The sequence below is a fragment of the Chenopodium quinoa genome, unplaced genomic scaffold (genome assembly GCF_001683475.1).
Source record: "Chenopodium quinoa cultivar QQ74 unplaced genomic scaffold, ASM168347v1, whole genome shotgun sequence".
In the NCBI taxonomy this organism is placed as follows: domain Eukaryota; kingdom Viridiplantae; phylum Streptophyta; class Magnoliopsida; order Caryophyllales; family Amaranthaceae; genus Chenopodium; species Chenopodium quinoa.
In genome coordinates, this window is record NW_018742318.1 from 58,186 (window position 1) to 130,274 (window position 72,089).

The window sequence follows — 72,089 nt, forward strand, 5'->3', positions numbered from 1 at the left end:
CCACGTTCATGTCCGCCTATGGCCTGTACAAGAACTTGCCCCAAGGTGGACGCATGGACGCATATTTTTACACATACGTAGGTTATTTGACGTTGGAAGGGTTTTCTAACACTTTTTCCTTTTCATTTTTAGCTGAGGCGTACAAGATGCTTGACTCGGAGCAGAAAGGGGATGCAAATATGTCAGAGATTGACTTGGCCCGCTACAAGGCTCGTTGGAAGCTGTACGAGCAATCTAAAGAAGTAAGTATATCCATCTCCATTTCTTCTTTTCGTCCGTGTAGGCATTACGGAAGAGAGCTTCTTCCTAACTAGACACGGCCAATCAATTGTATTATATTGGTCTCTTTTCGCTAACTTTTGCCTCTTCAGCTGTCAACTCCGACCCCTAGGTCCAAACGGAAGCAGTCGTCCCCTGCCTCCAAGACGGACAAGGACGGTAGGGCGTCCAAGAAAAGGAAGACGGTCGCATCCAAGACCACTTCCACCACTGCGTCCAAGACCACGTCGCGGATTGCCTCTAAGCAGTCCAAAGGAGAACAACCCCGGCTGAGTGATAGCGGGGCCTCCAAGACCATGGATCTGGCCGCCATGCCGGTTCATGACAAGTCCGAGAAATCGGACGATAGGGGTAAGTCGACCCCGGAAAAACCGACCAGGCCAGAAGTGACTCCGCCCGTACAAAGAGTCAACGAATCTGATTGGCTTGAAGCCTCTAAGTCGGCCGGCGATCAGCCTGGCCGGACGGGGGAGGAGGGTGACGAGCCTGCGCCGCCCCCGTCATTCACCTTCAATCTTCCTACCCCTCCAAGCTTCTCTAACGGTCAGTCTGAGTAACTTTGAATTCTCTACTTCGCTGTTTACAAGCCCGATTGAACCTGAGCTAAACTTTTATTTTTGTGCCCTTGCACAGACATGTAGAGGAGCTGCACATGAAGCTGCCCGGCCAATCCCTTACGGGCGCGGACAGGAAGGCCATGAGGGAGGCCATGGTCAGGGCGGTCCCTGATGAGCAGCGAGACAAGCTGCGGGGGATCCATGAGGGCTTCCTTGGCCCAATGATCAACTATAGTGCCGAGGTAATTTCTCTCTAAACTGTCGTACTTAGCCAATTTTTCATTCTTATTTTGCTAACACATTTTCCATGTACGCAGCTCTTCATGCGGTTGAATGCCTTCCTTGAATGGAAGGACAAGGAGAATGAAAGGCTAAAGCATGCCTGGGCCCAGATTCAAAAGACCCAGGATGCCATTACTAGGGAAACGACCGTCCAGCGCCGATATTTCAAAACCCAAATCAACCCGCTGTCCGACAAGGCGGCGCGGCAAGATGAAGATTTGGTGAAGCTGGGCCAGGCCCTGGAGCAAGAGTCCGTGGCCAGAGATGCCATGAGACAGGAGAGGGATCAGGCCCTCCTGGACGACCATCACTGGAGGGAAGGATTTGAGGCCTCCGAGAAGCTTAGAAGTGATGTGGCCTTGAAGGAGGCCTTGGACGAGGCGGACGTTCTCAAGGCCGAGGTGGAAAGTTTAAAGAAGTACGTTGAGGACTTAACTCTCCAGCTGCAAACACCTCGGGCCCCTAGTGCGGATAAGGTCGTCCGCATTGAACAGAATGCTTAGGACAGGCTGAAAAGCCACTTCTTTGAGGCTTTTGAGCTTATGGTGGACGAGGGCGAGGCGAACTTTTATCAAGAACGCTTCACCAAACGTCTCAACTTTGTTTGCCTCAAAGAAGAGGCTAAGAAGGCCGGGCAACCTTCTCCTGAGTTGGACGTCACGCCAACTACCTCAGAAGAGGAGGAAAACGAAGAAGTGGCGGCCAACAAAGACGGTGAAGCTGAGAGCAAGGAGACGTCTGCTAAGGAGGCGTCCCTTGCCGCCGTTCAAGAGCCCGGCCCAGGCCAGAGTCCAGCTTCTACCCCAGCCGCCCCTTGATTTCAGCTCTTTTCTGCCTTAGTTAATTTTTATTTTCTTTATCTGCCGCCTCTCCGTGCAGTTTTATGTAAAGTACTTTGCCGCCCTTTGAGCGGTCTTTTATTAATCCAAGTTTTTTATTATGCTTCATACTTTGCAAATTTTACACTTTACAAGTTTTTGCTTTTTCATACGCGTATTTTTTTACGTTTTTGTATCCTCGTACAATTGGGGGGGGGGGTATGCCTCTTTATTCGGCGTTCGCGTAGTCCATATTCTAAGTTGTTTGATTGACTTGGTAGAATTTATACCTTGGGGGGTATGACTACTAGTAAGTTAATCAAATCATAGTAATGATTGCCCTTGGACTAGGTGATATACCAAATCAACACATTATTTGCCCGTTCAATTAGCTTTATTTGAGTTTGTCCGTTGAAACTATCGCTCGGACGCGCTCAAAAAATTTCAAGTATGAACTCAACTTAAAATTTCTAAGCTTTGGGCTGGGCTGGAATGCCTAGGTATGCCCTTGCCCCATTACAGGGGTTTCATAGGGTACCTTACCTTTTCCGTCCACCTCAGTGAGGGACGGACGTATACATGCGACTTAAGGTCAAGTCGCTCGTTTTTATTTTATTTAATTTATTTTATTTTGCGACCGGGTTGCTGTGTTGCAAGCAACCTAATCATAATTTTCACGCGGCATTTCTGTGTAGACTATGACCATGCAAATAAGCATAAATAGAATTGAAAATAATATAACAATGTTTGACTTTTCATTAATTTGTTAAAATTACATTGTTGTGGCCGTATGGCTTACATTGCTTGGTCAACAGACCTAGCTGTACATACAACTTTTGGCTAAGTACTTAAACTTAAATATAATATTTCATCAAATTGTCAGTGTTCCATGTACGCGGAATAGGTCGGCCGTTCATGGCTTCAAGACGGTAAGTCCCATCTCGGACTTCTTCCCTGACTCCATACGACCCTTCCCAGTTTGGGGTCAGCTTTCCATCTTCATTTGCTCGTCCCACAGCCTCCATCTTCCTTAGGACCAGATCTCCCAATTTTAGCGACCGCTTTGACACTCGGCCATTGTATTCCCTTGTCATCCTTAGGCGATAGATTTTGTGTCTAAGCGCCGCGTTGCCCCTAGCTTCAGGGAGGAAGTCTAGGGCGGTCTTCATGGATTCCAATTAGTCGCTTCATCATATAGCATCACTCTAAGGGTGGGCTAATACATCTCAATTGGGAGGACAACCTCGGCGCCATAGACCAAGAAGAATGGAGTTTCTCCTGTGGAGCTCTTGGCCGTGGTTCGTATTGACCATAACACATTAACCAACTCATCAGCCCATAAGCCGCCTACCCTTTCAAGCTTGCGCTTAATTCCATTGGAGATCAACTTGTTGTATGCATTTACTTGGCCATTGGCTTTTGGTCGGCCGTTTGAAGCAAAGCAATGAGCTATGCCTTGGTCCTCCAACCATCCTTTAAGTTGAGGCGTTTCAAACTGAGGTCCGTTTTCGAACACCATAGACTGAGGCACGCCAAAGCGTGTAATGATACTCTTCCATATGAAGGCTGAAACATCCGTCCACTTGATGCCCCGTGCAGCCTCGGCCTCCACCCACTTTGTGAAGTAGTCTACTGCTACAAACACATAGGGCCTTTGACCAGATGTTGGCGTGTACGGTCCTAAAATATCCATCCCCCATTTGGCAAAGGGGAGCGGACTACTGATGGCCAACAGACTGTTGGCGGGGCGATGGATCAAGGTTGCAAATCTCTGGCACTTGTCACATTTCTGTACCATTTTCATGGCGTCCGACTTTAAGCTCGGCTAGTAGTAGCCCAGATGGGTAGCCTTTTCAGCCAAGGCTCGTCCTCCAATATGAGAGCCGCACTGCGCCTGGTGAAGATCGTCCAGGACATCATGCTTTTTCTCAGGAGTGATACACTTCAGGTACGGCTTCACAAATGCCTTTTTAAACAACTGCCCCTACTTCATTTCGAACCAGGCCGCTCTCTTTTTCGTCAGCTAGCTCTCTTTAGGATCGGCTGGGAGTAATCCATCCTTTAGATAAGATATGATCCCGTCCATCCAAGTGGAGCTTCTATCAATGATATGTACCGGCTCGGCATCAATACTCCTTCTTTCCTTTACCTCCCAAAACACCGACCTGGGGGTATCACATGATGCTGAGGATGCTAATTTAGAGAGGGCGTCCGCCTGATGATTGGACGAACGAGGAACTTGTTGTAGAGTAAAATGATCTAGGCCCTTAGCCTCCTCCTTTACAATTTTCAGTTACTTCATCATAGCCGGCTCCCTTACCTCGAAGTCTCCATTCACCTGGCCGACTACAAGTAGGGAGTCCGAGCTTACATCAATTTTTTTTGCTCCTGCCGCCTTACACATTCTAAGGCCGGCCAGGAGGGCTTCGTACTTGGCCTCATTATTGGAGGCTTGAAACTGAAATCTTAGAGCGTACTCAAACTTATATCCCTCAGGAGACTGACATATGACACCTGCACTACACCTAGTAGCTGTTGCACTACCGTCCACGAACACCTTCCAGATCTGGTCTCCGGCCGGCTGAAGATCCGACCGAGTCATCTCAGCTAAAAAATCAGCAAAGGCTTGTCCCTTGATTGCTTTTCTTGGCTCAAATGCAATGTCAAAGCCTCTCATTTCCAAGGCCCACTTGAGCATACGGCCACTTGCCTCTAGAGTTGTAAATGGCTTCTTCAGAGGGTGGTCTGTGTAGACCACAATTGAATGTGCCAAGAATTATGGCCACAGCTTTTTCGATGCCATGTATAATGCCAAGCCAAATTTTTCAATAGGGGGACACCTCAGCTCAGCGTTGTGAAGTACACGGCTGATAAAGTAGACTGGGATCTGGTGGCCGTCCCGTTCAGCAAGCAGGACGACACTTAGAGAGTGTTCAGAGATGGCGAGATAGATAAATAGCTTCTCACTCTTGAGTGGACTGACAAGCCGAGGCAATGTATGAAGGTGGCTTTTTAGCTGTACGAATGCTTCCTCGGCCTCTTCTGTCCATTCAGACATGGCTTTCTTTTTGATGGTTTGAAAGAAATAACGGCAGTTATCCCCTGATCTTGACAGAAATCTACCAAGTGCTGCTAAACAGCCGGTCAATCTTTGTACTTCTTTAATCGTCCTTGGTGACTTCATGTCCATGACGGCTTGGATCTTTTCAAGGTTGGCCTCAATTCCACGCTGATTAATTAAAAATCCGAGAAATTTACCGGACTCAACACCAAAGACCTATTTCTTTGGATTTAACATCATCTTATGCCGCCTGAGTTCGGTAAAAGTTTCTCGCAGATCCTTCAGATGGTCGGCCGGCTCTTTTGACTTGACAATCATGTCATCAATGTACGCCTCCATATTCCGGCCGAGCTGATCTTTGAAGATTGTATTAACAAGTCGTTGAAAGGTAGCTAGGGCATTCTTAAGGCCGAATGGCATAACTTTGTAACAGTACAACCCCTGCTCAGTTACGAACGCTGTTTTCTCTTGATCTTCTTCCCATAATGGAATTTGATGGAATCCGGAATATGCGTCCATAAAACTCATCAGGGCATGCCCGACCGTTGAATCAACCAGACGGTCGATTTTGGGCAAGGGAAAGCTATCCTTAGGGCATGCCTTGTTGAGGTCGGTGTAATCCACACACATTCTCCAAGTTCCATTCGGCTTCTTCACAAGAACCACATTGGCTACCCAGTCTGGGTAATAACATTGCCGAATGAAACCGGCGTCCAGCAGCTTCTTTACTTCAGCTGCGGCCGCCTGATTCCTCTCTTCTCCATGATTCCTTTTCTTCTGGCGGACAAGCTTAATGGCTGGATTTACAGCCAGCTTCTGCAAGGCCAGGTCAGGGCTTATTCCTGGCATCTCACCAACATTAAATGCAAATACATCTTTGAACCGTCTCAACAATTGAATTAACTCATCCCTAAGCACGCCCAAAGCTATAGTGCCCACACTAACCGTCCGACCTGGTTGATTGGGGTCAAGCACTATATCTTGGTGACTGCCGGCCGACTGGGTTCGTAACTCTTCTGGCCGACCGACAATCATTAGCTGCTATGCTTGTTCTATCTTGGCCGCCTTATGCTTCTGGCCGACCTGGTGTGCTGGGAGTGAGGTTCCTTCTTCTTTTGGCTCGGACGCCTTTGGTCCGCACGCTGTAGGCTTAACCGCCAACTGATTACATTCCTTTGCCATCTTCTGACTCCCTTGGATTGTCCCTATTTTTCCGTCCGTCCTCTCGAACTTTAGCAGCATTAGGTGAGGTACAATGACTGCTTTGGCTGCATTCAGTGTAGGACGGTCGAGTATGACATTATATTCAGTTAGCTCTTTCATAACCAAGAAGCGGACAACCATATCTCTTACTTCCCCTTTTTGCCCAAAGCGGACGGGTAAATCTATCCGCCCCACCGGGTGGATAACATTCCCCCCAAATCCGTCCAACGGGTGAGTGATGTCCTGGAGAGCATCCTTTGGGAAGCTTAAATTCTTCAAGGCGGCCAGGCTAATGATGTCAGCCGCGCTACCCGTGTCAATCAATATTCGTCCGACCTTCAAATTGGCTATCTTCATAATGAATACCATGGAATCATTGTGCAGAGCTTTGACCTCCCCCCGATCGACCTCACTGATGATTACTTCAGGGAAGGGTTCGACCTTTACTGAGTCCATTTGCATCACCTTTCCCAAGTTCCGGGCGTCCTTCTTGATCCCCTTCATAGTTGGGCCGCTTGAGGCGAATCCCCCTGATATCACGGCTACAAAGCATGAATCAATTTATTCCCATCATCTTCCTTGCCTTTATTCTTATCATTCTTCTGTCTTTGTTCGGACGTGTTGTTTGTCCGTGTGTAAGTGAATTTGGACTTCATCACATAAGAATTCAGCATGCCCTTCTTGGCTAGGTTGTCCAGCAATCTCTTCAAGTTGATACAATCGTTTGTGTCATGTCCCACGTCCTTGTGGTAATGACATTACTTGTTCTTATTCCTGTACTGAGCCGGGCCTCTCAGCGACTGTGGCTTTTCAAACTCAAACTTATCCTTGATTTCCATCAAGATAGAATAACAATCCTTGTTGAATTCAAACTGAGGCTCGTACGTCTTGACCTTCTTGGACATCTGTGGCTGGGCATCAGCCACCCAGTCTTCCTTTATCTTTTTTCCTTCTTTTTTTTGGTAAATAAGATTTTATTACGAAAGAAAGAAAGTTACAACTTACAAAAGCTAAGTTATAACTACCACCAGAACACCAAAAGACCTGAAAACAACAGGCCAACCCCACAACCAGTTCTAGATCCAAACCTAGCCACCTTCTAGGAAGGGTTCTAGGAAGGGCCTAGAACAACTGGACTCAGATTTCCGGCCACCTTCTAGGAAGGGTTCCGGAAACCAGGACCAGACAACAAGAAAACCAGAAAACAAGAAAACCACACACCTAAAAGCCAACAAAACAACAATCAGAAGCAGACATGCCTGCAAACTGACCAAAACACCAATAAAACAAAAAAAAAAGGCAACAAAAAGAGCAACAAAGCTTGCACCAAACAACAGACAGCAGGGCACAGAGAAAAAGAGAGCATATAACAGTGCACAGACCAACAGAAACAGTAGCTCAGCAGCAACAGCAAGCAGAGCCAGCAAGCAGCAGCTCAGCAGACAGCAAGCACAACAGTGCACAACAGCACCAGCACAAGCACAGTAAGGCAGAGAACAGTGCAGCAATAGCAAGACAGCAGACCAGCAGCATAGACAGCAGAACAACAGTGCAACAGGAGCATAAAACCAGAACAACAGCAACAGAAAGCAGTACAGTAGTGCAGCATAAAAGCAACAGCATACAGCAGTGCAGAAGCAGAAAGACAGCAGTGCAGCAGCAGCAGACAGCAAGAACATTGCTGCAGCAACAGAAAGCAGTGCAACAGCAGCAACCAGCAACAAAATCAGCAACACACAACAACAACAAACTGCAACAACAAAACCAACAACACAACAGCAATGCAGTAGCACACACAGCAGGGCAGCCAGTAGTGCACAGACAGCAAGGCATAAAAACAGCAACCAGCAAACAGCATAGGAAAACAGCCAACAGAGAAGGAATAACAAACAAAGAAAGATGCATCGGGAGCCTCAGCTTCAAGAAAGAAGGAGCCCGAGGCAAGCCCTAAATAATCAAATATTTGCTTCCCGCCGGGATCCAACAAACTGAATGAAAGACAATATCCCGAACAAGGGCATCAACAGATTTGCAACAACCAGTAAAGAGAACTGCATTCCTTTGGATCCAAATACCACAAACTATTTCAGTGAAGGCCACCTGGATCACTTTATTCTTCAATCTGGAACTTCTGCAGATTTTCTTCATCCAATCGATCTCATCACTAAACTGCTGAACAGGCTTGGAAACATGTAAGATCCCCAAAACCTTGCTCCAAACCTTTCTAGAGAAATCACAATAAAAAATAAGTGCTGAACACTTTCGTTGCCATTCAGACATAGAAAACACTTTGGATCACAAGAGATGTGCCATTGAAGCAACCTATCCTTAGTGACAAGCCTATTCCACAAAGCAAGCCACAAGATAAAAACACTTTTGGGAGTTGATAAGTTATGGCAAGTAACTCTCTTCCAAGGAACTTTAGGCACTTGAGGCCTAATAGCAGCATAAAGCTTCTTGATTTTCAACTTGTTGCCCTGAACGAACCCATCCCATCCCCCTTGATCATTCACAATATCTCTACAATTCAAAATCTTCTTCAAGAAACAAGAGCATCTAGCAAGGGTAGGGGTGGTCCAACAATCTTTATGCTTGAAATAGTAGATATGAACCCACTTAACCCAAAGATTATCAGCCTTGTGAGCAATATCCCAAAGTAACTTAGTGACAACTGCTTTATTCCACTCAAGAAGAGAAAGCAGGTTCCAGCCACCACAAACTTTAGGAAGACAAACATTATTCCAAGCAACCAAAGACTTCTTAGCAGGAGCAGAGGATCCAGTCCAAAGAAAGCACCTGAACCTAGCCTCAATATCTTTCAGAATTTTCTTCGGAAGAATAAAAATTTGAGCCCAATAAGTCTGGATACCAAACAACACACTCTTCACCAATTGAAGCCTCCCAGCATAAGACAAGTGTTTAGCCATCCACCCTTGAATTCTAGCAGTGACTCTCTCCACCAAAGGCCTACATTGAGCAATAGTAAGCTTCTTTGAAGAGAGAGGGACCCCAAGATACCTAAAAGGAATGGAGCCTTGAGAAACACCGAGAAGCTCCCTCAACTCTTTCCGTACATCAACAGAGACTCCTCCAAAGTAGACTTCACTTTTATCAAGATTAGCAGAAAGCCCAGAGGCACCCGAGAATTTCGAGAAGGCTTGGAAGAGAAGCTTAACAGAAACACTATCAGCTCGAGAAAACATCAATAAGTCATCAGCAAACATTATGTGAGTTAGGTTTAACTTTTCACATCTAGGGTGAAAGTTAAAATTAGGAGATAACCTAAGCTCATCAAGGCATCTGGAGAGGTATTCCATACCAATAGCAAAGAGAAAGGGAGACATAGGGTCACCTTATCTTAACCCCTTCTTAGCTTCAAAGGTAGGGGGGGCAGGAAAACCATTAATAAGAATAGAGTAAGAGACAGAAGTAAGACAATTCCAGATCCAATCAACAAATCTCCGAGGGAAACCAAGCTCCTGCATGACAGTGATCAAGAATCCCCACTCAACTGAATCATAAGCTTTCTTCAAATCCACCTTAACCATACACTTGGAGAGATAAATTTGTGATCATAGCCTTTGATCAATTCAGTTGCAAGAAGAATATTGTCACCAATGTGCTTGCCAGGAATGAACCCTGCCTGAGCATCATCAACCACCTCACCAATGACAGCAGCAAGCCTAGCAGTTATGATTTTAGAAATGAGCTTATAGACCACAGTACAACAGGCTATAGGTCTAAAATCCTTAACATGAGAAGCAGAAAGGACTTTAGGGACCAAAGTAATAGTTGTGTAATTCCATTGCTTAGGAAAGATCCCATTATTAAAGAAATCAATAACACTTGCATAAATATCATCTTTCACAATATGCCAAGCTCTCTTAAAGAAAAAGGAGTTAAAGCCATCAATACCAGGAGCTTTAGTGTTATCAATTCCCTTAAGGGCAACATGAATTTCAGCATGAGAAATAGGCCTAATGAGGTAGCTCTGAGCAGCAGAGCTAAGCTGCTTACCCCTCCGCATAGTAACAAGGTCAACAGCAGAGAGCCAAGGAGCCTGAGTCCCTAAAAGAGACTTATAGAAAGAGATAATTTCATGAGAAATAACATCTGGATCCTTGAGCAACACCTGATTAGAATAAAAAATGGAGTTAATTCTATTCCTTGCTTGCCTAGTCTTCATCACAGAGAAGAAGTAGTGAGAATTTCCATCTCCAAGCTTAACCCAATTAATCCTAGATTTTTGCTTGAAGATGCTTTCCTGAATATCATTCCAGTGCTTGACAACCTTAATAGCATCAGATTCTTTAGCATATAAATCCAAATCATCAAGGTTCTGAGCCATTAAGGTTTGAATTCTAGAAAGCTCATCATTAGCCTGGCCAATCTTTTCCTCAATGTTACCAAACTGCTTGCTAGTAAGAGATTTGATACTAGACTTCACAGAATTGAGCTTTTGCCAAACAGAACTACCAGAGCCCCAAGCCTGCGAAACAGTATCAAAAAAATCAGGGTGATCAACAATACAGTTTAGAAATCAGAAAGGTCTACCTTTCCCAACAGGGCCAGAGCAAATATCCAACAAAACTGGACTATGATCAGATAAAGAAGGAGGGAGATAAATAGTCTCCACATGCCCATGAGAAGGTAACCAAGCTTGATTACCAAAGGCTCTATCAAGTCTAGAGAGCGTTCTAGGGCCAGTATGAGCCTTATTAGACCAAGAATAGAAGGACCCTTTGCTTTTGAGCTTTGTGAGGTCCAAATCATCAACCAAATTATGAAAGTCTCTAGTCTCATAATAAGTAACATCAGCACTATGAAGCCTATCAGAAACATGAAGAACAGAGTTATAGTCACCAACACAAAGCCAAGGTGAATGTTGGATAGAGATGCTTCTGAGCCCCTCCCACAAAGAAAGCCTATCATGAATGGAGTGAAGACCATAGACAACAGTGACAAAAAATTGAGTACAGAGATCCTTAGAAGAAACAGTACAATGAATGAACTGTTCATGAATCTTCAAGACATTAACAGTTACTCTATCCACATTCCAACCAAGACAAATCCTCCCTTTGGGAGAATGATCATAATTACACAACCAAAGCCAAGAAGAGCCAAACTTCCTCTGATAAGTGAGAACATTTTTCAATTTGATTTTTGTTTCATGCAATCCAACAACATCAACTGAATGAGAGTGAAGCAACCTCCTTACAGAGGCAACTTTGCCAGGGTCATTCAGGCCCCTAACATTCCAAACAGAGTAAATCATGACACCAAAGGGGCATTAACCTCACCCCCGCTTGGATTTATAGTGAAACCACCTGCACCATCCATTTCATTTGCAAACAAAGCAACAAAGGCATTAGAGGTAGAAGCAGGATGATGAACTCTAGTTTGCTGGCTATTTGTTTTCCTCCCTACTATTCTCCAACCCTCATCTGAATTCTTAGAAGTATGAACCTGTGAAGTAATAATAGATTGACCATGAACAGAAACCCCAACATCAACAACAGCTGTAGGAGCAGGAACATGGGTAGGCTTAGGAGCCCAAACTTGCTTTTGCTTAGGAGGAACAGGAGCCGGTTGCTTAGAAGCCTGCTTAGGCAAAGGAGGCTTAACAGAGCAATCATGACCAATCTTGTTACACTTAGAGAAAAAAGAAGGAGCCCACTCATACACCACCCTGATCTCAAATAATTCCTTCGAAGGACTCTCAACCCACACAGAGGTTGGCATAGGCTTTGTAACATCAATCTCAATTAGAACCCTAGCAAAAGACACTCTAAGCTGTCTAGTAGTACACTCATCAGCACAAATTGGCACTCCAAGCAAACTACCAAGGCGGCTAAGAGTGTGAGATCCCCAACAATTAAGTGGGAGATTAGGAAATTTAACCCAAAGAGGAATAGTTCTAAGAATTTCAGCATGAAAATCAAAATCGGGGCACCAAGGCTTCACTATTGCAGGCTTTCCAAAGAACATATGAGGACCAGAACAAAGTATAGTATCTCTATCATCACTAGAACACATATTGATAATAAAGTACCCATCATCATGCCAATACACATCTAGTTTTTGCATATCATTCCATTGTTGAGCAAAGAAACGAAGAACAACAGCAATAGTAGGATAAAAGCCAACCACATAAAAAACAAGAGCATTAGCCCATTTTCGATTACCTTCCTCAAGCTCGGCTGCTTGTAGCTCATCAATTAGTTTTCCATCTTGCACTTTCGGAGCAACAAAGGATAATGTAGCTCCTTTTGCAGCCAATTTCCCAGTAAAAGATGAAGCTCGAGTCACATTCTGCTCCAGAACAGGGGAAGAAGCAGCATGGTTTTCATCAGAATTGCGCGAGTTCAACTCCTAGGCAGAAAGAGAAGCAACTCGATCTTCATTAACTTTGTGCGCAATATGCTCCAGAGAGAGTGAGGAAGAAAGTACAGAATGTCCAGGTTCACCACCGTGCCCAGATCCACCAGCAACCAATGGAACAGTAAACCCTGAAACCCTAGGTACTGTTCCATTGGATTGACTCGGTCTAGCAGCAGCTTTAGCAACGAAAGTAGCTTCAGCATCCAATGGAACACCGGAAATAGCACCACAAGTTGACTAAACTCCCGCCGGCGCCGGAGTAAGCAGTTCATCCCCCCTTGAATCGGGCTAGGAACGAAAGGGGTACTTGAAATTCCCAAATTCTGCAAAATCGAACCAACAACTTCATGAGCAGCCTTTTGTTGCACTACTTGAGGTGTAGAAATAGCTTGCTTCTTCTTCTTCGCCATTGAAACCCAGATTTAATGAAGAAAACCAATAAAAAATGAAGAACCATGAAGAAGAGAGAGAAGAGAGAAAGTCAACGAAAGTCAAACCTCAATTTCCCATTTCCATTTAACATCGATTCAAAAAGCTTTGTTTATCTTTTTTCCTTCTTTCTTTTGGCCGACTGACTCTTGCTGAGAAAGTTTCTTCTCAGCCCCCTTAGCCGGCGCTTCTGATTTCGTGAGCGAACAAAAGTCCGCCGCTTCAATATAAGCTTCGGCTTCCCGCAAGACACCTGCATATGTCCAAATCTTTTTTCTTACCAGGTCAAATTTAAAACCATTGTGCCTTAATCCCCGGAGAAATTCAGAGTAAGCCATTTCATCCGGCAGATTATGAATTTAGGCTTTTTCATGGTTAAATCGTTGGAGTACGAGCGTAGGCCCTCATTTTTCCCTTGGACGATTGTCGCCAAGTTAAGGCTAGTCTTTCGAGGCGGTATGTTGTATGAAAAATTTCCCACAAACAACAAACTAAGAGTAGTAAAACAATTGATACATCCGGCCAGCAAACTGTTGAACCAATCTAGCGCCACACCTTTTAAAGTGGCCGGAAAGCATTTGCACCAAGTAGCATCATCTACACTTTGCAAGTACATCAGGATCCTGTACGAGGTGATGTGTTCTTCTGGGTTTCCCGTGCCATCATAGGCTCCCACAAGTACACTCTTCACCTTTGGCGGCTGAGGGGCAGTTAAAATATCTTGCAAAAACGGAGGCGGCTTATCTCCTAGAGTGAGTAGGCGCATCTGCCAATCGATGTGCTGTGGCTGCACGGACGATCCAGACAGGTAGGGAGCCTGTCCGTACACCTATCCGTATGGCCTATATTGTCTGAAAGCTTGGGGGTTCGGCTGCATCAAGTCATTGAACCCCTGAGGAGGTTGATATTGAAGTGATTGCGTTGGAATAAGAGTTGGAGTATGGACAACTGGAATAGGAGTTGGGGTGCAGACCGCCTGACTTCTGCTGGAGATGGTCGTGTTGGTATGTTGGGAGAGAGAATGATGTGAAAAATCATCCGACATAGTTGGGGTTAAGGCCGTGTCCTAGTAGGCGGCACGTTCCCGCTGCTTATGCCGAAGGTAATCCCTTGCATCCTTCCATTGTCTAGACGGCTCAGGATCTTCTATCCGAGGCTGCCTACCCCTCCCCCTAGCCGACTGTGTTTTCCCCAACAAATCAGAGAAATTTGTCCGTGGTACCCTTGGGGACCTTCCAGTCGGCCTTCGAAAGGGAGTGTTTCCAGCGTTCATTGCATGAACTGCTTTGTTGTGTGTCTTCTTTGGATCCCTCTGTTCCTCTCTCCTAGGCGGCTGCCTATAGGTAGAGGCTCCATTGCTCTCAATCTCCTTCCTGAGTTTGTTAAGCGCGATCTTAAGAGAGGCTGCGGTAACATGAGGGTCATCAGCTTCTTGAAATATGGCTATCAGCGGATCGCTGGTATGGATTGCAAGGATTATATCCTCTACATGTCCGTCCTCGCCTAGATTAGGTGTCTAACCGTCTATCGCCATAGCGTACGAGTATCCCCACAGACGGCGCCAAATGTTTCAGGTTTTTTTTTTTAGATTTCCTTGGATACTAGTCACGCTCTCATGGAAACGAGACGGTCCGACCTGCAAAACAAAGAATATTCTGATTGTCGGAATATTCGCCTCCGACGATCAAGTTAGTGATCGGAACGGAAAAGGCTAGAGAGAGAAAGTAGAGAGAAGTTGGAGCTATTTAATGCTCTTTTTGTTGTAATGTCTTAATTCACCCCTCCCATCATAATTGATTGGGGTATTTATAGGGGTGGGACTCGTGCCCCATTCTAGGGTTTGCACCCTAGAATTGCGTGACGTGATTTGCTGCGCAATCAGTGAATGCCACGTATAACTTTGGGGGCGCCACTTTGCGGCTTTCAATGATATCTCTCGGGATTTGGGCCCTGACGTTGTTAGGCCTCTTTTGCGTGCTGATTTAAGAGGAACCACATGCCCTAAACACGTGGCATCTTCTCGTGATGACACGTGTCACCCTCTAACTGGGCCACGTGTCGCTACGAGATTGGCCTGAACCTTTGAGTGCTCTTGAGCTGGATATGTGGCATCTTCCCATGGTGACACGTGTCACCTTATAACTAGGCCACATGTCACTACGGGACTGGTCCACGTATACGAGGTTTTTTTTACCCTCAACAAGTGCTTTAATTGTTTTATTGTTATTTTGATTCCTAGTATCATGATAGGATACTTTTCTTAGTATGATGTTTAGGGTGACAACAATAAGTTCCTTATATCAAATATGCTTATTATGATGCTTCCTATTTTCTTTTCTAATAACATGTTAGTATCATATTAGGGAAAAAGCTTTGATTTTTATTGTTTAGTGACATGCTAGGGTTTGTTATTAATCTTGTTAGTATCATTCCTAGGATCTTGCTATTATGCTTTAACATGATTATTTTGTGATGATGATTATAATTGTTATTATGATTGTTATGATGATTATTATGTTGCTTGATGCTTATTTATTTATTGCTTGATCACACCTTTTATGCATGTTTAAAGGGAATTTGTACTTGTAATCATGCTTAATAAGATAATTAATAATCTTGTTTAGGGTTAATTTGATTATAATTCAAGTGATCGCCAATAATAGATTTATTTGTCCATTAATATTCGACCAACATAGATTAAAAAGGGTTAGGTTTAAACCTAATGATTGCATGTTAGTCAGAAAGCGCACATGAATACGATCAGAATAAAGTAGAGGCCTATTATTAGGGCAGGTTCAATCTCTTTTAGGGTGAATTTGTACCTTCATCCCCGAACTTCCAGTCATGGTTCCAGACCTATTGGAGTTAACGGGGTATAACCTTCACCTTGTGAACGGTTTACAAGTTCCTAAAACTTGTTGGCGACTCTTTGCTCTAGCTTTCATCCCTTTGGACGCCACCGTGCTTTAGTGTATGATCACAGTGGGGTTCAAGTTTGGGGTAATGCTTGAAATATTCTCTACAGTTTTTGGCGACTCCGCTGGGGATGATTTCTATTTTGATTCCTAAAATTTATTTTGGCAATGATTTAGAATGAGTGGACGAGACTCGAAAAGTTCTAAGTATTTCATGTGCGTAATTTGATTATCATTATTGTCATATGCATAAAAAAGATCTCATTGGAAAGACCATTCGTAATGAGTTAAAACATAGGATTTTTTACACGTAGGAAATTTGAGGAATATATTTCACAACTAGGATCGAAATAATGCTGCGCGAAACTGGAAAATTTTATCGAGCCCAGAAAGTTGCTGAGGCATGTAGGAACTAGCGTAAGAAAACAGAGTCTGTCGCCGAGGATTTGACTCTGGCGCCAGGCGACACTCCTGTCGCCAGGCGCCAGAGCCGATTCGCGCCGCTGGCCTCTGTTACTGGCGCCAAGTTCTTCCAATACCGAGCTAGAATTATGCGTTCTAATTTTAACCAGTTTTTAGCACTGTTTGCTCGATTCTACTTCCTGATTGAGTTTTTCTCACTTTTCTAAAACCCATATGTGTTCTACATATGGACATAACCCTCTGGGAATTCATGCTCCATCTACCTGATTGAACGCTCTTTGCAACAAAGGGTACATCCGAGAGTGTTGAATTCACCAAACCATGGAAGCGAGTTTTTAACTCGCGGTGTCCCACCCACTCGCGCTGACCCTTCAAAAGGTAAGGCTTCCGCGCGGTGCATACGGACAATTATCCATGGACCCTCTTTTAGTAACCCATATCCCGGACCTTAGAGAACTTGAGCCATGGTTAGGCTGCGAACTCATTGCATCATATTGTGCCTACTTGACTAATTGTGCATTATTTATTCAGCATACTCTCTGTGTTTTTCCTAACCGTTTGTTTGACATGTGTTTAAGACTAAATAAACTGATTAATGACTAAAAGGACTTTTACTAATTAATTAATTAGAGTAATTAAAGTCTAATAATTTAATCGGAATTGACTTAGGCACGTCCCGTAGAGTTAAAATACTGAAAACAGTCCCAGATCAACGTTCCAGTAATGGCGCCACGATTTGGATTGTAGCACCACACTGTGTTGTGCAGCGCCTGGCGACAGCTCTGTCGTCTGGCACTACACTGCAAAGTGCGGCGACAGTCCTGTTGCTTTGGCGACAGTTCGGTATTTTGCTCGAGGCATCACTTTTGTCTAATTAAACAGTTTGCTAATCAATTCGATTATTTTGTTAATAATAATACCTTGTTAAATCCTTAATTGAGTCTAGGCAGTAAGTCCCATGGTCTTACACATGAGTCAAAGCATGTCACTTGCACTCACAATATAAAGCACACACTAATATGTATGTACATTTTGACCATGTTAAGAAAGTCTTGTATGCGCGTGTTTTCCGTCATTCGAGTGGGGGGTCCAATCTATTCCCATTCTCTTCCCCATTTTCTTCCATATTTAAGTAAAAAAAAATAATAAAAAAGAGAAACTTACTTCTGACTTCCTTTTCCCCAACATTTGATCAAGGACAGAAGAGCACATAACCAAGCCAACACTTTTGATAAACCATCACTTTTCACAAAAAGGGTTGTAATAATGGTCGGCGAAAAAGAAATTTTCTTAAGTAATACTAGTGAAAGCTCATCAAGTCTAGAAGAGGATGTTCAGGAATTTACAAAATACCGTTGTTACGCTTATGGGTGCAATAGAAGGATTAAAGAGCGGATAATGGTTATCGAACAACGTTCTCATTATCAACACAATAGAGGCCATGATCATACTACCGAAGGACGCTTCATCCTCAAAGATCGCGTTCAAGATCTCATTAATTCATGTTTCCTCCATGTTCCTCAAAGCAACAAAAAGGCCAAGATTAGTAACGATTACAATAGTGGCTGGAAAGGAAAGAAGAACGACTATCCTTGTTCTTCCGAAAACATCTACTCTAGTAACAGCGTTGGTACTTTCGACCTTAATGAAATCTTAGCCATGGATAATCGAGGATTTAGAAAGAAACTAAAAAGGATTAAACCCCTATTGGAATTAGTTACGATGCTTCTTTCGATCAACTCCATACAAAGGGACTCATTACTCCTAATGGACCCATTCAAGATCCCCCACTTGAGAAGAGATTGCCTAGTTGGAACCCAAATGTATACTGCAAGTACCATCAAGGTAGGGGTCATACTACTGAGAGCTGTTGGAAGCCAAAGGAAGCAATCCAATATTTGATCGACAATAACGGGCTTCCAATACCGCCAGTCGTCAAGAACACCAAGTGACGATAAGCCAAGGGACAAGAGGCAAGCTTCAACCACAAGATTTCATGATATTTTTTCTAATTTTTATACCCTTACCAATAAGTCTAGCATAGGCACCTTTTTATTCTCCTTAGATTTATTTTGTAGGATCATTATTTCTTTTCCTTTAATAAATTGAGCATTTATTTTCTTGCATATGATCATTTCATTACATTGCAAAAAAAAAAAAAAAAAAAAAAATTGTCGAACTAAGCACAAGGTATACCAATGATTTGAGGCACCCCTTGTAGCCACATCATATCACCTTTCAACCTTAAAATATGCAATTCTTTTTTGGTAAATCACTTTGAGCCTCGTCTAACGATATACCCTTTATTTTTCAACCCATATCTACCTAACTTTGGGATGGGATTGTGTGCAACTTATGCAATTTTCAATTTCATAAAAAGCTTGAGTGACTTCAAAAGATTAAAATAGCAAAAAAAAAAAATAATAATAATAAAAGTGTACAAAAGGGCAAGTGTTCTAATGTCTTTGATATGAAAATATCTTCGATAAGAACACGTCTCAGATTGCGTCTCTTATCGAGCGCTCGGTACCGTGCCTGAGAAACATGAATGCCAAGTGAGTGATAAACCGCATGATCGGGATTGCCCACACTTATAAAAATAAAATAAATAAAGCAAAAAAAAAGAGCTAAACCTCAAGCATGAAAATACAAATATTCCAAAAGCAAAGTTGCACACCTTGGGGGCTTATCTAGGGTCTTGAGCCTTTTATACCCTTCTTTTTCAACCTTGAGCCTAACCACGTTACAACCCTTAAAAAGACTATTTTGAGGTATACACACACTTGTGCGAGGTTCGGCTAGAGCTACGTTCAGCCTGATTCTTAATGGATACGTAGGCAACCTCACAAAGGGGTGCGTCCGTAATAAAAATGCGTTCACATTCATATTCACACATCATGAATATATCAAGGGATCTCCTATGCTCATCCCTATTTACTTAGAGTTAGACTTGGGGGCTTGATCCTTAAATCATTAGCTTACCCAGCCTAAGAGTCACCATCATTTGACTCTTCTAAAATTAATATATTTTCCACACACTTAGCCCTTGCAGCCTAACCTTAGTGTCACTTTCACACACTGCACGGATACATGACCAAATAGCCTTCCCCTTAGGAACCCTCTGTGATGAAATCTTAACACGACATTGAAGCATGCCTTGTCATATCAAAATATCTCATCACTTGTAATCGTTATCGCATCACGAAGAATGAACTGCTTAGCCTCCGTGCCTAAGTTACCTACATACTTTCATTATTGAGTCAACTAGGATAGCCTAGGATGAATTAACCTTTGCACCTTGAGAGACAGCATCAAATGCATATACTTGGCTAAGCTCATTCAACATGCACCTTAAAAAACTTCTTCCTTTTTGTGTCTTTTTTTTTTTTTTTTTTTTTTTTAAGTCGGTACCCTCCACAAAAAATGACTGAAATTTTTTCTTTTTGTGCACACACGAGTCATGTACGTTGAGTCATGTCGTGTCATATCATCTCGAGTTTAGTCTAACGCATGTGTTAAACACTTTGAGTCGAGTCATGAAAAGCCATATGTGCTAAAAACTCATTAAGTCTTAATTGAGTCTTAGGACAGTCCTAAGATAATTAAAGAGATGAGCAAAGTCCTATAGTCAAACTATAAATACAGGTACAATCCAAAGAGCAAACAAGTAAGAATATTGCTGGATTTTTTTTTCGAAAAACCGTGAATATAAATGCATGAGATTCTTCTAGGGATAAGAGGCGGTTAAGAAAAACTTACAAATTAGAGATGAAGAGCTTTAATTTAAGCAGATTTGGTTGAAAGGAAACAACCAAGTTAAAGGTTTGGGGCGAAACCAGGCAATGAACAGCAGCAGCATAAGGAAAGAGGATTTATTTGAAAATCCCGAGTGCAATGCGTGACGAAGAAATTGCCGCCTGGCGACAAGCAAAAAGCGCGGCGACAAGTCCTTCCAGCAAGCGCTGGTACGGCGAAAAAGTGTGTGGCCCTGTAATATTGTTATGTGGACCTCGTGCAGCAGTTTGGGTTCCTTGGTACGCCAGTTAGCCCCTCTAAGCAACTTGACATGATCTAGTAATCAATTTGATTACAATCACATTAAGTGATTGACTTGATAAATGATCGTCTCACTTAGCTTAAAGCGCCTAAGCATTGGCTCATCGGAGGCACCGACATAATGGTTCATAAACAGCAGAGGCACCGACATAATGGTTCACCAGCAGCAAAGTTCAAGCGAGATTTTAAGGATTGACAAGCGTTGATCTCTGGTAATTTTCTTCGGAATATTATCGCAACCACTGGAGATGATTTCAAGCAAAGATATATTTGACAGCATTCCCTAGCTTGCAGAGGGCTGTCACAAACAACTGGAGGTGATTTCAAGCGAAGTTATCTTCAATCATATTCCCTGGCTTGCAGAAGATGGTCACAAGGCTGTAGAAGATCGTTTAAAGTGAAGCAATCTTCAATAGTGTTCTCTAGCTTGTAGAAGACTATCACGGCGGAAATTGGAGGCATTTATAAGCGTAGCAGTCTTCAGGCGGTATCCTCTATCTTGGGGAAGATCGTTAAAGCAGCAGGATAACGTTCCCTAGCTTGTGGAAGTTTGTCACAACAACAAAGCAAAAAATCGGTTACCTTCAGAGACGTGTGCTTGACGGTGCAAGATACGCGTTTCTTAGCTCTTTTATCTGTTAAACTAATGCTAGTTTTGCAGGTATCGGCATTACAAGAGTGATTTAGGATCGCAGAACGTTCTGAATCATTCTCCGTCCCTATCACTACTTTGACTTTTGTTTTCAAAACTTACGTTTCTCCAAACTCAGTCAAAGTGGGGGCTTATGTAGAGACTCATTTGTGTCTCCCCAAAACCAAACCCAGTGATGAGTACCTTTCACGTCGAATCATAATCGAATGAAGTGAAAGTGTGGAAAGTCTAGTGTTGCGGTTACTTTTATTTCTTTTCTTTCTCTGATTTTGAAAACCTATATTAAGAAAATAGCCAATCCAGTTTGGTGTGGTCCATGGCAAGGGTCCAATAATAGTGAAGTTGGGTCGGGTTCAAAAAGAGCTTTCCAACGATATATTATAAGCCCAATTCCGATGAATAATGAGGAAGTTATGGCCAAATTACTAAACTGGGCCCGGTTTGATCTTTATGAGCGGCCCAATGATCTAGAGGAGGGCCTAATATTGACTTATCATTCTTAATGCAATTAGAATTTATTATAGTCTTCTAGATTCTTCTAGAAGGTTCTTTCCTTCCTAATTTAATTAGCATTGATAAATTGACTTTAGTTGACTTTTAAAAGTTTTAATCAGAATAAAAGAAGTGTTTTTAAGGAATATACAATTTTTCCCTCTTGTTTGGCTAAATTTTATCAAAATAAGAAAATGCGTGGAAATTTATTTCCAGTGTCTGGCGACAGACCTGGCGTCTGGCGCCGTGACGTTTGGCGCTGCTCTCCAGCGTCTGGCGACACGCGCGTGTTTGGCGCTGCAGTCGAGTTTTATTTTTTTCAAAACTCTGATTCGTTTTTTATCATATCTGGCTGATTTTCTCTATAAATAGCCTCCTAAAATCTCCTTTTTCAATCATCAATCAATTCTCATCAATTCTTAAATTTTCTCTATCACCAATTCTCATAAAGAATCTCTTGATTACTCTCTCTCTCTCTCTCTCTCTCTCTCTCTCTCTCTCTCTCTTTTCTAAACTAGCTTTTTTGCATACAAAATTCCGCATTCACAAGATTTAGAAACACCTAGCCAAGTTCGAAGTTGCCTTCGCTCTAGACGTGAAAGGTTTGATATTTCTGGGGTTTGGTCTCAAATCTCTCTTTCAATTATTTAATTAATTGTTTGTTTTATTATTTTCCTTGAAGTTACTAACGCGTGCATTTTGTTATTAGAAAAAGGTACGAGGCATCCAAGTAAGTGCTTTAATTGTTTTATTGTTATTTTGATTCCTAGTATCATGTTAGGATGCTTTTCTTAGTATGATGTTTAGGTTCACAACAATAAGTTCCTTATATCAAATATGCTTATTATGATGCTTCCTATTTTCTTTCCTAATAACATGTTAGTATCATGTTAGGGCTAAAGCTTTGATTTTTATTGTTTAGTGACATGCTTGGGTTTGTTATTAATCTTTTTAGTATCATGCCTAGGATCTTGCTATTATGCTTTAACATGATTATTTTGTGATGATGATTATAATTGTTATTATGATTGTTATGATGATTATTATGTTGCTTGATGCTTATTTATTTATTTATTGCTTGATCACACCTTTTATGTATGTTTAAAGGGAATTTGTACTTGTAATCATGCTTAATAAGATAATTAATAATCTTTTTTAGGGTTAATTTGATTATAATTCAAGTGATCGCCAATAATAGATTTATTTGTCCATTAATATTCGACCAACATAGATTAAACAGGGTTAGGGTTAAACCTAATGATTGTATGTTAGTCAGAAAGCGCACATGAATACGATCAGAATAAAGTAGAGGCCTATTATTAGGGCAGGTTCAATCTCTTTTAGGGTGAATTTGTACCTTCATCCCCGAACTTCCAGTCATGATTCCAGACCTATTGGATTTAACGATCTCCTGGATCGTTAAGGGGTGTAACCTTCACCTTGAACGGTTTACAAGTTCCTAAAACTTGTTGGCGACTCTTTTGCTCTAGCTTCCATCCCTTTGGACGCCACCATGATTTAGTGTATGCTCACAGTGGGGTTCATGTTTGGGGTAATGCTTGAAATATTCCCTACACACGTGCAACAGAATTAGTCGCGCACGACAGGCTTGCACAACCTTAGACGTTGCGCGCGCCACCTGATGTCGATTTGCGAACCCTGAATTTTTGCGCTTGAATAAAATTGCGATTTTTACTTGCGATAAAAAAGGGCGGCGTTTCTCGAAAATAACATATACTCGGAAAATAAAAATTAAGCTTTGATTTAAGTTACTAAACAAAGTTTGATTAATTTTTCATTCAATTTCTACATAAGAGGTTGATGAAAAATATAAAAAATGATAATAGTAATAATATAAACATTGCAAAGAACTGCCCAAAGACCTGATTTCCTAGTACAAATACGTAAGCAATATATATGCTTCATTCATATAAAAAAATATAATAAAGCTCATTTTATTCCATTAGAAATTTTTTTTTAAAAAAAAAAAACACAAGAGGCATTGTTGAACTAGATAATAAAAAAAAATAGTAGTGATTACAATTATTCGAATTAAGCTAATAACAAATTGTTTAACACTCAAAGGTTTTATTATATCCTCAATTGTCACAGTCGAGGGAGGAGTAGTTTCAATTGCAGTAGTTCACCCTTCACTCCTTCACTCTTATTCTTTACCCAAACATTGTTCTACAATTTTGGAATTGGGGTCTTTTCAACTTGTTTTCCTTTTCCTTTAGTGATTGTTGGAGTCTTCTTGCGAGTATTTGGTGAAGGTTCTTTAATCCTCACCCCTTGTTGCGCAGGTTTAAAAGGAGTCTTTCTCTTTGGTTCCTTTGAACGAGCCTTAGGAGATGAGAAGTATAATTTTCTTCTCACTCCTTTGTTTTGGCCACTAGGAGGAGTAGTGGTGGCCTAACGCATCAAAGGTTTGGGTGGATTGTGAGCCGAGGCGGCTTGATTTTGTGATCGAGCCCTGTTTAGTTCACCCTTGTTTGCCGCATTCATCCAAGCCTTGTAGAAGGAGGATAACACAATACTCGTAGTAGGATTTTGTACTACCTATCTAGGAAGACTTGACCAATATTCCATCCAACGAGGAATTCATTCGGGTTTAAAAGTCACATCTTTAGGGGCATCACAATCTTGATGGGGGATAATTTGTTTCATTCTGTATTGTCTCATCACCCTACAAGGAAAGATGTAAGTAGTACTAGATAGGCATTGCTCCTCATATATTCGGTAGAGAAATTTGTAGGCATATGTAGAAGAGTTCTTGAACGCATAGAACAAGAACAAAATAAACATGTTAACAAAGAGGTAATACCAACTACGAAAAAACCATTCTCTCTTCAAGTAGTTGAAACACCCAAAAGGAGCCATAGGCCCTGTTTAGGGTAATTTTACCCCGCCACGTGGTCTAATCAGAGGATGACACGTGTCAGCCCCAGGATGGCCCAAGGTGGACCTATCCGTGCTTGACACGTGTCACTCCAGAAACCTTGGAGGAATGGCGGCCTTCAGGCCCAAATCTCGAGAAAGCCACAATGCGGAACATCCCACCAATGATTAGGGTTCAGTGACCTAATCAGGGGCGCAAATCCCGAATAAATAGGGAGATTCCCCTCTTTTGAAGGGCACATTTTACCATCTATTACAAACTGTCCCTATGATAGAGACATCTGAGCTTGGAATCCGAGCAGATACCCACCTAAATTTCCGCACCTTTTTCTCCCCCTTCAAGTTACTAACTTGTTCGTCGGAGGCGGAGCACCACCCTACCGGTGTCTCCGTTTGTTTTGCAAGTACAACTCACGCCGGATCAGTCTTCGTGTTGTAACTCTCCCGAGGGACAAAAACACCCAAAACATTTGGCGCCGTCTGTGGGGAGAGTACCTCGAAGATGGTTCAAGAGTCTGTACCACCTCCCAATCTTCTGGGCGATGACCCAGAAGTCTTTACAGACCAGGAGGATGAAGATCCTCAGGTCAAAACCTATACAGCCGATGATGGCTCTCTGATAACCTAGCGCATCCAGCCCAGAGAAACTCTGGAGCGGGGTGCCTCCTAGGCAGGTACAAATCGACCCTCTGGACAGCCGGAAGGGGAAACCCATACGACAGCTGGATCAGCACCCGTCACCCGAGACGAACTCATGAGATTTATGACGAGTTTCAAGGGTGAAATTAAAGAGCTGATCACTAAGAGCCGGGCTGGCCCAAGTAGAGGCCAGTCGGCCAAGAAGACTCCTCTGGAAAAGGGGAAGTCAGTCAAAGATCGGCAGCCCACTCCTCATCCAAAGGAGAAGGCAGCTGGGACCATTGATTGGTCCAAAATTCTTCTTCCTAAGAGGAATACCAAAAAATCAACTCTTGATACCTGGGAAATCATCAACTGCTAGAGAAATCAATAGTTGTCTGAGTCGGCTTCCTCGTCGAACTTTCCTGACAACTTCAACAACACCTCTGCAGGGAATGCACTTTCCTTGCATGAGAGCAGATAGGCGGTAATACCGGATCACCTTGCTGATCTCCGAGAAACATTCACCACCCTCGGGTGGCATAAGGTCATGTTAAACCCCAAGAAATGCGTCTTTGGTGTTGAGTCTGGGAAGTTTCTCGGATTCCTGATTGATCAAAGGGGGATAGAGGCTAACCCCGAAAAGATACAGGCGGTGATTGACATGAAGTCACCCTGTTCTGTCAAGGAAGCTCAGAGACTCACTGGTTGCCGGGCAGCCTTGGGGAGGTTCCTCAGCCGGTCGGGCGACAAATGCCTTTACTTCTTCCAAGCAATCAAGAAGAAGACCAGGTTTGAATGGGGAGACGATGCTGAGACGGCATTTAAGAAGTTAAAAGAACATTTGCATTCTCTACAAAGGCTGGTCAGTCCCTTGCCTAGGGAGACGTTGTACATGTATTTAGCCGTCTCAGATCACGCTCTTAGTGCCGTTCTCCTTGCTGAGCGAGACGGCGTTCAGCTCCCGATTTACTTGATTAGCCATGTTCTCAAACATGCTAAACTCCGGTACCCCATGGTTGAAAAATTTGGTCTTGTTTTGTATATGGCATTCAAAAAGCTGAAGCCTTACTTTATGGCACATCCGGTGGTGATTTACACCGACCACCCACTGAAGCGTCCACCATGGAGTCATCCGGGAGAATGCTGAAATGGGCTATTGAAATGCAAAGTCTTGAAATCACTTACGAACCAAGAAAGGCAGTGAAAGGTCAGGCGTTTGCTGACTTCATTGTTGAAATGATCCGTCCGGTGGCTCCGGATAATCAAGAAGAAGATCAGGTTTGGAAAGTGTATGTAGACGGGAGCTCTACAAAAAACGGCTGTGATGCAGGTGTAATCTACGAGTCTCCTGAAGGGGAAAGATATGAGTATGCACTACGGTTCAAGTTTCAGGCCTCTAACAATGAGGCAGAATATGAAGCCCTGCTAGCCGGTATCCGTATGTGTAAGGCGGCAGGGGCAATGAAAATTGACGCCTACTCTGATTCACAGTTGGTCGTTAGCCAGTATGAGGGAAAATATGAGGCAACTCATCCGGCTATGATCAAATACCTTCATGCAGTCAAAGAAGAGGCTAGGGCACTTGAGGAATTCCGTCTGATTCAAGTGCCTAGGTCGGATAATAACTAGGCGGATGCATTGTCAAAACTGGCATCATTCGCCTGCCATGATACGCCTCGGTCAGTCTTCTGGGAAGTACTTGAAAAAAGAAGCATCTATGAAGACCCCATTGGAATTCTTGACCGAAGCTCTACCTGGATGGATGGCATCCGGGACTACCTTTCAGACGGTACACTTCCTGATTCGCCACAGGAGGCAGCCGTCCTGAAGATGCGAGCTGCAAACTTTGAGTTGAGAAACGGATAACTCTTCAAGGCGGGGTTTCTTAAGCCTCTGTTGAAGTGTGTCACCATAGAAAAGGGGAAGGAATTTCTCGAAGACTTGCACTCGGGATTCTGCGCCTCTCACATAGGCGACAGGTCCCTAACCGTCAGAGCCAGACGACATTATTTTTGGCCCATTCTTGAGGCATACGCTAAGGAGTTGGTGAAGAAATGTGACAAGTGCCAAAAATTTGGTAAACTTATTCACCGTCTGGCTACTGATCTGACGGCCATCCACAGCCCAATCTCGTTTGCGAAATGGGGCATGGACATTTTAGGTCCTTACACGCCTGCACCAGGCGGAAAGCCCTACATATTGGTGGCTATGGATTATTTCACCAAGTGGGTGGAGGCTGAGGCGGTTAAGAACATCAAGACCTCAGACGTAATTTCCTTCATCTGGAAGAACATTATCACCCGGTATGGGGTGCCTATGTCTATGGTGTTCGATAATGGTCCTCAGTTAGAGACGCCTCAGCTAAAAACTTGGTTGGGAGATCAAGGGATATCAAGCTGTTTTGCATCAGTCGGCCGACCCCAAGCAAACGGCCAAGTTGAAGCCTTCAACAAACTAATCTCAGACGACATTAAGAAGAAAATTGAAAGAGCCGGTGGCTTGTGCGCAGAAGAGTTAATCCATGTCTTATGGGCCATCCGGACAACAGCAAAGGGGGCAACCGGTGAAACCCCATTTCTCATGGTTTACGGTGCTAAAGCCGTCTTGCCCATTGAACATTACGAGCCGACTCTCAGAGTCATGCTATATGATGAAGAGGCAAACTGGGAAGCAATGCGCCTTGCATTGGATTCACTCCCAGAACGCAGGGGCAATGACGCCTTGCGTCATGAGATTTACCTTCTGAAAATGACCAGAGCTTACAACAAGAAAGTACACAAGCGTCCTTTGAAAGTTGACGACTTAGTGTTACGGAAAATGGAGGCAACCGGTAGGGCCAATGAGTTGGGAAAGCTAACCCCAAATTGGGAAGGACCCTACCGGATCTATGAAGAAGTAAGAGATGGCACCTACTGTTTAGGGTAAAAATACCCTAGACACGTGGACCAATGAGAGGAGGCCACGTGTCGAGCTCAGGATGGCCCATGTGGCTTAAAATCCTCTTGACACTTGGCGCCCTCAGAACCATCTATGAAATGGCGGCCTTCAAGGGCCCAAATCCCTAGAAGCGCCATTTTACGTCGCAACCCACCGAAATTTAAATCAAGTGACCTAGATAGGGGAACGTTCTTCAAGGACCCTATAAATAGGGAGATATTTTCCCACTTTGGGGACACATTCAATCATTTATTACACCTGCATTCTCTCACATCAGAGAAATACCTGAGCTTGGAATCCAGGCAGATCCCCACCTAAATTTCCGTTCTCTTTATTCCCTTTCAAGTTACTAACTTGATTGTCGGAGGCGGAGCTCTAACCACCCGGAGTCTCCGTTACTTTGCAGGTACAACTCAGCCGGATCAGACTTCGTGACGTAACTCTCCCAAGGGACAAAAACACCCAAAACATTTGGCGCCGTCTCTGGGGAGTGTACATCGAAGATGGTTCAAGAGTCTGTACCACCCCCTAACCATTTGGGCGATGACCCAAAAGTCTTTACAGACCAGGAGGATGAAGATCCTCAGGTCAAAGCCTTTACAGCCGATGATGGACCTCTTAGAACCAAGCGCATCCGGCCAAGAGACACTCTGGAGCGTGGTGCCTCACAGGCAGGTACAAGTTGACCCTTGGGCAGCCGGAAGTGGAAACCCATACGGCCGCTGGATCAGCACCTGTCACCCGAGACGAACTCATGAGATTCATGACAAGTTTCAAGGGTGAAATTAAAGAGTTGATCACCCAGAGCCGGGCTGACACAAGTAAAGGTCAGTCGGCCAAGAAGACCCCTCTAGAGAAGGGGAAATCAGTTAGAGAACGGCAACCCACTCCTCATCCAAAGGAGAAGGCAGCCGGGACCATTAATTGGTCGAAAATTCTTCGTCCTAAGAGGAATACGAACATCACCTGCCAGACTTAGCAGCCGGTGGGAAGTAAAAAATCAACTCTCGATACCCGGGAGATTATCAACTGGAAGAGAAATCAACAGTTGTTTGAATTGGCTTCTACATCGAATTTTCCAGACAGCTTTAATAATACTTCTGCGGGGAATGCACCTTCCTTGCATGAGAGTCAGACAGGCGGTAATACCGTCCACTCTGGCCCTCAGATGATTGGGGCTGCATCATATGTACCTTATCTTGTCTACGGTCAGTACCCACCTTACTATATGCAACCGGCTCTCGTCAGAGGTCAGGCGGCATACCACAATGTCCAGCCACTGGACTGGCAGCTTCGTATGCTCCGCCTAGGTGAACAACCTTATGCGTTCACCCGGGAAATAACCGGGGCGGCCCAGCCGACCAAGGTTAAGAATGTATTGGTTGGTACCTATGATGGTACCACCAATCCGGAAGATCACCTCATGGCTTACACCAACCTCATGTACTTGCAGGGGTTGGATGATGCCACCTTGTGTCGTTGCTTCCTGGCTACATTGAAGGGCATTCCCCAACAATGGTTTGGCTATTTGCCAGTCGGGTCCATCGATAGTTTTAGGAAGCTTGCCTTCATATTTGCTTCTAACTTCCTCAATGAACATCCCTGCTAAGAAAACAAGCTTGGACTTGAGCACCATTAAGTAGGGGGAGAGAGAAGGGCTATGCTCCCATGTCAGGCGGTTCAATCTGATTAGAATTTAGATTTAAGGACTGTCTGATGAGGTAGCTTTTACAGACTTTTTCAAAGGTCTGAGAGACGGATCGACTTTTAAGTTTGACCTAGTCAGAAAAGAGGCTTTCACTCTACAAGCGGCCCTGAGGGAGGCGGAAAGCTATATTCAAGCAACCGACCTCTGCACGACAGGTAATCAGTCAAACTCCAAAAAGTCTGACAAACAGAAAGACAGCCAGCCCGCTCAGCCGGCCAAAAAGAAAGAAGAGAACAAGAAGAGAAAAGAAATTTAGGCGGTTAGTGATTCTGACCAGCCGTCCCAGAAGAAGAAGAATGAATTTAAACCGTAAGTCCCCAAGTACGAGTTTAACAGGGAATGCAACTCCATCCTCATGGAAATTAAGGACCGGCTGTCCCTAGAGAAGCCGAATCCAATGAAAAGTTCCATTCAATCAAGGAACAAAAATAAATTTTTCCAATATCATGAGGAAGTTGGCCATGACACCAACGACTGCTTCATCCTTTAACGGGCGTTGGACCGTCTGGCTGACAAGGGAATGTTGAAGTCCTACATTTCTAAGTCCCCAGCTGGGGCAAAGAAGAAGAATAAGGGTCAGTCCTCTAAGACTACCCCCAGCTTCCTAGTAGTTCGGATACCGACAAGGAGCCGGTCTACACAGTAGCAGGCGGGTTCTCATGTGGTGGCCCTACCATCTGGGGCACCAAGAGCTATCTTCGAAAGATGGGCAAAGATGATGATGGGAAGGCGTCTGCAAGCTCTTACTTCCCAGGCGTTCTGATCACTGGGAAGGACAGGGGCAGTGTTCGCCGTCCGCATGATGACCCGGTCGTCATTCAATGTAAGGTTGCCAACCAACTGGTTGCACGGATCCTTATTGATACCAGCAGCTCATCAAACATCATCAGCCTCTGGTGCCTGCAAAAGCTGAAATATAATGACAACAACTTGCATCCGATTACTCACCCCTTAGTTGGCTTTGGGGGTGGAATGGTTTAATCAGTCGGAAGGGTTAATCTACCAATCCGGCTGGGTGAGAAAGGAAAAAGGCGAGACCTGGTCGTCAAGTTTTTGGTCGTTGAGGAGCTGACCGCCTACAACATTATTTTAGGCCGGCCAACCCTCAATGAATCCAAGGCTATAATTATCCCTTCCCTCATGCTCATCAAGTATGAGAGGGATGTCGGCTCTGTTGGTTCCTTGAATGGGGATCAGAAAACGGCCCAGGAGTGCTATCTCTCAGCCGTCAAAGATACTGTGGCCCTAGAAGGCCAGGAACCAATAGACCTTGACAACGTCAAGGATGCCGACCAAGTACCAGGCCCACCAGCAGCCGCTAAGAAAAGGAAGGCACCTCTGCTGGTGGAGGTGAAGAAAGAGAAAAAATAGCAATCACTGACCGGTGAACGGTCAGATGAGCTCCGTCCCCAACCGGCTGGTGAACATATTGATATACCTCTAGACGACAGCCGTTCGGAGCGTACCGTGAAGGTTGGGACGGTTGCTTTTGCTAAGTTGGGGCAGACTTGTACCTTCTGCTGAAGGAATTCAAAGACATTTTTGCCTTTGAAGTAGAAGAGATGTCAGGTGTCAGCCCGGATCTTGCTGTCCACAAACTCGCCATGGATCCTAAAAAGAAGCCCATCTGTCAGAAAAAAAGAAATCACGGCAAGGAAAGAAGTCAGGTGGCAACCGCCGAAGTTAAAAAGCAGTTGGATGTTGGGTTCATTCGGCCATGTAATTTCCCCGACTGGGTGGCGAATGTTGTGCTTGTAAAGAAGCCGAATGGTACCTGGCGTATGTGTGTTGATTACACAGATCTCAACAAGGCATGTCCCAAGGACAGTTATCCGCTTTCTACGACCGACAGTTTGGTCGATTCGACAGCCGGGCATGCCTTGATGATTTTTATGGATGCCTACTCCGGCTTCCATCAGATAACCCTATGGAAGAAAGATCAAGAAAAGACAGCCCTCGTCACTGATCAGGGGTTATTCTGTTACACTTTGATGCCGTTTGGCTTGAAAAATGTGCCGGCTACGTTCCAACGGATGATTAATACGGTCTTTATTAATCAAATTGGGAGGAATGTAGAGGCGTAAATTGATGACATGATAGTCAAATCCAAGCATTAGGCGGATCACTTTGCTGATCTCCGAGAAACCTTCACCACACTCAGGCGGCATAAGGTTATGTTAAATCCTAAGAAATGTGTCTTTGGTGTTGAGTCTGGGAAGTTTCTCGGATTTCTGATTAATCAAAGGGGGATAGAGGCTAACCTTGAGAAGATACAGGAGGTGATTGACATGAAGTCACCCCGCACTGTCAAGGAAGCACAGAGACTAACCGGTTGCCTGTCGGCCTTGGGGAGATTCCTCAGCCGGTCAGGTGACAAATGCCTTTACTTCTTCCAAGCAATTAGGAAGAAGACCAGATTTGAATGGGGGGATGATACTGAGGCGGCCTTTCAACGGCTAAAAGAACACTTTCACTCTTAGACAAGGCTTGTTAGTCCACTGCCTAGAAAGGTGTCATACATGTACTTAGCCGTCTCAGACCATGCTCTCAGTGCCGTTCTCCTTGCTGAGAGAGACGGTTTTCGGCTTCCGGTTTATTTCATTAGCCATGTTCTAAAAAATGCTGAGCTCCGGTACCCCATGGTAGAAAAATTTGGCCTTGCCTTCTATATGTCTTTCAAGAAATTGAAACCATATTTTCTGGCTCATCCGGTGGTAATCTACACCGATCAGCCCCTCAAGGGGCCAATGTCTACTTTGGAGTCATCCGGCAGAATGTTGAAATGGGCTATTGAAATGCAAAGTCTTGAAATCACTTTTGAACCTAGAAAGGCAGTGAATGGTCAGACGTTTGCCGACTTTATTGTTGAAATGACACAACCGGTGCAACTGGATAACATTGACCAGGTTTGGAAAGTGTACGTAGACGGAAGCTTAACGAAGAACGGCTGCGGTGCAGTAATTATATATGAGTCCCCTGAGGGGGAAAAATTTGAATATGCATTGCAGTTTAAATTTCAAGCCTCAAATAACGAGGCGGAATATGAAGCCCTGCTAGCCGGAATCCGCATGTGTAAGGCAGCAGGGGCAACTAAAATTGACGCCTATTCTGATTCACAGTTGGTCTTCAGCCAGTATTAGGGAAAATATGAGGCAACTCATCCGGCTATGATCAAATATCTTCAGGCAGTCAAAGAAGAGGCTGGGGCACTTGAGGAATTCCGTCTGAATCAAGTGCCTAGGTCAGATAACAACCAGGCAGATGCGTTGTCCAAATAGCTTCATCCGCCTGCTGTAATACTGCTCGGTCGGTCTTTTGGGAAGTTCTTGAAAAGAGAAGCATACATGAAGAGCCCATTGGAATCTTGGACCGAAGCTCTACCTGGATGGATGGCATCCGGGCATATTTAGCAGACGGCAAACTTCCTGACTCACCACAGGAGATAGCCGTTATGAAAAAGCGAGCAGCAAACTTCGAGTTGAGAAACGGAGAGCTCTTCAAGGCGGGTTTCCTCAAACCTCTATTAAAGTGTGTTACCTTAGAAAAGGGGAAAAAAGTTCTCGAAGAATTGCATGCTGGGTACTGTGCCTCTCATATAGGCGGCAGGTCCCTAGCCGTCAGAGCCAGGCGGCATTACTTCTGGCCTACTCTTGAAGCAGACGCCAAAGAGTTAGTCAAAAGATGTGACAAATGCCAACGGTTTGGCCCATTTATCCACCGCCCGACTACTGATCTTACGGCAATCCACAACCCAGTCCCATTCGCTAAATGGGGCATGGATATCTTAGGCCCTTATACGCCTGCTCCAGGCGGAAAGCGCTATATTTTGGTGGTTGTGGATTATTTCACCAAATGGGTAGAAGCTGAGCCGGTTAAGAACATCAAGACAAAGGATGTCATCTCTTTCATCTGGAAGAATATCATCACCCGGTTTGGGGTACCTATGTCTATGGTGTTTGATAATGGCCCTCAGTTTGAGACCCCCTAACTCAAGACTTGGTTGGGAGATTAGGGTATCAAACATTGTTTTGCATTAGTCGGCCGACCCCAAGCAAACGACCAGGTTGAAGCCTTCAACAAACTCATCTCAAACGGCATAAAAAAGAAAATCGAGAGAGCTAGTGGTTTATGGGCAGAAGAATTAATTCATGTCCTATGGACCATCCGGACAACTGCTAAAGGGGCAACCAGAGAAACCCCATTTCTTATGGTATACGGTGCTGAAGCCATCTTGCCCATTGAGCACTACGAGCCGACTCTCAGAGTTATGCTCTATGATGAAGAGGAAAATTGGGAGGCCATGCGGCTGACATTGGACTCCCTCCCGGAACGCAGGGGCAACGCTACCCTGCGCCATGAAATATACCGTCTGAGAATGACCACAGCTTATAAAAAGAAAGTGCACAAGCGCCCTTTGAAAGTGGATGACTTTGTGTTACGAAAAATGGAGGCAACCGGTAGGGCCAATGAGGCTGGGAAGCTAACCCCTAATTGGGAAGGCCCCTACCGGATCTATGAAGAAGTCAGGAACAGCACCTACCGTCTGGAAACCCCAGACGGTCGCCGCCTGCCTAGAACTTGGAATGTAGATAATCTAAAAAAGTACTACTTCTGAGAATGTATATTTTTTGTAAACAGTAAGTCAATTAATGAAAATTCAGGCTTTTTTTGCAGATTTGTTTTGCCATTTTTATTGTTCATCCGCCTAGGCAATACCCAGACGGACCCTGTGTTTAACTTCCTAAGTTTGATACTTAGTTTAGTTGAATATTATAATTGCTTGTCCGCTTGGGTAAAACACAGACGGACTCTTTGTTTGAATAACTAAGTTTGATACTTAGTGTAATTTAATAATTGCTAGTCCGCCTGGGTAAAGCTCAGATGGACTCTTTGTTTAATTAATTACGTCTGATACTTGGTGTAAATTATCAATTGCTTGTCCATCTGGGTAATACTCAGACGGATTATTCGTTCAACCAACTAAGTTCGCGTAAAAACTAGGCAAAAAAACGCTTAGTGGCTATACAACCGGTCTCAAACAAGACCAAAGGCCAATATGGCCGGCTGGTTGCTTATTTTACAAAACCGCCTGTCCCAACATGGACAAAGACGTCCGGCGACACCCCTCCGGGTGCAATCGTCGCAGAAAACAGACTATTCGTCGGTTATTTGTACCAACGCAGATGGTGAAAATGGAACGACCAAATTGGTCAGCTCATAGCCGTCTGACCAAAATAATCTAAAGAACGATTAAGTTACCGAATACCGGATGCCCTGAGTCTTCAGTCGGTCATCGGCTGAAGTTCTCATTTAGGTTATTTATTCCAAAGTTGCACTCACTCCCCCTATTGGGGAAGAAGGTTATGTGTAATGGCTATGTGTTAACCCCAGACGGAATATAACCGCCTGGGTAAGAAGCACAAAGCACCCGCTCTAATGGCCGGTTGTGCACTTGGTTTGGGGCAATCACCATTTTGATTGATTGGCCCAATAACACTCCATACTTCTCTTAGTATCAAGTGTTTTCAAGCCAATCAATCAATTTGAAATAAAACCAAACACACAACCGCCTAGGGGCAAGAGCACCCGGATTGCAAATTGCCGCACGCTTTTTTAAGTTAGGAAAAATATTAAAAAATTGCAAACATATGAAAAATTCAAATTGAAAAACTCAAACGCAAACATTTATAAACACCGATTGAGTCGGAATACTTCATTAATATTTAAAATGGCACAAAGGACAGAATAAGTGTTAACCGGATACCTCCGGTGAAGGAAGAAAGAAATAAAATGTTAACCCAACTCCTTAGTTGGTAAACATACAACAATACACGGCATACAAGTCGGTAAAGAAACAAAATGGCATACTGCCGCATAAAGTAGAGGGGCCCGCCTAAGGCTGAGGTGGTTGCTGCTGCTCCAGCTGAGTTTGGCTTGTTTGGCCCTCGTTATGCTCATCCGCCGGCTCCTTGTTATCAGAGACTTCATATCCCTGCTCAACAACCCAATATTTGAAGCGAGGCGGGGGAGCATCACCCAGTAGCTGGGCATCATACACCTTAGTGGCGTAATCATATCTCAGCTTATAGACCTTAAAGTCTATTTCTGGGTAAAGGAGGCCCCAGGTGATCTTCAGCCGGGCCAGGTTGTCGTGCTCATTCTCCTCTGTCAGCTGTTTTTGCTCTTGGGCAAGCTCGTCCGACTGCTTGTTTCGCAGATTGACAAGCTCGACTCCCAGGCGGGTAACGTCTGCTCGAAGTTGGGCGTTTTCCTTATCAGCATCTTCTTATTTGAATTTGGTATCCTTCAGTTGCTTATCAAGGTCATCAGCCCGACTGTTAGCTTCGTCGTTCGCAGCCGTCAAACTCCGGATCAGCTCCTCCTGTTTCAACTCCACTCCTTTAATCTTTAAATTACACATATAATCAGTATATTCAGCAGAGTTGAGGTTTTCAAGGGCCCTCCGTTTGGCGTCATTTACCTCTTCCTGTTTCCGCCTGAAGGGGCCCTAGAGGCCGTCCACCCTCACCATCACCTGAGACAAGAGCAATCGGATTATGAGTTACTTAGCAGAATTAAAGATAAAAGATATCAAGGTTGTGGGATTCATTACCTCAGCCAGTTGACCCATTATCCGGTCGAAGTCCACGACCTGCAGATCATGTATCGAGTTCTTCTCATACCGGGTGAGGGTCCTCACCATCCGTTTTGTAAAACCCGCAAGATCCAGCTCGTCAGATCTCATATCTGCATCAAAAGTAGTACTCTGTGAGAAAGAGGCAGCGTAGTCGGCATTCATCAATTGTCGGCTGCTGCACGACCCCCTAGAGGGATCAACCTTGGTCTTGATTCTTATAAAATCAAGTGGCCAAGGTATTTCAATCCGTCCCTTACCTTGGGTTTCCGGATGGGTCTCCGGCTTCTGCTCCTCCCCAGGCGTTGCCGCGCCGGCTGCAACATTAGGTGGCTCGCCACCCTTCGATGCCGTAGAGGCATCCGTCGCTTTCTGCTGCGAGCATTCCGAGCTTTCGCTTAGAATTCTCATCGCAGCAGGCGATTTGCCCCCAATCGTTGGTCGACTGGATTGGGCAGAAGATTGTTTTTGGGGGAGGAGGGTCCTTCCTGGCGGCTTTCGCAGCCGGAGTTTTCTCAAGATCGTCTCCTTGCCTTTTGAGCAGCTTGGAGAAAGATCGTGGAATGTTCTTGACAGAATTCTGAGAAATAAGCAAAGGGTAAGTATACCCGACCGTAAAAAAAAAATACGATACAAGCACGTCAAGTCAGGCGGTCTTACCCCGCCTTTTTTGGAGTCTTTGGCTTCGACGGCTGCCTTCTTGGCAAGCACAGCCTCTTTGCGCAGCAGCGCCACATATTAGCCGGAGTCTTCGCCGGGTCGATTATTCTCAAGGCGTCGTCTGCAAGAATAAGAATTTATGGTTAGAAGAAATTATGGCAAGTTTGCAATAAAAATGAAATAACAATCATTCCGGATTAGAAGTGTTCCACCCCTGGGAAACATTGTACTCAGCCCGCAGGCGGACAAGAAGCACTCGTCCCATCCCCCATGGGCTCAGTTGTTGTTTCAAAAAATCCCGGCTCCATTATTTGCTCCCGGGCCTTAGTAGATAGCACCGGGAGAAGGCATTTACGGCCTAGAAGAGATGGCTCAGTATTGTACCGGCGCAGTGTCCGGTTGTGTCTTAAGGTGGGGGAAGAAATCAAGTAAAACTTGTCAGAGTCAGAGTATACCATGCCCCATGGACGCCTGGGGCCTTGCTCAAGTAGTGCATATGAGCGAAGGCGGAAAAGCTGGGGTTTATATTTTGAAACTCGCAGGCGGCGATATAACTAAGAATGTTCACCCACGAATTGGGGGTGAGCTGCCAAACCCCTACATCATACCCCTTAAGGATTTTCCTAATCCCGGGGTGGAGGGGGAACCAGAGACCAGCTTCGATAACCGCCTCGTAGCAGACGAGTAGTGGCCTGCATTGTCAATATCATCGCCCCAGGCCATTACAGCGTCAGCCGGAGGAACGATGATGTCCCAGCCCCTTCCAAAGGGGTGCTTTTCCTTGAAGGCCCTAAATCCGCTCTTGAGGAGGGCGATGTTACCCGGCAACATCCGGGTCTTTTTAGGGTTGGGGTTGTAAGCGACCTTAGGCGGTTGCTGATAGTCAGCCGCATACTTGTCTTGGTCAGAGCCGGAAGATTTGCCGACCTCAGCGTTGCCGGCTTCATTAGAGGAGGCGGTTCCCTCGCCTCTTACCTCTCGTACCCCGGAGCTCCCGGAAGTAGAGGGAGCCTCCTCGTCAGACCTTCTCTCCTCCAAATCCCTTTGTTCCCCGTCTGGGAAAACCTCAACGGCTGGCACTTTCATAGTGCGCCGGCTCCTAGACCGTCTGGCCGTTTGTTTCGTTCTGGCCATTGTGTCCTGCACAGACACAAAGTGGGAGGAATTCGGAGATGAGCATATCGGTTCCAACAGTCCAGCAAAGGCACCCCCTATTCTAGACTCTGCCGTTCCGGGGGATCGGTTGAGTGTCCTAGGCTGTGCCGAGTGAGTGGATTGAGAACTCATTCATATTCTCTAAAAAACTAGGTATACAGGCGGAGAAAAAATGGTATACAAATTTAAAGGGAGGAAAGCTAAAATGGTACAGGCGGTTACCTTGCTTTTACTCTGAAAAATCTGAAAACCGCTACAGCCGGTAAACCGGGTGTTGAACTGCTAGCACACGGAAGATTGAACTTGTTGTGATGCAGACGGAAGCAGAGAATCTCTCTCTAGAATCTCTCTTTTTCTCTCTCTAAAAAAGTCAAATGTGAATAAGGTGAAGAAAAAAGGGGGGGGGGGGGTAAACTTCTATTTATAGAAGGTGAAAGCGGGGGGAAATCTTTGATTTGAAATTCAAATTTTTACCCGTTACTTCTTACCTTTGAGAGGTGGACACGTGTCACAGGACCCAAGTGATATGCACGTGCGACCTGTGAGGGGCAAATGTTTAGGGTAAAAATACCCTAGACACGTGGACCAATGAGAGGAGGCCACGTGTCGAGCTCAGGATGGCCCATGTGGCTTAAAATCCTCTTGACACTTGGCGCCCTCAGATACATCTCTAAAATGGCGGCCTTCAAGGGCCTAAATCCCTAGAAGCGCCGTTTTACAGCGCAGCCCACCGAAATTTAGGTCAAGTGACCTAGATAGGGGAACGTTCTTCAAGGACCTTATAAATAGGGAGATATTTCCCTACTTTGGGGACACATTTAATCATTTATTACACCTTCATTCTCTCACATCAGAGAAATACCTGAGCTTGGAATCCAGGCAGATCCCTTTCAATTTACTAACTTAATCGTCGGAGTCGGGGCTCCAACCACCCGGAGTCTCCGTTATTTTGCAGGTACAACTCAGCCGGATCAGACATCGTGACGTAACTCTCCCAAGGGACAAAAACACGCAAAACACCTACCGCCTGGAAACCTCAGACGACAGGCGCCTGCCCAGAACTTGGAATGTAGACAACTTGAAAAAGTACTACTTCTGAGAATGTAAGTTTTTTGTAAACAGTGAGTCAATTAATGAGAATTCAGACATTGTTTGCAAAATTGTTTCGATTATCCTCCTGGGTAATACTCAGTCGGATTCTTCATTTACCTAATTAAGTTTGATACTTAGTAAAGGTTACATTTGTTTGACCGCCTGGGTAATACTCAAATGGATCCTTTGTTTATTTAACTAGGTTTGATACTTGGTTTATTTAACTCAGATGGATCCTTTGTTTGTCGGTCTGGGAAATACCCAGACGGGCTTATTTGTTTAAAATAACTAAGTTTGACACTTAGTGTAAATTTAATGTTGTAACAATGATCCGATTAAAAGCTAAGCACAAAAAACGCTTAGTGGCTATTCAACTGGTCCTAAACAAGACCAAAGGCTAAAACAGCCGGCTGGTTGCTTATTTTATAAAACCGCCTGTCCCAACATGGACAAAGGCGTCCGACAAGTCCCCTCCGGGTGCAATCGTCGCAGAGAACAGACTATTTGTCAGTTCTACGTACCTATGCAGACGACAAAAATTGAACGACCGAATTGGTCAACTCATAGCCGTCTGACCAGAATGATCTGTGAAGAACGACCAAGTTACCGAATACCGGATGCCCCTAGGCATCAGTCGGTCATCGGCTGAAGTTCTCACTTAGGTTATTTATTCCAAAATTGCACTTTCTATCCCAATTGGGGCAAAGGAGGTGTGCAATGACTATGCAATCTCTACCAAGACGGGAAAATCGTTTGGGTAGTGACTGGAACGCCTGTTGGTTTTCGGCTGTGCACTTGGTTTGGGGCAATCACTACTGTGATTGATTGACTTACAAACGTATCATTCTCTTTGCAGCATCAGACGTTCCCAAGTCAATCAACTAACTCCATTTGAAACCAACAACACAGCCGTCCAGGGGCAAGGATAACTGTCTTTTGATAAGTTAGGGAAAGAATCGCCGCATGCTTTTGATAAGTTAGGCAAAAATCAGGCATATACGCAAAAATGCAAAAATTGAAAGAAAGTATAATCAAAACCGACTCAGTCGGTGCATTGATGAAATGTTCACCCAACCAAACGGTTGTAGTAGATCAAATGTTAACCGGACCCCGTGCGGAAGAAAAGAGAAATTGTTGATTAACCCGGATCCTCAGCCGGTAAATACAAGGATACTCGGCGCGCAGGCCGGAAAAGCAAAGCTAAAATAAAAAAAAAAAGGAGTTGGCATACTGCCGCTGAAAAATCACTTATGGCCTGCAGGCGGCTCCACCTGGTCCTCTTCCTCATCATCCGAGGGAATCTCTTGCGCTTCACCAGGACCAGGTACCTCAAGCGCGGGAAGCTCAGTGTTGGCGTTAGCCCAGGCGTTGAAGGACTCAAGCTCTGGCTCACCTTTCTCTCTCAAGTACACCACGTCCTCGGCGTACTTGTGAGCCAGTGCCCAGATGACATAATCCTTGTCTGGGTACAAGGCAGCCCAGGCGATCTTCATCCTGGCATCGTTGTCAGCATCGCTTTCAGCAACCACGCGGTTTTGCTCCGCCTCCAGAGTTGCTGCAAAGTTTATCTGAGCCTGGGCAGCCTCCTTCTCCAACTTCTCAAACTTGGTCTTCAAGCTGGTGTTCTCTTCAGAAACACCTTGGAGTGTGCCAAGGTCCGCTTGGCCTTTTTGAGCGCCTCGTCAGCCTTCTTGAGACCCTGATCTGCCTTTTTCTTGGCCTCCTCCGCCTTCTTCTGATCCGTCTCAGCGTCACTCACCCGCTGGTTGGCCGTCTTCAGATCCGCCTCCAGCTGCTGGAATTTCGACGCATGTGTCATTGTGATTGCTTTAGTTTCAAGTTCATTTACGATAGTGGAGTATAAAGCAACATTATCAGCGTCTGTGGCGGACTTCTTGGCCCTTTTTACCTCTTCCCGTTTGCGGGAATAAGGACGCTTGAGCCCGTCTAACCGCAGTAGAGCCTGCAAAAACAAATCAAGTTTGTATTGCAGGCGGAGTAAAGCACTTGGAAAAAGTTGTTAAGTATCTTACCTCAGCCAGAAGGGACAAGATGCGTTCCAGGTTGAACGTCTCTATCCTAGGGATAGCGTTCTTGTCATTCTTCCTCACCGCCTCCAGCATGGCTTTAGCATGCTTTTGGACGTCTGGCCAGCGGGGAGATTGATCTGCACCATAATCAATAGGTGATGAGTGCAAAATTAAGGAAGCACCTATCTATTGTCGACCGTCTGAGGATGACGTATGTTAGGAGTGGGATTTCACTCGCAAAGGCCACCCCAGCTCAGGCAGGGATTCATATGGGTTCTTACCTTCAGAGCCGGCCAAGCGGGAGCCGCTTACAGGCGTGGTGAACCCCCCGGTTTCTGATAAGGGGTTGACGAGGTCGAGACACAGATTGCCACCTATCCTCTCGTTTCGCCCCCTATCCGCATCTTTTGGTTCCTGGCTGAGGCGCCAAGAGTTAAGGCGGAGGCTGACTTTTTTGACTTGTTGGGGGTGGAGGCGGAGTCCTCCCTGGCCCGCTTGAGATCTTTCTCAAACGTCTTTCCTACCTCTCCTCCCTGTGAAAATCACCAAGTTAAAGTTAGCATCCGAAGAAGGTAAACTTTGAGGCCAGCCTAAGAAAGAGTCAAGCGCTCTTTACTTTAGCCCTGACTGCGACCGCCTGTTTTTCCGCAAGCTCCTTGCGGATGGTTGCAGAGGACCGCTTGGGTGTCTTCTCCGTCTGCAACATGCTTAAGGCTTCTTCTGTAAAAAGAAAAAGATTGGTCAATATATCATCAATCAATTCTGATACAAAAGTACTACAGGCGGATGTAAACTCAGGCGCCTACGTTTGGTAAACATGTTTCCCAGCCCGCAGGTGGCTAAGAAACACTCGTCCCTGAACCAGGCGCTCTTAGGGATCCAGTTCTTGAAGAATTTTTTTGTTTCCCCGGTTGACAAGGTCGCGTCTGTGAGGCCAAAAAAAGTCTGCCTCAATTATTTTGTCAAAGTCCTCATCTAGGATCCGGGGAAGAGCGCACTTTCGGCCCATCAGGTCTGGCTTCTTATTGTACTGGCGGAACTCATAGTTGAGCCGTCATCAGGTAGAACCTGTGCTTCCAGCCGTCAAATTTGGAGACCTTGTCTAAGGTCATCATGTATTGGGGATACGTGGTTAAAGTGTACCACGCCCTCCAACCGTAAACCTCTTCAAGTTGTCCTCCATTTGTCTCCTGTCCTTGGCAGAGACGTGAATTTTGAAGGGGTCGTCCTTCTCACTCCCCTTCTTCCTCTCCTCCTCCTCGCTATCCTCAAGCGTCGTCACTGCTCTTAGAAGTGGAGGCGGAGCTGTCACTCTCCGTCTCCCCCTCAGTTTGTCGCAAAGGAGCTGAGACGGCTTCGTCGCCATCTTGGTCGCATTCTTCCAATAAGGAATCTGCGGGAGTCGAAGGGGCACGCGGAGGGGATCTCTCCAGAGCTGTCTGGTTTCTCTAACTAGACGCATCTCCCTTAGGCGTTTGGCCGCCTGAGCCCTCGCTTCGGTAATTCGGATCGACATCCGTCTGCATAGTCCGAGCCATTGTGTCCTGCACAGACACATAAATGGTCGGAATCTAAGCAAAAGGTTGGTCCCTACACTTCGAGACGGCACTCCCAGTCCTAGACTCAGCCGTCCTCGGTGACCGGCTGGATTCTAACCTAGGTTGTGCCTTGTGTGTTGATGATGCATCCATTTATTGCAAGAAATATGTACAAGCGGTGAAACAAGAAAAAGAGCTCAGAGAGGCAGAGACGGTACCTTTAGATTTGATATCTGAAGATAGACGGGTCCGGCTGGGTTGATAAAGAACGAGTTTTCTCGCTTGCGCTTGACTCAAACGGATTACTTCTGCTCTCTCAAAGTTGTCTCTCTTGAAAATTTTTGTAAACGTACAAAATGATGAGGGTAAACGGCTATATATAGAGGGTAAATGCAGGGGCATTCCCGTAATTTACTCGGAAGATGAACGGTTACTTTTTAGTGGTAAAATTACCACCAACCAGAGCGTGACGCGTGTCACAGATGCCACGTGGCATGCCACGTCACATCTGTGAGGGGCAAATGTTTAGGGTAATTTTACCCCGTCACATCTGTGAGGGGCAAATGGTGGACCTATCCCTGCTTGACACGTGTCACTCCAGAAACCTTTGAGGAATGGCGGCCTTCAGGCCCAAATCCTAAGAAAGCCGTACTACGGCGCAACCCACAGATGATTAGGGTTCAGTTACCTAATCAGGGGCGCAAATCCCGAGGACCCTATAAATAGGGAGATTCCCCTCTTTTGGAGGGCACGTTTTACCATTTATTACAAACTCTCCCTGTGATAGAGACATCTGAGCTTGGAATCCGAGCAGATACCCACCTAAATTTCCACACCTTTTTCTCTCCCTTCAACTTACTAACTTGTTCGTCGGAGGCGGAGCACCACCCAACCGGTGTCTCCGTTTGTTTTGCAGGTACAGCTCACGCCGGATCAATCTTCGTGTTGTAACTCTCCCGAGGGACAAAAACACCCAAAACAGGCCCTACACTCCGATTAGGACCACCTATGCGAATATGTTCAAAATGCTCTCCAAGAGTGGCAAGATTAAACCTCTCGAACCAAGACCATTTGAATCACTAAAGTGGACAGATAGGTTCTACTGCCCATATCACCAATCAGGGGGACATATAATAGAACACTATTTTTAGTTTAAGGATTTAATTCATAAACTGATTGGTGATAAAAAGATAGTTCAAATTCCACAGGAGAAAGATGCAACTATTAATGGAGTTTGGGATAGTGATGAACAGAGTGATGACTTTGATCCTTGCAAACTTATCACTCCAGATGAGGGTCTAGTTCAAGGGTGGCGAAAGACTATGAAGGTGACCACTCCAAGTGGATGAAAGATCTCCATAACAACCGGACAAGGACTAATGTTCGAAGAATCATCTGAGTTAGAGTCCGAGTTAGAGTCTTCCCCTATCAAGTCTTCTAAGTCTTTAGTCGTAGCACCCTCTCCTAATCCTTCTTCTTTAGCACCATCTCCTAGAATAGTTAATAATCAAGTCCCAACGGACATAACTTTATTTGATATAATGGATTTGGAATTCAATAATTTTTTGGGTGTTTTTGTCCCTCGGGAGAGTTACAACACGAAGACTGATCCGGGGTGAGTTGTACCTGCAAAACAAACGGAGACACCAGTTGGGTGGTGCTCCGCCTCCGACGCACAAGTTAGAAACTTGAAGGGAGAAAAAGGTGCGGGAATTTAGGTAGGGATCTGCTCGGATTCCAAGCTCAGGATGTCTCTATCAAAGAGTAAATGTGTAATAAATGATAAAAAGTGTCCTCAAAATGAGAGAAATCTCCCTATTTATAGGGTCTTTGGGAATTGCCCCTGATTAGGTCACTGAACCCTAATCATTGGTGGGCTGCGCTGTTCTCCGGTGTTCTCGGGATTTGGGCCTGATGGCCGCCTTTTCCCCTTTATTTCTAGAATGACACGTGTCAAGCAGGAATTGGTCCATTTTGGACCAATCTGAGGCTGACACGTGTCACCCTCTGATTGGGCCACATGGCTGGGTAAAAATGCCCTAAACAAATAACATGTCTTCTTTTGCTTACTCCCCGTGTCATTCTTTAACTCAAGATGATGAGCATTGCTTAACTAACAGTGAAAGTGATAATGAATTAATTAAAGCAATGGAAACACGTGAAAGTAAAACACCGGTAATTGAGTATACTAAAATGATTGGCATTATGTGCAACTTATGCAATTTTCAATTTCATAAAAAGCTTGAGTGACTTCAAAAGATTAAAATAGCAAATAATAATAATAATAATAATAATAATAATAATAATAATAATAATAATAATAATAATAATAATAATAATAATAATAATAATAATAATAATAATAATAATAATAATAATAATAATAATAATAATAATAATAATAATAATAATAAAAGTGTACAAAAGGACAAGTGTTCCAATGTCTTTGATATGAAAATATCTTCGATAAGAACACGTCTCGGATTGCGTTTCTTATCGAGTGCTCGATACCGTGCCTGAGAAACATGAATTCCAAGTGAGTGATAGACCTTATGATCGGGATTGTCCACACTTATAATAATAAAATAAATAAAGCAAAAAAGAAAAGCTACAAAAAAAAGTGAGAAACCTCAAGCATGAAAATACAAATTTCCAAAAGCAAAGTTGCACACCATGGGGGCATATCTAGGGTCTTGAGCCTTTTATCCCCTTCTTCTTCAACCTTTAGCCTAACCACATTACAATCCTTAAAAAGACCATTTTGAGGTATACACACACTTGTGCGAGGTTCGGCTAGAGCTACGTTCGGCCTGATTCCTAATGGATACGTAGGCAACCTCACAAAGGGGTGCGGCCGTAATAAACATGCATTCATATTTACATTCATAATTGAACATATCAAGAGATCCCTATGCTCATCCCTATCTACTTAGAGCTAGATTTGGGGGCTTGATCCTTATATCATTAGCTTACCCAGCCTAAGAGTCTCCATTATTTGACTATTTTAAATATATTTTCCACACACTTAGCCCTTGCGGCCTAACTTTAGTGTCACTATCACACACATCATGGATACATGACCAAATATACTTCCCTTAGGAATCCTTTGTCATGAAATCTTAACACAACGTTGAAGCATGCCTTGTCATATCAACATCACTCGTTAATCAATCATCATTACATCACAAAGTATGAAGTACTTAGCCTCCGCGCCTAAGTTACCTAAATACTTTCATTATCGAGTCAACAAGGATAGTCTAAGATGTTACAATCCTTATACTATGAGAGACAACATTTGATTAAGCTCATTCAACATGCATCTTCAAAAATCTTCACTTCGATTCTTTTTCGTGTCTTTCTTTTTCGGGAGAAAGTCGGTACCCTCCACAAAAATGACGGAAATTTTTTGCCTTTTTGCATTTTTCGAGTCGCACGATCACATTACAATGCACACACGAGTCATGTAAACATTGATTCATGTCGTGTTATCACATTGAGTCAACACTAAGTCTTAGGTCAACCCTAAAGAAATAAGGGCAAAGTCCTATAGTCAAAAATATAAATGCAGGTGCATCCCAGCAAGCGAGGAAATTCTCGGATTTTGTTCGAAAAAAAAAACCGCGAATATGACACAGGAGATTCCTCCAAGATAAGAGGAGTTACATAGATCAGTATATTAGAGATGAAGAGCTTTAATTTACAAAAGATTTAAGCACATTTGGTTAAGGAAACGACCAAGCTCAAAGTTCGGAGCAAAACCAAGCAACAGCGGCAACAAGAGCAGAATTGGGAAGACCTGACTCCAGAGCCAGACGACAAGGCTGTCGCCTGGCGATAACATCTGTCGTCTGGCGACAAAGTTCAGCGCCTGCGCTAGATCCCAACGTCTGGAAACAGAGCCAGTTCTTGGCTTTAGCGATATTTCAGCAGTGACAGAGATCGAAGCCTCTAAGAATGGTTATTTCGACCTCATACAACAATTTCGGGTTCCTTGGTACGCCAGTTAGCCCCTATAAGCAAATTGACATGGTTAGTAGTCGGCTCGATTACAATCGTAGTAAGTGATTGACCTGACAAAAAAGCATCTCACTTAGCTTAAGCGCATAAGCATTGGCTCATTAAAAACATCAAGGCATCGGTTCAAAAGCAAGCGCCATCACTTATACGACAATTTTTCCAAGATTGGATTGTCATCTCCAACTGACAATATTTCCAAAATATGGATTCGCGCATCTTCTTCAAACGACAATTTTTCCAAGATTGGATTGTCATCCCTGGCAAAGTTTCCGAGCATGGATTGTCATGCTCCTTCTTTGTTTGGCAAGTTTTTCCAAGTTTGGATTGTCATACATCCATGGATCTTTGGCAAGTTTTCCGAGATTGGATTGTCATACACCTAGTTCCCTATGACAAAATTTCCCAAAGGATTGTCGTAGGTCTCCACTCATCATAAATTTTGGCAAAAGTTCCTCAACGTGGATTGTCATTCATTTCCGTAAGTGGAAAATTTTCCCGAATTGGATTGTCGGTCGACTCTTTTTTGCAAATGCTCCAATATGCGGATTGTCAACTGTGGAAATATTTTCCTAAAAGGATTGTCTCATAGCATTGGAAAATTTCCAAGGTGGATTGCTTTCAAGAGTTATATTCCAAGATGTGGATTGTCGATCGTAGCAAAGTTCTTATGACAGATTGTTACAAAGCATTGGCAACTTTCCCAAAATTAGATTTTGGCAAATTTTCCGAGATATGGATTGTCGCTTCATCGTAGCAACATTTCCAATGATGGATTGTTACGTGGCATTGACAAATTTCCCTAAATCGGATTGTCATACATCATACAAGAGTTGTGTTGGCAACTATTCCCAAAGAAAATAGGATTGTCATCACCTAACGCATCAACAACAAAATTCAAGCAGCATTAAGGATCAACAAGCAGTGGTCTTTTCGGAGACTATCACGGCGAAATTGGAGGCAGTTACAGGCGTAGCAATCTTCAGGCGGTATTCTCTAGCTTGTAGATATCGTCAAAACAAACAGCAGGATGGCGTTCCCTAGCTTGCGGAAGGTTATTGTTTGGGGGTAAAAAATACCCCCTACATGTGGACCAATGCCACCTCGACACGTGTCCGCAAGCTCAGCGCTTAATGAGCCAATTAGAGCATGACAAGTGTCACTCAATGAAAGAAGGGTGAAAATGGGCTTTAAGCCCACAACCCTAGAAACCGTAAAACGGTGGGAAGACAATCTACTTAGGTTAAATAACCTAAGAGGCACATATTCCAATTCTCTATAAATACTGATTATTACATCAGTTTTAGGGGCTCCTTTTTCTCTCTCCAAGGGCAATGCCCCCCACATTTACTCTCCCTTCTCTCTACTTTCTCTCTCTATAATACATTATTTCGGTCACTGACTTGATCGTCGGAGGCGGACCTCCGCCCCCCGGGGTCCGTTGTTTTGCAGGTGGTCGGGCCGTTCGAGTGTTGCATTGCGGATCTGTCTCCCGAGGAACGTACACACCCTCCATTCGGGTACGTACAAAAAACCCCAAAACATTTGACGCCGTATGTGGGGAGACACATCTGTAATGGCACAACAGTTGTGGATCACTAACTTAAGAGAGGAGCCTCCTTTGGGAGGCAGCAGGCGTCATGAGGCCGGATGTCAAGTACAACAGTTGTCATGAGGCTGAATGTTGAGAGTCAGGCGGCCAAAAAGGCCTGTCAGACTAAGTCATGCATATTTGAAGTTTAAAGGGCAATGCCGTTTAATCTAAATTTTATTAGGGGAGAGACGGCTAAATTGGCCAACTCCGCTATTTTAATCCGACTCATTTAATGAGCCGGCCGCATGCTCAGGCCACCCAGCCGGATCATACAGCCGACATTTATGCTCAGTCAGGTGGTGACATGCTATCGGTGATTGATAGTTTGATACTATCAACATCACACAAATTGTATTACTACACACGTAATATTATCCAAGAGTAAACTCTTGTTATTAGTGGGGTACATGCATGCGGCAAGTATACTCATGCATTTCCATACTCCCAAGTTTTTGACAGCTAGCAAGTTTGATTCATTAAGCTTCATAAGCTACACTAGTCATCATGCATTAAAATAGCATAGGCGGCAAGTTTTAATACATACTTTCATGAGCAGCTTGTATATTCACCACATTGAAAGTAAGCTCCACGGTTGTATATCATTCAAAGCTGCCTATGAGTGTCATGCGGCACATTCATTCAACATTGCTCAATACACCCAATGCTATATGCTATCGATTCTTACGCAAGTCGGCAACCGGGTTGAGCATCAAGGTATCAAGTGTATGGATGACATATAGCTTCTAGGACCAGCCGTTGAGCTACCTAGACAGCCTAGCTGATTTCTTGTGTTAGCATACACATGCGGCCATGTTTTTTCTTATGTTAGCATACACAGACGGACTTTGTGCCGGCTGAGCATCATCTTTTACATTAGTGTACTCAGGCAGCATGGGGTAGCTTTGCTCCAACAGTGTCATCCGGTAAGAGCCATGAACGGTGCCTCAATTAAATGGATGTCATGGCTGCAATGCTACTATATTCATCATTATTATGATGTTAAAAAAAAAAATTATATATATATATATATTATGAGCTTAGTCAAACGACAACTAAGCCAACCAAAGCTACAGACTCAGTGACACGGTTGTCAAACGGCTGCTTTGTTCTTCATTGAAACCGACTATGTCATTGGCTCATTAAGCCCAGATGATGACCTGCTTCTTGCCTCGACCAAGCTCGACTGTGTGGTTTCTTTGTGCCTCAACCAAGCCCGGCTGAGGCGCATCTGTGTTCCTCAATCAAAGCCGGCTGTATGGGCAGCTTTCCTCGTCAATTTAGCCGGCTGTAGGGGCTGCTTGGTTCATACTCAAGCCCAGCCGCAAAGGTGCTTTGTTCTTCGGATACGTGGCTGCTATATTCATCAAATTGAACGGTTGTGACGTTGGATTGTAACCAACCTATTTCGGCTGCAGTATTGGCTCATTGAGCTCGAACTTACTCCAAGCCGTCTGGGTCGTAATCAATCAATTTATAATTTTTGCGCTACATACTGCCTGGGTTGTACCCAATTAAATACCGGCTGTAGGGGTTGCTTGGAACAACCTCAAAGCTGGCTGCCATGGTTGCTTTGTTCAACCTCAAACCCGGCTGTGATGTAAGCTTGCAAGAGAGCTCGATTGTCAAGGGTTGCTAATCACCCATAACCATATGTATGTGGTCGCATTTTCATTCAAAATCGGTCTTCTTTACCGGCTGTACCACTCATGAAGCAGCTTTATTGCATGAAGTTAGTTGGGTTTCATGCAAAATTGCAATCATTATTATGATTACAAAAAAAAAAAAAAAAAAAAAAAAAAGAAAAAAAAAAAAAAGAAAGAAAGCATGCAGCACTAACATTTTGTATGTACATACATTTTGGTGGAAAAAGAAAGCATGCGGCACTACTACATAAGTATATATTATACATGTGAGTAGAATATTACTTTAGTATATATATACAAGGGTCAGAAGGTATTGAAGCCCAGCTTTATACAAGCGACTCTAATGTCGAGTCGAATAAGTTAGCATATGGCATGCAGAAAGTACTCAATGTTGTCAAAGCTAACAAGAGAGATCGATTTTGAGCTTGGTCAAGCGGCAACCAAGCCGGCAGTGGGGATGCTGCCTGCCACAATTAAGTGTGGTTCCTCAATTAAGCGGCAACCAAGCTAAACAAAGTCAGACATCATTGAAGCCGACTGTCGTTAAATGGCATTAATGTCTGGCTGCAGTGGCATTATTGCTCATCAATTAAGCTGTTCTGCTTTGTTCATTAACCAAGGCCGGATGTATTGGCTGCTAGGGGCTGTTAAAGTCTACCCGACTGTACTGGCTGCTTGGATCAAGCGGCTGACATTACCTATTACGCGAGGTATATAAGAGGCTGTGCCATTAGATTGTAATCAACCTAGCCCGGCTATGGCATTGGCTCGTTGAGCTTGACCAATCAATTATGTCCGGCTGCGTGGCAGCTTTGTTCATCATAAAAAGAGAAAGAGCCGGCTGACATTACATATTACTCTTATTTATACGGCTGTGGTTATTAATGTGCAAGCTTGGTCAAGTGACTTGCTATACATATGACGACATGCCGTCTAAGTAGTGAGCAAGCAATCTCTAATTGTTCTAGCAGCGAACTTCAACTCCATATCTCATTGGTTGAGCTCACTCAGTCGGTAATCATGGAGCCGCTCGACCTCCAATCTGATGCAAAGAAGCTCACCTTGAGAGAGCAGCCGCACCTACCGAATGTAGAGGCTGCTTTGCTCATCTATCCATCTCGACTGTGGGCTGCTTCTTGTTTCAATTAAGCCCGGCTGCACTCAAACGGCTCTAAAGCCAATTTGGATGCGTTCTCTTATGTGAGCAGGGGCTGCTTTGTTCATCATTATTATGCAAAATAACCGCTTGCGTAATCAGTGATCAAAATCATTCTTCAAGCTCAGTTGCTTGACATCTCAAAGCCTACCAACCTTCGAGAACTTGTGTTCAAACATGTATAAGCTAGCACAGGCGGCAAATTAAGTTCAAAGCAAGCGGCATGAAATGACAAATGCCACATGGTACTGCAATAAGGAGCTTGCGATATCTCCGGCTCCGATTCTTAAGCTTTCAAAGCAATTCAAAGTCGCACCAAGCGTTTGAATATTGGAGGTAACCATATGATACAATTTTATTCCCTCCAATAATATTAATGCATTAAGATAGTAATGATAGTCTTCATTATTATTGTTATTATTATAATTGTTATTATTGATTCATTGATTGAATTTCAATATAATCTGACGGATCGTCCAAACTCCAATAATAAACTTAGTTTGAAAATTAGTAGCTAAATTATCGTCCAAGTGATGGATAATGGCGTCAGACGACACCCCTCCGGGTGCAATCGTCACAGAGAGCAGCCTACTTGCTTGCTCTACGTACCTATGCAGACGACAAAGATTGAACGACCGAATTGGTCAACTCATAGCCGTCTGACCAGAATAGTCTAAAGAACGACTAAGTGTTCGGAACACCGAATGTCCAAACGACATCAGCCGGTGATCGACCAAAGTTCTAACATAGATTACCTTCCGAAATTATACAAGTCCTCCCAATGGGGTAGAAAGACATTGAAAGTATAATTGGATTACAAACACCATAGGCGGCCATTTGCCTCCTGCCCTGTTAAGAGTTAGGCGGCCATTTGCCTCCTGCCCCCAGGCGGCCATTTGCCTTCTGCCCTGTGAATAGTCAGGCGGCCATTTGCCTTCTGCCCTGTGAATAGTCAGGCGGCCATTTGCCTTCTGCCCTGTGAATAGTCAGGCGGCCATTTGCCTTCTGCCCTGTGAATAGTCAGGCGGCCATTTGCCTCCTGCACTGTGAAGAGTTAGGCGGCCATTGCCTCCTGCCCCCAGTCGGCCATTTGCCTCCTGCCCTGTGAATAGTCAGGCGGCCATTTGCCTCCTGCCCTGTGAATAGTTAGGCGACCATTTGCCTCCTGCCCTGTGAATAGTCAGGAAGCCATTTGCCTCCTGCCCCCCAGGCAGCCATTCGCCTCCTGCCCTGTGAATAGTCAGGCGGCCATTTGCCTCCTGCCCTGTGAATAGTCAGGAAGCCATTTGCCTCCTGCCCCCTAGGCGGCCATTTGCCTCCTGCCCTGTGAAAAGTCAGGCAGCCATTTGCCTCCTGTCCCCCAGGTGGCCATTTGCCTCCTACCCTGTGAATAGTCAGGAAGCCATTTGCCTCCTGCCCCCCAGGCGGCCATTTGCCTCCTGCCTTGTGAATAGTAAGGCGACCATTTGCCTCCTGCCCCCCAGGCAGCCATTTGCCTCCTGCCCTGTGAATAGTCAGGCGGCCATTTGCCTCCTGCCCCCAGGCGACCATTTGCCCCCTGCCCTATAAAGTGTCAGGCGGCCATTTGCCTCCTGCCATGTGAATAGTCAGGAAGCCATTTGCCTCCTGCCCCCCCAGGCGGCAATTTGCCTCCTGCCCTGTTATGTGGACCAATGCCACCTCGACACGTGTCCGCAAGCTCAGGGCTCAATGAGCCAATTAGAGCATGACACGTGTCACTCAATGATAGAAGGGTGAAAATGGGCTTTAAGCCCAAAACCCTAGAAACCGTAAAACGGTGGGAAGCCAATCTACTTAGGTTAAATAACCTAAGAGGCACATATCCCAATGCTCTATAAATACTGAATACTACATCAGTTTTAGGGGCTCCTTTTTCTCTCTCCAAGGGCAATGCCCCCAACATTTACTCTCCCTTCTCTCTACTTTCTCTCTCTATAATACATTATTTCGGTCACTAACTTGATCGTCGGAGGCGAACCTCCGGCCCCCCCGGGGTCCGTTGTTTTGCAGGTGGTCGGGCTGTTCGAGTGTTGCATTGCGGATCTGTCTCCCGAGGGACGTACACACCCTCCATTCGGGTACGTACAAAAAACCCCAAAACAATAATCACAACAACAGCAATGCAATAGCAATAAATCGATTACCCTTAAAGACGTGTGCTCGACGATGCAAGATACGCGTTTCTTAACTTTCTTATATGTTTTAACTAATGCTAGTTTTGCAGGTATCGGCGTTACAAGAATGATTTAGGATCGCAGAACGTTCGGAATTATTCTCCTTCCCTATCTTTACTTTGACTTTTGTTTTCAAAACTTGCGTTTCTCCAAACTCACTCAAAGTGGGGGCTTCTGTAGACACCCTAATGTGTCTCTCTAAAACCAAACCCAGTGATAAATACCTTTCATGTCATTTGATTATCGAACAAAGTGAAAGTGTGAAAAGTTTAGTGATGAGGGTGTTTTTATTAAAATATCTTTTCTTTTTGTTTTTGAAAATGTTTCTTTTCTTACCCTATTTTTGAAAAACGTGCATTCCAATTTAGGAAGTTATGGCAAGAATACTAAAATGGGCTCGAACCGGATCTTACTTACGGCCCAATGATCATGTAGATGGTCCAAAGGTTCCTTTTCCTAAACTAATTAGTATTAATTAGAAGCTTCTATAAGTTTCTAAAAGATCTTAATTATCATTTTTGAAAAGATAAGATTAAAGCATTTGAGTTAGATAAAAACTTTCCTTTTTTAAAACTTTCCTTTTTTTAAAATCCTAATTCTATTCGAATTTAAAGATGTTCAAAGATAGTTAGATATTATATTTGTGACTCATAATATTTATCTAAATTTTAAATGGTTGGATAAATCTTGAAATTATCTTTCCAATGATATATTATAATATTAAATCCAAGCTATAACGAAAAAGATATAAATGAGATATGAAACTCTATCCAAACCTGACACCCTTCCACTATTTCAGCCGTAAATTTTTATCTACAAAAGATTTTAATCTGATTCTAATTAGGTTGGAAATTAGACTTCAAGAGCTTTCAAACGGCATATTATATGACTTTTTAGAACTTCTGGATCAAATGATATCATAAAAACAAAATTCGCAAAAACTATTTTGCAGCGCCGGACGCCAAGCCAAGCGTCTGGCGTCAGACCTGGCGTCTAGCGCTAGACTCCAATATTTGGCGCCACGCGCGTGCTCGATGCCGTGATCGTGTTCTTTTCAAAACCGTGCTTCGTTTTTTTATCCATCCGGCTGATTTTCTCTATAAATAGCCTCCTAAAACCTCCGTTTTCGATAGTCAACAACTATCAATTCTCATCAACTCTCATCAAGAATTTCTTGATTCTCTCTCTCTCACTTTCTAAACCAACCCTTATACAAACACAATTCCTCTTACATTAGCACTAGACACACCTAACCAAGTTCGAAGTTGTCTTCATCCTAAACGCGAAAGGTTTGATATTTCTGAGGGTTTGGTCCCTAATCTTTATTTCAATTATTTTTATTTAATGGTTGTTTATTATTATCCTTGAAGTTACTAACGCGTGTATTTTGTTATTAGAAAGATATACGAGGCATCCAAGTAAGTGCTTTAATTGATTTATTGATATTATGATATAGAAATCATACTTAGGTTGTGATTATGATTCCTCGTGTCATGTTAGGATGTTTTGATCTTCCTAGTATCATGTTTAGGGTAATAACTGTAATTTCTAATATCAAATATGACAATTATGATTATTATGATGCTTCCTGTTCTCTTTCCTAATATTCATGATAATATCATGTTAGGGTTAAAGCTTTGATCTTTGATGTTTAGTTACATGATAGGGTTTGTTATTAATCTTGTTAGTATCATGCCTAGGATCTTGCTATTATTATGCTTTGTTTCTAACATGAAAATGATTATTATTATTATTATTATTATTATTATTACTATTATTATTATTATTGTTGTTGTTGTTGTTGTTGTTGTTGTTGTTGTTGTTGTTGTTGTTGTTGTTTCTTCATATATATTTATTGTTATTGCTTGATCACGTCTTTTATGCATGTTTAAAGGGAATTTGGTACTTATACTCACGCTTAATAAGATAATTAATAATCTTGTTTGTGCATTCATATTCAACCATAGATAAATAGGTTTAGGGTTAATCCTATTGATTGCATGTTAGTCAGAAAGCGCACATGAATACGATCAGAATAAAGTAGAAGACTATTATTAGGGCAAGTTCAATCTCTTTTAGGTTGGATTTGTACCTTCATCCCCGAACTACCAGTCATGGTTCCAGACCTATTGGAGTTAACGATCTCCTGGATCGTTAAGGGGTGTAACCTTCACCTTGTGAACGGTTTACAAGTTCCTAAAACTTGTTGGCGACTCTTTTACTCTAGTTTCCTTCCCTTTGGACGCCACCATGCTTTAGTATATGATCACGGTGGGGTTCAAGTATGGGGTAATGCTTGAAATATTCCCTACAATTACAAAAACAGATAAGAACATGTTTTATTAGGGTATCCAAATACCCTGAATGGGTTGCAAATTTAGTCCCAGTTCCGAAGAAGGATGGAAGTACGAATGTGTGTCGACTATCGAGATCTAAATAAGGCAAGTCTAAAGGACGACTTCCCTTTACCACACCTCAATATTCTAGTAGATAATACACCAAACCACGCACTTCTCTCCTTTATGGATGGATACACAGGGTATAATCAGATTCTCATGGCAGAACAAGACATGGAGAAGACAACGTTCATAACATCTTAGGACACTTACTGTTACACGGTGATGCCATTCGGGTTGAAAAATGCGGGTGCCAATTACCAACGAGCAGCAATTGCTTTACTCCATGACATGATGCACAAGGAAGTCGAAGTCTATGTAGATGACATGATCTTGAAATCAAAGATCGACCAGGGCATTTGGTAGGCCTAAGAAAATTCATTGAAAGGCTAAGAAACTAGAACATGAGGTTGAACCCATCCAAGTGTGCTTTTGGAGTCACCATAGGAAAACTCTTAGGATATGTCATTAGCTCTAGAGTAATGGAGATAGACCCAACTAAGATCAAAGCAATCATGTCAGTGCCACCGCCCAAAACCGAAAAGCAAATTCGGGGATTCATTGGCCGGTTGCAATACATAAGTAAGTTCATATCTAAATTGACAACAATATGTGAACCAATATTCAAAAAGCTTAAAAAGAATTTGCCAGTAATATGGGACGACGAGTGTCAAAAAGCCTTTGAGAAGATCAAAGCCCATATAGCTAACCCTCGTGTATTAGCACCAGCACTCCGAGGAATCTCTCTTAGGTTATACTTAACAGTCACCAAAGAGACAATGGGGGCTATGCTCGCTCAACAAGTTGAAGGAAAGGAAAACGCCATCTACTATCTAAAAAGATGCTCGAGTATGATATACGCTATACACCACTTGAGAAATAGCGCCTCGCATTGGTGTGGGCCACAACCAAGTTAAGACATTACATGCTCGTTCATACAGTCTTTGTAGTATCTCGAATAGATCCACTCAAGTATCTTTTTGAGAAATCTACACTAAATGGGTGAATATCAAGATGGATAGTCAACTTATCCCAATTTGATGTAATGTTTATGCCCCAAAAGGCTATTACAGGATCAGTGGTTTTAGATTTCTTAGCAGATTTTCCAATAGAAAATTCCACGCCTATACATGAGAATGATTTTCCAGACAAAGACTTGATGGTCACAGAAGATACTTGGAATCTCTACTTTGACGGAGCCTCAAACTAGAAAGGATGTGGTGTAGGAGTACTATTAGTATCACATAAAGAAGAACATGTTTCAATCTCCATAAAGCTAGATTTCGACGTTACCAACAATGCTGTAGAATACGAAGCATGCGTGGTAGGCCTCAAAACAGCATTGGCATTGGGAGTAAATAAACTTTGAATTTTTGGGGATTCTTCGTTGATCATCAATCAAATTTCCAAGAGATGGAAAGTAAGGAGTGAAAGCTTGGCCCCTTACCAAACCTACTTGGAAACTCTCACGAACCAGCTGGAAAAGGTAGAATACACATATCTATCTAGAGAGGAAAATCAATTTGCTGATGCCTTGGCAAGACTAGCCTCAATGGTTAGGATTCCTACGGAAATTGAGCAAATCCCCTTAACAATAGAAAAGAGGCATAACCCGACTTATATCCAAGTAATAGAGGATGACGAAGTAACCCAAGAAGAAGAAGAGGAGGAAGAATCTTGGTATACAAACATTCTCAACTATGTCACAAAGGGAGAATATCCACTCCATGCCGACAAAAGAAGAAAACGAGCCTTAAGACTTTTGGCTTCCCAATATGTGCTCATTAACGACGAGTTACACAAAAGGGTACCTAAAGGTTAAGCTCTTCTATGTGTAGGAAAAAAGGAAGCCCAAAGATCTAAGAGAATAGTCCACGAAGGGGTATGTGGAACATACGTAAATAGCAAAATGCTAGTCTAAAAGATAATGCACGAAGGTTATTATTGGACTACCATGAATTAGGGTTGTCATCAATATGTCAAGAGATGCCCCAAATGCCAAATATATGCTAACTTGCAACATGTTCCTTCGTCTCTCCTCTACACCTATATATCACCATGGCCATTCTCAACATGGGGAATAGATATAATTGGAAGAATTATTTCTCCAGGAACTGGAGGCCGTGAATACATATTAGTAGCAATTGACTATTTCACTAAATTGGTTGAAGCAAAATCATATGCCAAGCTCACTGTGTTTCGGGGGTTTTTTGTGTCCCTTGAGAGAGTTACAACTCAAGACTGGATTCACAAGGTCGCCTGTACCGTCGAATGGTCGGTGGTCCGCCTCCGAAGATTAAGTTAGTATAGTGTTCGAAGTAAAACGTGTGAAAATAAAGTTATCTGCATGGATTCCAAGCTCGGGAATTGTGTTGTCTGTTCTTGAGAACGAAAGCTCTGTAATAAATGTTGATGTGACATGTCCCCATAAATGAGGGAATTGTCCCCATTTATAGGGTCTTTTGGGGAAGTGTGCCCTCCCTAGGGTTTGATGACCTAGGGATTAGAGCACGTTACAAAACGGCGCCTCAAAGTTTGGGCCTTTGAAGGCCTCCATTTCAGAAGCAATATCTGATTGACACGTGTCGCTCATCCTAGAGGCCATTTGGGCGTCTCTTAGGGCGACACGTGTCACTCTCTTGATGGTCCACTTTGGATCATCAAATACCCCAAATCAAGGGTGGTATCTGCCTGACTCGTGTCACCATCTAGAAGGTCCAAGGTGGCGCCCCTTCCAGTGACATATGGCAGACTCCGATTGGGCCACTTGGCCGGGTATAAAATACCCTAAACATTTTCCCCTCACAAGGGTCACGTGCTTGGCACATGACGCCTGTGACAGGTGTCAGCCTCATATTGTCGAATTATTACTTTTTACTATTGGGGAATCTAGGGTTTTAACCTCAAGTTTTCACCCCCTCTATAAATAGGAGGTTGACTTCTCCTTGGATTCATACTTGCGTGAATCTTTAAGAGAATCTTGAATCTTCTAACTTTCAAAGACTTTGACTTTCCAGAGCATCTGACAGTCGGCCCCCATAGTTCGCCTGCTCAACAGACGCCCAAGACCGATGACTCTCGTTACCTTCTTCTAAGGTAACGACCTTATCTCTTTTTACTTATTTCTTTGCATTTTTTCTTTATAAAAAATGGTTTCCCGAACGCCCCGGCACGACCTAGGTTAGAGATCACCCGGTCACCGGGGACGGCTGAATCTAGAACTAGGAGTGCCGAATGCTTGTTCGAGAACTTTCCTTTAAGTACATCTCCAAATCCGACAATGTCTGTGCCTCTATAGGATACGATGGCCAGAACAAAGCAAACAACAAGGAGATATAGGGCAGATGGTTCTTGATACCATTCAGACAGTGAGACTTTCAATTTTGACGGCTCCATTAGGGTGCTTGTCTCTGAAATAAGTAGAGACCCGCCTAGCACCGTCAGCTTTCAAAATGACTCACTTTTGGAGGAGTGCGACGAGGAATTGGAGAACCCCGGGCCAAGTGGATCGGTGCTGGATGATGAGCTGGGGGAGGACACTACTGGCACCAGTCGGCAGTCCCCCAGCTTCGAAGAGAACTCTGATGATGAATCTGCGTCATCATCTTCCAACTACGTCCCCATTGACTCAGAGGAGGCACAATCGAACCTTAAAGCTGCTAGAGAGTCCCTCTTCGTTGAGAAGGGAGAGGGCTGGGAGGAGTCGTCTGCTTCCAGGCGGCATGAACGTGCGCCTTACTATCTGCATGTCCCCGAAGGCAGGCGGAAGATTATGAAGGATGATCTTCCCATGTTCCTTTCTGACCATGTCATGGGGCATGGTTTTCTTCTGTCCGTGCCACATGATATTGACACGGTCACCTGGCCTGAGATGACTGTCTATGGTAACCAGTGCTTCGGCTGCTACGAGGCATCCATTCAAGCAGGACTTCGCTTTCCTCTCCATCGGGTTGTGGAAAGGATCTTGGACGGATACCAGCTGGGTATCTGGCAACTAGCCCCCAACTCTTGGGTCAATATTTTTAGCTACGTTGCCGTTTGCGAAATGCCAGAGGTGGATTCCAGCTTCAAGGTGTTTTCTCACATGCATTATCTGAGCAGGAAGCCCGATCCAAGTGGGATCGGCTGGTTTACTTTGACCAGCCACACCCGGTACATGATGACGCTGGGGAAAGAGAACAAATGGAAGGACTAGAGGACCAAATTTTACATAGTTTTTCCCTAGACGCCCAAAGAAACAGGCAGTACAACCGCTGGACCCAGTATCCACACCTCTTGGCTGGGAAAAAGGACCTTCCACCTGTTTCCAGGCGGGCACAAGAGGAGATCTTTGACCGGGGCCTCTTTACTGTGGCCGTCCGGAAGAACAATGAGACGGGGGTTAAGGAAGTCACCCCCCAAAGCTATATTCCCCAATTTGAGTGGCTCTCGGACGGGACGTACTTGGCCGCCTGCGGCCTTAGTATTGAGATGCCGAGAGGTAGCTGGCCGCATGATTTTATTACCTTTGCTGGATTTTGTTTATTTGTTTCTTTGCTAACTCTTGGTTATTTGTCGCAGACAAGGCAATGGCCAAGCTCCCTGCTCACAAAAAACTAGCCCTCTTAGCCGCCTTCTACCGCTCAAACCTGAAGCAGGCAGATGAGCAGCCACTAGGCGGCACTCCTAAGGTAACGAACTTGCAAAGTTTTCTCTTAATGAAATGCGTAGAATATTTTATTTCTCATACTAAGAATTATTTTCAGACTGGCTCATGGAAGGTACGCAAGCAATCGGCTAGCGACGTTTCCCAGAGCCGAAGGAAACACGTCGCCACCAAGCTTGCCAAGAAGGGAACGGGCGCCTCCTCCCCTACTTAACCTCCTACAAAGCCGGACACTCATCAACGAGTGTCGAAGAGTGGCAAACAACTACTCACCACTACTGGCGGCACAGCAGGCGGCAGCGAAGCCGCAGGGGGAGAAGGAGGTAAGTCATCCGACCATTCGACCATGCGTTTCATGAAATTTCACCTTCCTTAAAGTCTTGACTTAGCTATATTTGTATTGATAGATGCCCAAGTGAGGCCAACTGTCCTCCAGATGGCCAGACGGATGCTCAGGACGCTTGATCCTGAGCACAAGGTGGCTGTTAGAGGGGTCGGCACCCTGGACCTGGATGGCATTCTGGCGCTTCTTTGCGAAGTATAGTTTCTTATAACTTGGTTAATATACATATTCTTGTCGAATGGTTTCTGACTAGTTGCTTTGGTTTGGACGCCTGTAGGCTATGCTGCGCGTGAGCGGTCTCAAAGGGCCCCTCAATGAGAAGACCAGGGAGGTAAAGGCAGCGAATGCTCGCGCCGCCTCTACTCCGGACAAAGCTCAGTTAGAGATTGCTCAAAATGAGATTTTGACACTTGATATGTTGTATTCCCAGGCGTCTGCCAACCTGCAAGTTCAGCGAACTTGGACGCGGCCAAGCTGCGAGTGAGGGAGCTCCAGGACAAGGTCTAGGGCCTTGAAGAGATGCTGGACACTCTCAAGGAGGCGGAGTCCAAGGCGGCTAGCCTTGGAGAGATGGTCAAAAGATCCGAGGTCGGCTAAGCAACCAGGAGACCCAACTCCAGACCAAGTATAGGTCCTTGATGGAGGAGGAAAAACAAGCCCTGGTCAAACAAATGATGGATGACAATGAGGTCATCATGCGTGCGGCCTGGGCGGCTACTCAGCCGTCTGTCGATTATCAAACCTGGAAGGTCCAGTTTGATAAGGCAAATGGCGAGTTCAATGCCCGGCTCCTCAGGGAGGCTCAAGAGGCGGACGAGAAGGAGGCGGCTGTCAAGAATGCCTCTAAGGAGTCCAGCTCGTCTGGCGGCTCGTCGTCTGGGGACGAGGAGGATGATCAGGAGGGAGACGAGGAACCAAAGGAGCATGCGCCGGAGGATAAGGCGGATGCCAATGTTGAGAAGCTCCCTGACAAGGGGGGAACTAGGTCGTTGGACTAATCCTCCCTAAGCCAAACAAAATTTATAAACACTCAACTAACCTAAATACAAGTATAGAGGTAAGTCAAGGGTCGAACCCAAAGGAACGGTAATGTCTAAGTGCTTTCAATTATGTGCCTAAGCTAGGTCAAGTCTAAGGATAAAAGGTGACACTAACAAATACTTAAACGGAGAAACCGAACAAACAAAGTGCTAGGGATTAGGATTCACAAATAATAGCAATGAACATAGCAAATTTGGGATAGGAAGTAGACTAAGTCAAGCAATGCGAGGGAAGATCAATGATGCAACCAAAAGAGCATATCAAGCTATTCTCCTAGAGGTCTAACTAGCGTCACTACGATAAACTCTAGCTAGGAAACGTCACAAGACACCTCAATCGTGTAAATACAAGCCACAAATCAATGGTCCGTATCAATGTGAACTTACAATGCAATCTAGTGTGAATAATTAGGGTGATCAAGCCTAAATAAAACACACACATGCACATAATCAATTAACCAGTTTAATCACATCACCAACTCCATCAATTTCCCTCAATTTACATCAATCCATCACATAATATAAGCTTCACCATGACCCTAGCAAAAAAACTACTCTAACAACATCAACAAATCAACAAACAACTAAAGGAATCAAGAATCAACAAAATATGAAGAACAATTACACTAATCAAAGATCAAACATCAAAATCCAATCAAATCAAATCAAACAAACATGAATAAACTAATCAAAACAATAAATAAGATAGAGTTAGAAATGCTCATTGATAATAGAGAAGATCTTCAATACAATTGTCACCCTTGCATCTTCAATCTCTCAAATCACCATTGAAATTCCTCACTTTCTCTCTCTAAAATCTACTCCTAAAACTAACCCTAAAACTAGAGAGAGAAGCTCTCCACTAAGCTAAGAATATGATCAAAATCCTCTTCTCAAACTTGCTACAAAAATCGGGTTTAAAAAGATATATATATAGAGGCGCGAAATCACAAAAAACCGAGCATAAAATACCCACGAAGGCGCGCGTGGGCAGCAGGGGAGGTGCGCCCGCGCACGCAAGGGGTGTGCCCACACCACCCTTAGGTGCGGCCGCGCCATCCCTAGCTACGCCCGCGCCTCCCTGTTGTGTGCCCGCGCCTAGCTGGCTTCCTTCGAGATTCTCGTGGCTTCGTGCGTTCGCTAAGGTCGCATGACTTATGATGGTGATGAACACTAGGAGCGGCAGTAGCTAATGCTCTTGATTAGTGGGTACACCACTTCTTAACGGTAGCACGACATGCAAGCACAAGAGCCAAGACTTCGAATTTCCACTTCCTTGCATCTTGAGCTTTTCAAATGCCATTAGCTTGTTCCAAAAGCTTCCTCCACCTTAGTGGATCACCAATATCAAGACCCAAACCTCGTACAATACCTACAACCACAGAAATATAGAAAATAAAGGAGAAAAGGCTAGAAAACCAACGAAATACACAAAAACTACAAAATAAGAGAGGAAAGGTAAAACTAAGCAACAAAGCATAAAACTAAACATTTATTAAGCAAGAAATCTATGAAAAGAGGATAAAAACAACCTAAATACTCATCAAATGGGTGCCATTTATGACACCCATCACTCCCCCGATCTTTAAGCTTTAAGTTTGTTATTTCTACGGCCGAATGGCCAATTTCTATGTTTTTCCGGCGTGCGTGCCGAGTAGTTATGTCTCTTTACTGACCAGGGGATCGGGTAATTCAACAATATTCCGGCAATGCCGCCTAACACTAGCAGTCGCCCGTTTTGGGTGGCTGCCTTTTAGTTGAAGCATCCGGTTTGTTTAACCGGTTTTATTTAGTTTGATTCTTATGCTTTAAAAATTTTCAAAGCTTCCAATTTTTATGCATAGAATTTTAGCTAAGTATTTTAGCCTGTATAGTATGCGAATATTCTTGCCCCTGGCCGGATGTCGCTTGGTTTCGGTTGAGTGGATTGATTGACTTAGAAATTTTTATACTTTGAATAGTACGAATGGTTTTTGAGTCAATCAATCAATATGGTGATTGCCCCAAACCAAGCGACATACGGCTACATAGAGCAGAATTCATCCAGCCAAAAGCCTCGCGTAATATGGTAAAATTGCTAAGTCTTTTAACTTAACATTTTAATTAAGAACATATTGATCCGTCTGCCTTGCCCCATAACAAAAACAGGCGGTCTGATTACCTCTAATCCTGAAACAGTAGCCATCATCCGTCTGCATTGGAAAAGGTGGACAACTTGGTGCTTTTTAGATTTTAGGTTAGATTAAATCAAACGACTGCGAGCGTTGTCTTAGCGCATTTGGTAGGGTCGTTTGTTGTTTTAGTAGAGCAATGTGCCACCCAAATGGGAGATGCTTCTCCTCGACAAATTCGCCCAAATGGGCGTCGTCGATTGCCTGACTCATGTTGGAGCAGATAGTCGTACTAATGTTGGAGCAGATAGTAGTTTTAAATAGTACTCATCCGGCTATTGGCCTCGATTAGAGAATTGAATAGCCACAAAGTCATTGACTTAGCTTAGAATAAAAATTGACTGAATTATTAACTTAGTTTTTCTTCCGACTATTGGCCTCTTTGTCACTTAGACGTTAGCTACTAAGTTATTAACTTAGCTTAAGCATAAGTTTAAGGTCGAATGCTTTGGTGCAGTCGGACTAACTTTTGGGCGTTTGCTGTTGGAGCAAACGATCCCAAAATTATATTTAGATTAACAATGTGCTCAGCCGTCTGTCCATTAGGAAGGTGGTAGCTCGTAAATTGGTCGTCTGCACATTATTCAGGCGGTGCTCCATTGTTGCTCTATTTTTTTTTTTTTGTCCGCCTGCATATTATGCAGCTGGTACCATAATGGGTAAGTAGGATCCGCCAACATAGGAGGCGTCTTTAATGGTTATGAGCCGTTTTCTCTGCACTATGTGCAGCCAGTACTCAAAATAAAGTAAATAAAGACAAGTATGAAAATGAAGGCAAATTTTCATTAACAAGTCAAAAAACTTTACAAAATTTCAGAAGTAATACTTCTTTAGATTATCTACATTCCAGGTTCGGGGAAGCCTCCTACCATCTGGTGTTTCTAGGAGATAGGTGCTGCCTCTTACTTCTTCATAGATTCGGTAGGGGCCTTCCCAATTTGGGGTTAGTTTCCCTTGTTCATTCGCCCTACCGACTGCCTCCATTTTCCATAGCACAAAGTCCCCAACTTTTAAAGGGCGCTTGTGTACTATTTTGTTGTACGCTCGAGTTATTCTCAGACGATAGATTTCATGGCGCAAGGCAGCATTGCCCCTGCGTTTTGTGAGTGAATCCAATGCCAGGCGCATGGCCTCCCAGTTTGCCTCTTCATCATATAACATAATCCGAAGAGTCGGCTTATAGTGTTCAATGCGCAAGACAACTTCCGCCCCATAAGCCATGAGGAATGGGGTCTCTACAGTCGCCCCTTTTGCGGTTGTTCTGATGGGCCACAGGACGTGTGGTAATTCATCCACCCATAGGCCTCCAGCTCTTTCGGCTTTCTTTTTATTGTCGTTTGAGATTAATTTGTTGAAGGCTTCAACTTGGCCGTTTGCTTGGTGTCGGCCGACTGATGCAAAATAGTTGGAGATCCCCTAATCTTATAACCAAGTCTTCAAGTGAGGGGTCTCAAACAGAGGACCATTTTCAAAAACCATAGACATAGGCACCCCGAAACAAGTGATCATATTCTTCTAGATGAAGGAAATCACGTCCTTAGTCTTGATATTTTTTACCGCCTCTGCCTCGACCCATTTGGTAAAGTAATCAAGAGCAACTAAGATGTAGCGCCTGTCGCCTTGTGCAGTCGTATATGGACCCAAGATGTCCATGCCTTATTTAGCTAACGACACAAGACTATGGATGGCCGTCAAGTCAGTGGCCGGATGATAGATTAGCAAGCCAAACTTTTGACACTTGTCACTTTTTTTACCATCTCCATAGCATCTGACTCTAGGGTCGGCCAGAAGTAATGCCGCCTGGCCCTGACAGCTAAGGACCTTGCGCCTACATGAGAGACGCAGTATCCGACATGCAATTCTTTGAGGATTTCTTGCCCCTTTTCTAGAGTCACACACTTCAAAAGAGGCTTCATGAAACCCGCTTTGAAGAGCTCTACTTGCCTTATCTCAAAGTTTACAACGTGTTTTTTCAGCACGGCCGCCTCCTGGGATGAATCCGGGAGGGTGCCGGCTGTCAGATACGCTCGGATGTTATCCATCCAGGTGGAGCTTCGGTCGAGTACTCTAATGGGGTCTTCATCAGATATACTTCTCTTTTCCATGACTTCCCAGAAGACTGACCGAGGCGATTCACAGGAGGCGGATGAGGCCAGGTTGGACAAAGCATCCGCCTGATTATTCTTTGATCTAGGCACTTGACTTAACTTAAAGTCTTCAAGTGTCCCAGCTTCAGCCTTGACCGCCTGCAAATATTTGATTATAACCGGATGGGTGGCTTCATAGATACCATTGTATTGGCTTACTACCAATTTAGAGTCAGAGAAGACGTCAATTCTTGTTGCCCCTTACGCCTTGCACATCCGAATGCCGACACTTAGACATATTTGTCCCCCTCAGGAGACTGACAAATTATGCCTGCACCACATTCGTTCATCGTGGAGCTCCCGTCCACATACACTTTTCAAACCTGATTGATATGATTCGGCTCAGCCGACCTTGTCATTTCAACAATAAAGCCTGCGAATGCTTGCCCCTTTATTGCCTTCCTTGGTTCGAAAGCAATTTCCAATCCCTGTAGTTCAATAGCCCATTTGAGCATTCGTCTAGAAGACTCTAGGGTTTTCATTGGGCGCTTGATCGGTTGGTCAGTATAGTCCATAACCGGATGCACCAAGAAGTATGGTTTCAACTTCTTGACAACCATGTAAAGGGCGAGACCAAAATTTTCAACCATGGGGTACCGAAGCTCTGCGTTTCTGAGAACGTGGCTAATGAAGTAGACCGGGAGCTAGATGCCATCTCTTTTAGCTAAGAGTACAGCACTGAGGGCATGATCTGAAACTGCCAAATACATATAGAGCACTTATCTGGGCAAGGGACCGACCAACCTTGACAAAGAGTGCAGATGCGTTTTTAGCTTTTGGAAAGCCGCTTCAGCATCCTCCCCCCATTCAAATCTAGTCTTCTTCCTGATCGCCTGGAAGAAATAGAGGCACTTGTCACCTAACCGATTGAGAAATCTTCCTAGAGCTGCCAGACAACCAGTTAGTTTTTCAACTTCTTTTACAGAACGGGGCGACTGCATGTCGATTATCGCGTGTATTTTTTCAGGGTTGGCCTCAATCCCCTTTGGTCAATCAGGAATCCGAGAAACTTCCCAGACTCTACACCAAAGACACACTTTTTTGGATTAAGCATGACCTTGTGCCGCCTAATTGTGGCAAATGTTTCTCGGAGATCAGACAGGTGATCCGTCTGTTGTTTGGATTTGACTGTCATATCATCAATATATGCCTCTACGTTCCTCCCAATCTGATTAATGTATTAATCATTCGTTAGAAGGTAGCAGGCGCATTCTTCAACCAAAACGAAATCACATTGTAACAGAATAACCCCTGATCAGTGACAAATGTCATCTTTTCTTGATCCTTTTTTCCACGGGGGAATCTGATGAAAGCCTGAATAGGAATCCATAAAACTTATCAGGGCATGTCCGGCTGTAGAGTCAACCAGACTATCGATCTTTAGGAATGGGTAAATATCCTTTGGACATGCTCTGTTATAGTCAGTGTAATCTACACACATGCGCCAGGTACCATTCGGCTTCTTTACAAGCACAACATTCGCAACCTAGTTAGGGAAGCTACATGGCCGAATGAACCCAGCGTCTAACAGCTTTTTAACTTCGATGGCTGCCGCCTGACTTTTTTCCTTGCCATGGTTTCTTTTCTTTTGCCGAATGAGCTTCTTTTTGGGATCCACAATGAGTTTGTGGACAAGAAGATCCGGGCTGATGCTTGGCATCTCCTCCACTTCAATGGCAAAAATGTTTTTGAATTCTTTAAACAGTTGGTGCAGACTTGTGCCCAACTTAGCAAAAGCAGTCGTCCCCACCTTAACAGTTCGCTCTGGACGACTGTCGTCCAGAGGAATATCAGTGTGCTCACCAGCCTGCTGGGGACGGAGGTCATCTGACCGCTCCCCAGTCAGTGATTGCTATTGCTTTTCGTTTTTTACCACCACCGACGGATTAGGCTTTCGCTTTTTAACGGCTGGTGGGGCTGGATGGTCATCCTTGACCTCATCAAGGTCAATTGGCTTTTGGCCCTGTACGGCTTCAGCTGCCGTAGGCTTGACGTCCGAGAGATAGAATTCTTGGGCCGTCTTCTGGTCCCTGTCCAGGGAGCCAACAGTCCCATCATCCCTCTCATACTTGACAAGCATAAGAGCTAGAATGATGATGGCCTTGCACTCATTTAGAGTGGGTCGGCCAAGGATGAGGTTGTAGGCGGTTAGCTCCTCGACCACCAAGAACCGGATGGTCATGTGCCGACCACTACCTTTTTCTCCCAGTCGGATGGGAAAATCAATGCGTCCGACTGGATGCACAACTCCTCCCCCAAAGCCCACTAGGGGATGGGAGACATCCGTCATACTATCCGGCCTGTGTTTTAGGTTGGATAGACATTTGTAGCTAATGATGTCTGAGGAGCTTCATGTGTTAATGAAGATGCGACCAACCAATTGGTTAGTCACTTTGCATTCTATGACCACAGTGTCATCATGCGGCCGACACACTTTACCTATGTCCTTTTCGGTGATGATGACTTCGGGGAAGGCAGATGTGTTGGCCGCCTATCCCTCATCAACTGAGTGAACCATCTTTCTTAGATGGTCCTTATTTCCCCGGATGGTTGGACCACCACCGGCGAAACCGCCTGCTATCGTATAGATGTCTTCTTAATCCGTTTCAGAGCTAATAGCAGGCTGGGGAGTCTTTTTTCTTGACTTCCCAGGATTTGGTTTGGAAGCCTCTTTGGACTTCACATAAGATTTCAGCGCTCCTTTGTCGGCCAAACGGTCAAGCACCCGCTTGAGGCTGAAGCAGTCGTTGGTATCGTGGCTGACATCCTCATGGTAGTGACAGCGTTTGTTTTTGTTCCGATTTTCAGCGGAACCTTTCATAGGAGTCGGCTTCTCAAGAGTCAGCCGATCCTTAATCTCCATGAGGATGGAGTAGCTGTCCTTGTGGAACTCGTACCTTGGAACGTACGATTTCCACTCTTTCTTTTTCTTCTGGGCCGGCTGATCGGAGTTATCAACCGCCTAGATTTGTTTTTTTCTTTTTTCTCTCTTCTGGTTTTAGAGGCCGCTGAGCAGGCCGACTCTCCTTCTTTCGGTTAGAATTCTTAGAGTCCGATTGCTTATTAGAGGAGAAGAGCTCGGTCGTCTGTATATAAGCATCCACCTCCATCAGGGCTCCTTGGAGGGTCAAGATTTTCTTTCGGACGAATTTGAACTTGAAAGTCGACCCGTCCTTCAGACCTTTGAAAAATTCTGTGAAAGCCACTTCGTCAGACAGTCCTTATATCTGGATTCTCACCAGATTGAAACGCCTAACGTATGAACGTAGCCCTTCTCTATCTCCCTACTGCACATGGCCTAAGTCAAGGCTCGTTTTATTTGTAGGTATATTCATAGAGAAGTTAGAAGCAAACAAGAACGCAAGCGTCTTGAATCTGTTTATGTAACAAACCGGCAGGTTACCGAACCACTGTTGGGTTATGCCCGTCAGGGTAGATGGGAAGCATCGACACCAGGCGGCATCATCCAACCCTTGTAAGTACATGAGGTGGGTGTATGCCAAGAGGTGGTCTTCAGGGTTTGAAGTACCATCATAGGTTCAAACCATGACATTTTTAACCTTTGCCGGCTGCTCGGCCTCAGCTATTTCACTAGAGAACGCAGAGGACTGCTCCCCTAGGTTTTGTAGCTGAAGCTGCCAGTCCAAAGGTTGTTAATTGTATGCCACCTGTCCTCCGAAGAAGGTAGGATGGATGTAAGGTAAAGCAGGCGGTCTGTATGGTGGTTGTGCCACATACTGCGCCGAATTGATTATGTGAGGCCCCGATTGTACGAAGGGGCCGCTTAAAGGAGTCCTCAACCCGGAAGGAGAATTCCTCACCGAGGTGTTCTGAAAGATGTCATGATAAGTCGACATTGAAGTCGACTCTAACAGCTGCTGATTCCTTAGCTGGTCGATGTACTGACGAGCATTAGGAAATGTCTATTTGCTACCATCTGGCTGAACATGCTCAGGGAGTCTTGATAGGTCGAATGGAGGCCAAGTCTTCTCCGGATAAGGAGTCGGATGTCGGTCTCGGACCGACTTTTGCTGCCCAGACTTGGCAGGCTTAGTGACCGTCTACTCCTTTCTAGGGGCAGGCGTCCGTTTGTTGATTAGTCCTTTGATTTCACCCCTGAGGCTACTCATGAATTTCATGAGGTCATCACGGGTGACTGGGGATGATCCTGCCGCCTGGGAGGCATCAGTTGCATGCCCTGTGGGCTTACTGGATCCGGGGGGCCTATTAGCACCCGCCTGGTTACCATTGCGCTCTCGTCTGTCTTTCTGGCGGAGGCACTTAGAGATGAGTGACCCATTAGGGGCCACATAGGTTTCGACATCAGCGTCGTCACCCGAATCATGGTCCGTTTGGACATGTACATCTTCCAGAGGCCGAGTGAGCTGTGGAGGCGGCACGGGATGTTCTTGAGAAGCCATCTTAGAGGTACTCTCCCCACAGACGGCGCCAAATATTTTGGGGGTTTTTTGTGTCCCTTGGGAGAGTTACAACTCAAGACTGGATTCACAAGGTCGCCTGTACCTGCAAAATAAATGGACCGCCCGAATGGTCGGTGGTCCGCCTCCGAAGATTAAGTTAGTATAGGGTTCAAAGTAAAACGTGCGGAAATAAAGTTATTTGCTTGGATTCCAAGCTCGGGAATTGTGCTGTCTGTTTCTTGAGAACGACAGCTCTGTAATAAATGTTGATGTGACGTGTCCAAATAAATGAGGGAATTGTCCCTATTTATAGAGTCTTTTGGGGAAGTGTGCCCTCCCTAGGGTATGATGATCTAGGGATTATGGCACGCCTTAAAACGGCGCCTCAAAGTTTGGGCCTTTGAAGGCCGCCATTTTAGAAGCAATATCTATGTGACACGTGTCGCTCATCCCAAGAGGCCATTTGGGCGTCTCTTAGGGCGACACGTGTCTCTCTCTTGTTAGTCCACTATGGATCATTAAATACCCCAAATCAATGGTGGTATCTGCCTAACACGTGTCACCATCTAGAAGGTCCAAGGTGGCGCCCATTCTAGTGACACATGGCATACTCCAATTGGGCCACTTGGCCGGGTATAAAATACCCAAAACACACTGCAAAACATGTAGCACTGTTTATCGAAAGAAACATTATTTATCAATATAGAGTCTCACATGAAATGATAAGTGACAATAAAACTGACTTTCAAGCAGAATGTGAAGAATTGTTACAAAAGTATGGCATTCAACACCATCATTCTTCTCCATACATACCTTAGGCAAATGTTGCCGTTGAGGAAGCTAATAAAAATTTAAAGACGATCATCGAGAAGATGACAAAAAATTACAAAGATTGGCCTGACAAACTCCACTTTGCTCTGCACGTCAATTCGCTCATCAATAGGGAATACGCCATTTTCCTTAGACTATGGGATGGATGTCGTACAACCTGTAGAGCTAGAAGTATCTTCTCTACGCACCGCGTTAGAAAATAAACTCGATGAAGTAGAATGGACTAGAGCGAGATATGAAGAGCTAATTTTACTTGATGAAAAGCGACTAGAGGCTCTACATCATTGATGCAAGTCTAAGCATGGAGAACTTCGAAGATTTGCTTATCATGCATCAAGATAGCTTGTCCCTAAACATTGATTCAAGCCAAGCATTGCATGGACACTTTCTTGGATATCAAAGCAAAGCCACGGTTTGCTTAGTGACTTTTCTTGGAGTCTAGTTCACTTTCTTGAACTTTCTTGAATTTTCTTTACTTAGATTTTGCTTACAAGTTTTTACCTTTCACTTGAAAGGGTTTTTCTTGGTTCAAGCATTAGGATCTTTAATCTTTATTTAGTTCTTTAATTTTTATTTATTTATTTAGTTGCTTTAAAAATCAGTTAGTCAGCAAAATAAATCAGTTTAGGCGTGTGCTTGTTCTCCAAGGAGTTTGGTGTATGCTTGTGCACC